We start from the raw sequence: 72,089 nt of genomic DNA, 5'->3' as shown, positions 1-72,089 counted from the left end.
TATTTAATATCCAAAAGTTATAAAGAATTCATGCAACTCAATGGTAAAAGCCAAATATTCCAATAAAAAATGGGCAAATCAGGATACGTGGGTGGCTCAGTCGATTAAGCGTCTGAATTCAGCTCAGGTCATGATCTCACAGTTTGTGAGTTTGAGCCCCACATGGGGCTCTGTGCTGACAACTCAGAGCTTGGAGCCTGCTTAACATTCTGTGTCTCCTCTCTCTGCCCCTCCCCTGCTCATGATCTGTCTCTCTCTCAAAAATAAGCATAAGGCACAGCACATGAATATTCATTTTTCCAAAGAAGATGTATGAATGGCCAACAGGGACAGAAAAAGATGCTCATCACTGGTCACTAGGGGAGTGCAATAAAACTACAATTAAATATCACCTCATTCCTGTTAAAATGTCCATCAGCAAGAAAACAAACAAAAAAAAGGTAAGAAATGTTGGTATGAATGTGGAGAAAAAGGTACCCTAGCACGTTGTTGGTGGGATTGTAAATTGGTAACCCCACTATGGAAAACACTATGGAGGTTTCTTCAAAGGTTAAAAATAGAACTGTCATAAGATCTGGCAGTTTCACTCCTGGGAATATATCCAAAGGAAATGAAACTAACTCAAAAAGATATCTGCACCTCCTCATTCATAGCAGCATTATTTACAATAGCCAAGACATGAAAGCAACCAAGGGGTCCACTGATGGATGAATGAATAAAGAAGATATATATATATATATATATATACACATACACATACATATATACGTATATATATCTTCAGCATGGAATATTATTCAGCCATAAAAAGCAATGAAATCCTACTATTTGAGACAAGATGGATGGATGGATTTTGGAAGGTATTATGCTAAGTGAAATAAGAAAGAGAAAGACAAATACTGTATGATCTATGTGGAATTTAAAACGAAAACAGTCGAATCTCAGAAAAAGATAAATTTGGTTACTAGATGTGGTGAGGGTGGAGGGGGAATTGGAAGAAAGCAGTTAAAAGACACAAACTTTCAGTTATAAGAGAAATAAGTAGTGGGAGTGTAATGTACAATGTTATGACTATCAATAACACTGCTTTATGATACTTGGGAAGTTGAGATGAAGTTCAAAGAGTTCTCATCACAAGGAGAATTTTTTCTTCTTCTTAACTCTTTGAGATGATGAATGTTAACTAAACCTATTTCAGTAATCATTTTACAATAAATATAAATCAAACCATCATGTTGTACAACTTAAACTTATACAGTGATATATCTCAATTATTTCTCAATAAACCTTGGGAAAAAGCTCTAACAGTAGGCCTCCCTTATTTGTGGGGGATGAATCCAATAGACCCAATGGATGCTTGAAACTGCAGACAGAACCAAACCCTAGATATTCGATGTATTTTCCTGTATGTACATACCCAACTAGGATAAAGTTTAATTTATAAATTTGGCACAGGAAGAGGTTAACAACAGTAGCTACTAATAAAATAGAATAATTATAAGAATATATTGTAATGAAATCTGTATGAATGTATTCTCTTTCTTTCAAAATTTTTTATAAGAAATGTTTTCTTTTTTCAAAATATTTAATTTTTAGTGAGAGTGGGGGGGGGGGGGGGTTGGGGCAGAGAGAGAGATGGAGAGAGACAATCCCAAACAGGGGGCAGCCTTAAACCAGATGCAGGGCTTGAGCTCATGAACCACCATGAAATCACGGCCTGCGACAAAATTAAGAGTTGGAAGCGTAACAGACTGAACCACCCAGGCACTCCTCTTTCAAAATATTTCGATGTACTATATTCCGCCTTCTTGTTCTTGTGATGATGAGATGATAAAATGCCTATGTGTTGAGATGAAGTGGGGTGAATGATGCATGTAGGCATTATGACATAGTGTTAGAATGCTGTTAACATTCTGATAAGTCATCAGAGGAGGATCATCTGTTTCCAGATTATGGTCAGCCATGGGTAACTGAAACCACAAAAGCTGAACTGCAAATAAGAGAGAATTTCTATATTTTTGATGCTTTTTTTTGTGTTCATTTTCTCTCTAATTCATAATTTCTCCTCTGATCTTTGTGATTTCTTTTGGTCTGCCAAGTTTGGGCTTAGCTTGTTCTTTTTCTGGTTTCCTGGGGTGTAAAATATTGTTTGAGATCTTTCTTTTTTCTTAATGCAGGCATTTATCAATGTAAATTTTTTTCTTAGGACTATTTTTGCAACACCCCATAAGCTTTTCTATGTTCTGTTTCCATTGTCATTTGTTTAAAAATAGTTTTTGATTTTCCTTTTGGTTTCTTTGCCCCATTAGTTGGTCAGAAGTATGTTGTTTAAATCCCACATATTTGCAATTTCCTTTGTTTTCCTCCTGTTACTAATTTCTAGTTCAGATTATTATTGTCAGAAAAGATATTTGGTATGATTTCAGTCTTTTAAAATTTGGACTTGTTCTGTGGCCTAATATATGATCTATCCTGGAGAATTTTCCATGTCCACTTGAGATTTTGTGTTCTGTTGCTCTGATGAATGTTCTATATATTTCTGTTAGGTCTATTTGGTCTAAAGTGTAGTTCATGTCCAGTGCTTCCTAATTGATTTTTTCTGAGTATTCTATCTAGTGTCGAAGGTGGGGGTGTTGAATCCCTCTGCTATTTTTTGTGTTGTTTTCTATTTAACCCTTCATATCTGTTAGTATTTGCTTAATATATTTAGGTGGTATGATGTTCTGGGCATATGTATATATAGGAGAATATATATATATATGTGTGTGTGTGAGATATATGTTTATGATTGTTACAGACTTACAATGAGTGGTCTCCTTTGTCATTATATAATGACCTTATTTGTTCTTGTTACAGGTTTTGACTTAAAGTCTATTTTGTCTAAGTATAGCTACCTCTACTTTTATTATTTTTTTTCTTTTGGTTCCCATTTGCATGGATATCTTTTTCTGTTCCTTTACTTTGTGACTTTGTATGTTCTTAAAGCTGAAGTTAGTCTCTTGTAGGCAGCATATAGTTGGGTTTTGTTTTTTTAGTCATTCAGCCACTTAGGCCTTTTGATTGGAGAGTTCAATCCATTTACATTGAGAGTAATTATTGACAGGCTAGGACTTCCTAATGTCAGAAAGGATTCTAAAGGACAATGCCATCTTATTTATTGTTTTCTTATGTGTTGTAGTTCCCTGTACTTTTCTTCCTCTTTTGCTGTCCCCCCCTTTTTTTTGGTGAGCTGGTGATTTACCATAATGGTATGCTTCAATTCCCTTCTCTTTACCTTTTGTGTATCTACTCTAGATTTTTGCCTTGTAGTTACTATGGGGTTGCTTACCACATCTTAGAGATATAACGGTCTATTTTAAGCTGATAGCAATGTAACTTCAGTTACATAAAAAATTCTCTTTTTCCTCTTGAAAAAGATAACCCTCCACCTTGAGATTTTGTGTTTTTTAAAGTGAGAATAGTTACTTTTTGTTACTCATCAATCATTTCAGGAAAAATACAAATATTTGTGCTCTGTCTGCCTTGGGCATTTCCTAACTGGCTAGAATTCATCAAAGCTTCAAGTTTGCACAGGATTTGGGGGTAATTTGGTTTAATTTTTTATGTTCATGGATTTATTTTCTTCTATATACATTCTTTGTGGGACAACTTTATAAAGACTTTAGCCATTCTAAGAATGGCCACGTAAACATAATTCAGTCCTTATTTTTTATTCTACAACATTTTCTCTTTTTTTAAATGTTTATTTTTGAGAGAGAGAGCCTGCAAGCCACATGAGAAGGGGGAAGGGCAGTAAGTAGGAAGCCGGAGGGTCTGAAGCAGTCTCTGCGCCTACAGCAGAGGGCCCCATGTGGGGCTCAAACTCACCCTGAGCCTAAGTTGGATGCTTAAGTGACTAAGCTGCCCAGGCATCCCCTGTTCTACAACATTTTCTTATCACTTCCCATGGAATGCAGTGTCCTGTAAGAGACAGCTTTGTAACACATTTCAGTAAGGGTTTGAGGAGCCTGCCTTTGAAGTTGGTTGCTCTTCTAGCCTTGACTCCTCTCTCAGCACATGCTCTTACATGAGGGGTCTTTTGTTTGTCTGCTTCCCCCAGCTTGGCAGGATAGAATGTTGCTAACCAAGTTTTCCTAAGATGGACACAACCTGCAGACCACCCCACCAAATCAGCAGATCATACGGTAGCATACACCTGTCCATTGCAGAGGTCATGGGATAGTGGTATGAAAATCTTAACCCCTCATTTTTTTTTTTTTCCTAATCATTAGGCCATACTCATTTTTCTTTTTTTAAAAAAATTTAATTTTAACTCCAGGTAACACACAGTGTTATTTACATTAGTTTCGGGTGTACAATATAGTGATTCAACACTTCCGTACAACACCCAGTGTTCATCAAGACAAGTGTACTCCTTAATTGCCATCACCTATTTAACGCTCTCCTCACCCCCCTCTAGTAGCCAAGCTTGTTCTCTATAATTAAGAGTTTATCTCTTGGTTTCTCTCTCTTTTTCCCTTTGCTCATTTAGTTAACTTCCACATGTGAGTGAAATCATATGGTGTTTGTCTTTCTGTGACTGACTTATTTCACTTAGCATTATACCCATGGCTCACTCCATGTCATTCTTGAAACCTTCAGTAATTGCTTATTCATTTAGCAGAGTTTTTGTTGTTGTAGATTAAGATTTTTTTTAAATATATAAACTGTTAGGTCATCTGCAAACAAGGACAATTTTATATCTTTCCTCTAAATCTGTATACTCTTCTTTTGTTTTTTTTTGTCTGATTGCATTAACAAGGTCTTCTAGTACAATGTGGTAAGGTAAGTACAGTGTAGTAGTGGTAAGATGGGTTATTCTTGCCCAGTATATAAGTGGGAAAGACTTGAGTTTCTCACTAGCAAGTATCATGTTAGCTGTAGGTTTTTTAATTTTATTTATTGTGTGTGTGTGTGTGTGTGTGTGTGTGTGTGTGTGTGTGTGTATAACCTTTCTCATGTTGCAAAAATTTCCCTCTGTTCCAATTTATTTTTATTATTATTATTATTATTATTATTATTTTTCAATATATGAAATTTATTGTCAAATTGGTTTCCATACAATACCCATTGCTCATCCCAAAAGGTGCCCTCCTCAATCCCCATCACCCACCATCCCCTCCCTCCCACCCCCCATCAACCCTTAGTTTGTTCTCAGTTCTCAACAGTCTCTTATGCTTTGGCTCTCTCCCACTCTAACCTCTTTTTTTTTTTTCCTTACCCTCCCCTATGGGTTTCTGTTAAGTTTCTCAGGATCCACATAAGAGTGAACATATATGGTATCTGTCTTTCTCTGTATGGCTTATGTCACTTAGCATCACACTCTCCAGTTCATCCATGTTGCTACAAAGGGCCATATTTCATTCTTTCTCATTGCCACGTAGTACTCCATTGTGTACATAAACACAATTTCTTTATCCATTCATCAGTTGATGGACATTTAGGCTCTTTCCACAATTTGGCTATTGTTGAGAGTGCTGCTATAAACATTGGGGTACAAGTGCTTCTATGCATCAGTACTCCTGTATCCCTTGGGTAAATTCCTAGCAGTGCTAATGCTGGGTCATAGGGTAAGTATATTTTTAATTTTCTGAGGAACCTCCACACTGTTTTCCAGGGTGGCTGCACCAGTTTGCATTCCCACCAACAGTGCAAGAGGGTTCCCGTTTCTCCACATCCTCTCCAGCATCTATAGTCTCCTGATTTGTTCATTTTGGCCACTCTGACTGGCGTGAGGTGATATCTGAGTGTGGTTTTGATTTGTATTTCCCTGATAAGGAGCGACGCTGAACATCTTTTCATGTGCCTGTTGGCCATCCGGATGTCTTCTTTAGAGAAGTGTCTATTCATGTTTTCTGCCCATTTCTTCACTGGGTTATTTGTTTTTCAGGTGTGGAGTTTGGTGAGGTTTTTATAGATTTTGGATACTAGCCCTTTGTCCGATATGTCATTTGCAAATATCTTTTCCCATTCCGTTGGTTGCCTTTTAGTTTTGTTGGTTGTTTCCTTTGCTGTGCGGAAGCTTTTTATCTTCATAAGGTCCCAGTAATTCACTTTTGCTTTTAATTCCCTTGCCTTTGGGGATGTGTCGAGTAAGAGTATGCTGCGGCTGAGGTCAGAGAGGTCTTTTCCTGCTTTCTCCTCTAGGGTTATGATGGTTTCCTGTCTCACATTCAGGTCTTTTATCCATTTTGAGTTTGTTTTTGTGAATGGTGTGAGAAAGTGGTCTAGTTTCAACCTTCTGCATGTTGCTATCCAGTTCTCCCAGCACCATTTGTTAAAGAGACTGTCTTTTTTCCACTGGATGTTCTTTCCTGCTTTGTCAAAGATTAGTTGGCCATACTTTTGTGGGTCTAGTTTTGGGGTTTCTATTCTCTTCCATTGGTCTATGTATCTGTTTTTGTGCCAATACCATGCTGTCTTGATGATGACAGCTTTGTAGTAGAGGCTAAAGTCTGGGATTGTGATGCCTCCTGCTTTGGTCTTCTTCAAAATTACTTTGGCTATTCGGGGCCTTTTGTGGCAATTTTAGGATTGCTTGTTCTAGTTTTGAGAAGAATGCTGGTGCAATTTTGATTGGGATTGCCTTGAATGTGTAGATAGCTTTGGGTAGTATTGACATTTTGACAATATTTATTCTTCTAATCCATGAGCAGGGAATATCTTTCCATTTCTTTATATCTTCTTCAATATCCTTCATAAGTTTTCTATAGTTTTCAGCATACAGATCTTTTACATCTTTGGTTAGATTTATTCCTAGGTATTTTATGCTTCTTGGTGAAATTGTGAATGGGATCAATTTCTTTATTTGTCTTTCTGTTGCTTCATTGTTAGTGTATAAGAATGCAACTGATTTCTGTACATTGATTTTGTATCCTGCAACTTTGCTGAATTCATGAATCAGTTCTAGCAGACTTCTGGTGGAGTCTATCGGATTTTCCATGTATAATATCATGGCATCTGCAAAAAGCGAAAGCTTGACTTCATCTTTGCCAATTTTGATGCCTTTGATTTCCTTTTGTTGTCTGATTGCTGATGCTAGAACTTCCAACACTATGTTAAACCACAGCGGTGAGAGTGGGCATCCCTGTCGTGTTCCTGATCTCAGGGAAAAAGCTCTCAGTTTTTCCCCATTGAGGATGATGTTGGCTGTGGGCTTTTCATAAATGGCTTTTATGATGTTTAAGTATGTTCCTTCTATCCTGACTTTCTCAAGGGTTTTTATTACGAAAGGTGCTGAATTTTGTCAAAGGCCATTTCTGCATCGATTGACAGGATCATATGGTTCTTATCTTTTCTTTTATTAATGTCATGTATCACGTTGATTGATTTGCGAATGTTGAACCAGCCCTGCAGCCCAGGAATGAATCCCACTTGATCATGGTGAATAATTCTTTTTATATGCTGTTGAATTTGATTTGCTAGTATCTTCTAGAGAATAATTGCATCCATATTCATCAGGGATATTGGCCTATGGTTCTCTTTTTTTACTGGGTCTCTGTCTGGTTTAGGAATCAAAGTAATACTGGCTTCATAGAATGAGTCTGGAAGTTTTCCTTCCCTTTCTATTTCTTGGAAAAGCTTGAGGAGGATAGGTATTATCTCTGCTTTAAACGTCTGGTAGAACTCTCCTGAGAAGCCATCTGGTCCTGGACTCTTATTTGTTGGGAGATTTTTGATAACCGATTCAATTTCTTCGCTGGTTATGGGTCTGTTCAAGCTTTCTATTTCCTCCTGATTGAGTATTGGAAGAGTGTGGGTGTTTAGGAATTTGTCCATTTGTTCCACGTTGTCCAATTTGTTGGCATGTAATTTTTCATAGTATTCCCTGATAATTGTTTGTATCTCTGAGGGATTGGTTGTAATAATTCCATTTTCATTCATGATTTTATCTATTTGGGTCATCTCCCTTTTCCTTTTCAGAAGTCTGGCTAGAGGTTTGTCAATTTTGTTTATGTTTTCAAAATAAACAAATTTTTTTTTCAAAAAACTTGGTTTCGTTGATATGCTCTACAGTTTTTTTAGATTCTATATTGTTTATTTCTGTTCTGATTTTTATTATTTCTCTTCTTCTGCTGGATTTAGGCTGTCTTTGCTGTTCTGCTTCTAGTTGCTTTAGGTGTGCTGTTAGATTTTGCATTTGGGATTTTTCTTGTTTCTTGAGATAGGCCTGGATTGCAATGTCTTTTCCTCTCAGGACTGCCTTCGCTGCATCCCAAAGCATTTGGATTGTTGTATTTTCATTTTCGTTTGTTTCCATATATTTTTTGATTTCTTCTCTAATTGCCTGGTTGCCCCATTCATTCTTTAGTAGGGTGTTCTTTAACCTCCATGCTTTTGGAGGTTTTCCAGACTTCTTCCTGTGGTTGATTTCAAGCTTCAGAGCATTGTGGTCTGAAAGTATGCATGGTATAATTTCAATTCTTGTATAATTACGAAGGGCTGTTTTGTGACCCAGTATATGATCTATCTTGGAGAATGTTCCATGTGCACTCGAGAAGAAAGTATATTCTGTTGCTTTGGGATGCAGAGTTCTAAATATATCTGTCAAGTCCATCTGATCCAACATATCATTCAGGGTCCTTGTTTCTTTATTGACCGTGTGTCTAGATGATTTATCCATTTCTGTAAGTGGGGTGGTAAACTCCCCTGCAATTAGCACATTCTTATCAATAAGGTTGCTTATGTTTGTGAGTAATTGTTTTATATATTTGGGGGCTCCCGTATTCGGCACATAGACATTTATAATTGTTAGCTCTTCCTGATTGATAGACCCTGTGATTATTATATAATGCCCTTATTCATCTCTTGTTACAGCCTTTAATTTAAAGTCTAGTTTGTCTGATATAAGTATGGCTACTCCAGCTTTCTTTTAGCTTCCAGTAGCATGATAAATAGTTCTCCATCCCCTCACTCTCAATCTGAAGGTGTCCTCAGGTCTAAAATGAGTCTCTTGTAGACAGCAAATAGATGGGTCTTGTTTTTTTATCCATTCTGATACCCTATGTCTTTTGGTTGGTGCATTTAATCCATTTACATTCAGTGTTACTATAGAAAGCTACGGGTTTAGAGTCATTGTGATGTTTGTATGTTTTATGCTTGTAGCGATGTCTCTGGTACTTTGTCTCACAGGATCCCCCTTAGGATCTCTTGTAAGGCTGGTTTAGTGGTGATGAATTCCTTCCGTTTGTGTTTATTTGGGAAGACCTTTATCTCTCCTTCTATTCTAAATGACAGACTTGCTGGATAAAGGATTCTCGGCTGCATATTTTTTCTCTTCAACACATTGAAGATCTGCCAATTCTTTCTGGCCTGCCAAGTTTCAAAAGAGAGATCAGTCACGAGTCTTATAGGTCTCCCTTTATATTTTAGGGCACGTTTATCCCTTGCTGCTTTCAGAATTTTCTCTTTATCCTTGTATTTTGCTAGTTTCTCTATGATATGTCATGTAGAAGATCGATTCAAGTTACGTCTGTAGGGAGTTCTCTGTGCCTCTTGGATTTCAATGCCTTTTTCCTTCCCCAGTTCAGGGAAGTTCTCAGCTATTATTTCTTCAAGTACACCTTCAGCACCTTTCCGTCTCTCTTCCACCTCTGGTATACCAATTATGCGTATATTATTTCTTTTTAGTGTATCACTTAGTTCTCTAATTTTCCCCTCATACTCCTGGATTTTTTTATCTCTCTTTTCCTCAGCCTCTCCTTTTCCATAATTTTATCTTCTAGTTCACCTATTCTCTCCTCTGCCTCGTCAATCCGAGCTGTGGTCATTTCCATTTTATTTTGCATCTTGTTTAAAGCGTTTTTCAGCTCCTCCTGACTATTGAGCCCAGCGATTAATTTTATGACATTATTCTAAATTCACTTTCTGTTATATTATTTACATCCTTTTTGATGAGTTCATTAGTGTTGTTATTTCCTGGAGATTCTTTTGAGGGGAATTCTTCCGTTTGGTCATTTTGAATAGTCCCTGTAGTGGTGCGGACCTGCAGGGCACTTCCCCTGTGCTGTGGTGTATAACTGGAGTTGGTGGGCGGGGCCGCACTCAGATCTGATATCTGCCCCCAGCCCACCGCTGGGGCCACAGTCAGACTGGTGTGTGCCTTCTCTTCCCCTCTCCTCGGGGTGGGATTCACTGTGGGGTGGGGTGGCCTGTCTGGTCTACTTGCACACTGCCAAGCTTGTGGTGCTGGGGATCTGGCGTATTAGCTGGGGTGCGTAGGCAAGGTGCATGGGGGCAGGAGGGGTAGGCTTAGCTTGCTTCTCCTTAGGTGATCCACTTCAGGAGGGGCCCTGCAGCACCGGGAGGGAGTCAGACCCACCGGAGCAATGGATCCACAGAAGCACAGCGTTGGGTGTTTGTGTGGAGCAAGCAATTTCCCTGGCAGGAACTGGTTCCCCTTGGGATTTTGGCTGGGGGAAGGTGAGGGAGATGGCGCTGGTGAGAGCCTTTGTTCCCCGCCAAAATGAGCTCTGTCCTCCTGGGGCTCAGCAACTCTCCCTCCCTTTGTCCTCCAGCCTTCCCCCTTTCCGAGCAGAGGTGTTAACTTATGACCTCCCAGATGCTAAGTCACGCTTGCTGTTGGAACGCACTCAGTCTGGCCCCTCCGCTTTTTCAAGCCAGATTCGGGGGCTCTGCTTGGCCGATGGGCTGCCCCTCAGCCCCGGCTCCCTCCCGCCAATCCGTGGAATGTGCACCACCTCTCCGCCCATCCTACCCTCTTCCTTGGGCCTCTCGTCTGTGCTTGGCTCTGGAGACTCCGTTCTGCTAGTCTTCTGGTGGTTTTTTGGGTTATTTAGGGAGGTGTAGGTGGAAACTAAGTGATCAGCAGGACGCGAGGTGAGCCCAGCGTCCTCCTACGCCGCCATCTTCTTTATTATTATTTTTTTTTAACATTTGTTTATATTTGAGACAGTGAGAGACAGAGCTTGAACGGGAGAGGGTCAGAGAGAGAGAGGGAGACACAGAATCTGAAACAGGCTCCAGGCTCTGAGCTATCAGCACAGAGCCCGACGCGGGGCTTGAACTCACGAACCGTGAAATCATGACCTGAGCCGAAGTTGAACGCTTAACCGACTGAGCCACCCAGGCGCCCCCCCCTCTGTTCCAATTTAACCTAGAGTTATTACCATAAATTGGTGTTGGATTTTGCAAATGCTTACACTTACATGTAAGCATGCATTAACATATATATGTAAATATATACATACATATTTGAATAATATATAAACCTAGGCATATATAATTGAGTACATTGTTGCTATTATTATTTAAACAGTTATCTGTAAGATCAATTAAGTATAAGGAAAATAAGTTTTTATTTTATTTTCACTTATCCCATTTTCTATGCTTTTCCTTTCTTTGTGTAGATGGGAATTTCTGACCTATATTATTTTCCTTCTCTCAAATGAATTTCTTTTAATAGTTTTTTTCAATGCAGGTCTAGTGACAAATTCCCTCAATTTTTACTTGTCTGAGAAAGTCTCTGTTCTTTACTTTTGAAGGATAATTTTGAGAGGTATAGAATTCTAGGGTTTTTCCCCTCAATATATTAAATATTTCACTCTATTCTTTTCTTGCTTGCGTGGTATCTGAGGAGAAGTTGGATATGGTTCTTCAGTTTGTTTTTTTATACAAAAAGTTGTTTTTTTTTCCCTGTGACTTCTATCATGGATTTTTTTATAGTTTATTTGTTTTGAGAGAGAGAGAGAGAGTATAAGCAAGATGGGGAGGGGCAGAGAGTCCCCACTGAGCTTTTCTCTTTCTGAGATTCCCATTATGCATAAATCACACCTTTTTTAGTTATCCCACAGTCCTTAGTCTGTTTGTTTTTAAATTCTTTGTTCCCTTTGTCTTTAGTTTTCAAAGATCCTATTGATATATGATCTAGTTCAGAGATTGTTTCCTCACCTGTGTCCCACCTACTGATGAGCCCATCAAGGTCACTTTTCATGTCTGTTGCATTGTTTTTGATCTCTAGCATTTCTTTTTTGTTCTGAGGATTTCCATCCCTTTGCTTATATTGGCCATCTGTTCTCACATGCCATCTATCCATTGGAGCCCTTAGCATATTAATCAGTTATCTTAAGTTTCTTGTCTGAGAATTCCAACATCCCTGCTGTATCTAGCTCTGAAGCTAGTTTTGTCTCTTGGTTTTTTTTTGTTTGTTTGTTTTGTTTTTTTTTTTGCCTCTTAGTATGACTTGTAATTTTTTCTTGATGCTGACATGATGTACTGGGCAAAGGAACTGTTGTAAATTGGCCTTAGTTAATGTGGTCGAGTGTGGGTGGAGGAAAAGCACTATGTAGTCTGATGATTAGGGCTTAGGCTTTTAATGAGCCTATGCCTCTGGACTGTGAACTCCACAGGTGTTTCTGGTTTCTTTTTTGTTTTGTTTTTGTCTTTTTGTTTGTTTGTTTGTTTGTTTGTTTTTTCAATCCTTACGAGGGACAGAATGGCAAGCATGGGTTGGAGTTGGGTATTTGCCTTCTCCAGGTCAGTTAGGCTCTTATAAATACCTCAGTAGTTTAGATTCTGGTTTGCTAGTTTCCCAAGGGCAGAGATTCTTAAGAAAAGAGTATTGTGGTGTATTTCAAAATATTTCCTTTTCCTCTTCCTCTGCCAGAAACCTGAGGGGATTTTTCTCAGATATTTACTAGGGAATCTGATCAAGCTGTTGCAAGTAAACCTCACAATATTTTTGGGACCCCCTATGGCTGGTTTCCCCAGGATAGGTTTTAACTTTCAAAATTGCCTGTACTGAGACTCCAGAAATTCATCAATTATGGCTTACGTTTGCTACCCAGCTCTCATTCCCACAGCAGTTTCTGGTTGTTTGTGTCTGCTCTAATAAGCCATGACAACCTATATTTGTCAGTGTCTCTAATCTTGGAGACAGTAGTTTGCCCTGTGTCCTTCCGTTGCTTTTTGAATTCAAGAATTGTTGATTTTTCACTTTTTTCTACCTTCTATTTGTTGTTAGAATGGAATCATGTCCAGGCTCCTTATATGCAGAACTAGGAACCAGAAACCTTTATATTTGTTTTTTATAAATTTAAATGTAGTGTAGTAAAATATAGCCTTTTCCTTTTTCATGTTTTCTATTTGTTTTGCCTTGCCTAAAATTCCAAATTTTATGCCACAATTATATAAATATCACACTATTAAAACGTGCTTTATAATATAATTTTTAAACAATTTTATCCAATTTATTTATTTTGAAGAGTATGTATCTGATTTTTTTATATGAAGAATCTAACTTTTTGTTCAAATTCTTAATTTTTGTGATTATGTGGATTTATTCACCTCTGTTTTGAGAATCCTCCTTTATTATAGGATAAAGATTAAATCTCATCTGAAGTCTCATTGAGAAGTCTTTGCATGGGTTCTTTGCATGGGTTCTTACTTCTCAGTTAAGCAGTTATAGTGACAGCCACTATTGAATGTTTTTCATTTCAGAAGTACAGACGGATGCTAAACCCTTGATGTGGTTTCATCAGTTGGTGCTTTTAGCCAGCAACTTGATGGCTAGTTGTTCACATTAGGTTCTTTTCATGCTGTAAGAACAACAGATAGTTCTTATTGGGATAAACATCTTTTCCGGGGCAACTGGGTGACTCAGTTGGTCGAGCGTCCAACTTTGGCTCAGGTCATGATCTTGTGGTCTATTAGTTTGAGCCTTACATCAGGCTCTGTGCTGACAGCTCTGGGCCTGGAGCCTGCTTTGGATTCTGGGTCTTCCTATTTCTCTCTCTGTGTACTCCACCACTGCTTGCACTCTGTCTCTCTCTCTCAAAAATAAATACGCCTTAAAAAAAAAAACAAAAAAAAACAACAACATGTTTTCCAAGTATGGTTTTGACTATCCTTACAGCAGTACCTTGGCCATTAAGCGATCCAAAGACACACAGAATGTCTAATGTCTTTCACAACATTGCTTTGGACAAAGAAGTATCTTTACAACCAAGAAAGAACAACAGTGAGCACACAACCAAGTGATCCACTGATATGGCAATAGATGGCATTATGCAAAAGCTGTCAGACTAATAGAACATGGGAACAGCCTTTTAAAAATGCAAGTAAAGGTGCGAGTAATTGTGGTTGGGGATAATACTTAGTGCTTTAACTTGTGGTACATACTTTGAACCAATGGGCATTACAAGGTATTGTATTCCAAAATGCAGAGGTCTGGAAACCCAAGGTCGTCAGTGAGAGTTGCTCAATTCACCATCACTTCCTTGGAGAATTTGAGCTTTCTTGACCTACAACTTGAACCTCTGCTGGGGTGGTATATGTTTCTTCTGGGGACAGAGTAAGCATTTTAATAAAGCTAAAATTTTAGTAGCTCCCTGGTCATTTTGGTTTCCTTGTGTTTATAGCTCAGCAGACAAAAAACAGTTACTACCATGCCAGATATAATTAACCTTCATTATCACCAAGAAGTAGAATGTCTGCTATATGTGGTGATAACTCTAAATGAGCAGTTGCAGTAATTACAGCCTGACAAAAGCATGGTAATCATGGATTTAGCCTTCATAGGTAGGAAGTGTGGATCTGGACAAGTGATCTAGATCAGCAGAAGTACAGAAAAAATGTGAGGGAAATCTAGAATGGATTAGGGAGGAAGAAGATAGCGATTATCTTCCTGGAAATGTGCAATGATGGAACCCATTAACACTTGTTTCATTAACACTCCTGCATTTGAACAATCAATGATGGAGTGATTTTACATGGAATGTGAATGCCTCTAAGCATGGGAAGATGTGGAGTGTTTGTGATGCTTTTGATGCCACACACATATCCCTCTTAATATTCCTAAGAATATGGGGCACCTGGGTGGCTCAGTAGGTTGAGCATCTGACTTCGGCTCAGGTCATGATCTCACAGTCTGTGAATTCGAGCCCCGTATCGGGCTCTGTGCTGATGGCTCAGAGCCTGGAGCCTGCTTCCGATTCTGTGTCTCCCTCTCTCTCTGCCCCTTCCCTGCACATGCTCTGTCTCTCTCTGTCTCAAAAATAAATAAAAACATTAAGAAAAAAATTAAAAAAAGAAAGAATGTAAGATTGTTTTATACCACGAGCTGCAAAAATTTTCTGCCTGAGTACTTTTCTTTGGTTATCAGAACTGCTCAACCTACTACATGGGGAAGCCTGGAACTGCCAAGAGGTCATTGCCTCAGAACTACCCCAACACAGAAATACAGCTTCTTAGTCTCTTAAGTGAAACAACTGTATATTATAGAATATGTACATTCTCCTAGAGAGCCATAGCAGAATTGAACCCCAATGTCCACATAGTAGAATACCCATTAATATACCCTCTGTTGGCATCTGTGTTTTTCCTGTCCCATGTCCCCACTTCTGAAAAAAATGTGTTCCTGGTGCCCCATCCAAATAAACTCTGGGCCTTGAATTTGTCTCTGTGTCTTCTTTTAAAGAATAAGAAAAGCCATTGGGCCATACACACACACATACATACAGCACACACACAGCAATTTCATGTGATGGACATTCATCCATTCAAAATAACACATTTACAAGTTATTTTTAAAGCTTATGAATAGCAGAAAAAGTGTTATTACATTTTTATTGGCAAAATAACCAAAAATTCAAAATTAAAATGTTGTCAGATTATGCTATTCTCTGTTAGAATATCAATTCTTTGTATGATGAATTTACAACTTCATGAGAGTTTTGGTAATGATCTTATACTTCACAGATGAATTAGTAGCGGTAGTAGTGGCAGATGATAAGTTTGTGCAGGATATGTTAAATTTGAGGTGCTTATATAGGGATGGGTCAGCGTGCAGTAGGGTGTTTAGTTTTAGAGCTCCCTGAAAAAGATGTAGTCAACAAAATTTGGAATTAGATATCTTTTTGTGCAGTCTTTTTATAGATAACCTTATGTCTTTGTTCCTTAGTGTATAGATAACAGGATTCAAGACAGGGGTAATAGCGAAGTCTACAACGAACAGATTTTTATCAATTGAAGGTGGGGGAGAAGGCCAGACATACAGAAACATGCATGGAGTGAAAAACAAAAACACCACAGTGATGTGAGCTGACAAAGTGACAAATGCCTTGGATAATTCTCCTGAAGAACGTTTCCAGACAGTGATCAAAATGAATGAATAGGAAAGGATTAGCAGGAAGAAGGTGCCCATGCTCATGAAGCCACTGTTGGCAGTAACGATAAACTCAAACTTGGCCGCATCTGTGCATGCAAGTTTTATGATCTTAGGAAAGTCACAGTAAAAGCTGTCCACTTTATTAGGACCACAAAAAGGCAAGTTTATAACAAATAAAAACTGAGACATAGCATGGATCACCCCAGTTACCCATCCAGTGATTACAAATGAAACACATATTTTAGGGTTCATGATGTTCAGGTAGTGAAGAGGCTTACAGATTGCTGTGCACCTGTCAAATGCCATGGCTATGAGTAACACCATCTCCACTCCTCCTATGATGTGGATGAAGCATATCTGTGTCATACAACTTTGGAAAGAAATTACTTTGTATTCATTTAAGAGGTCTGTGATTATCTTTGGAACTGTAGTAGAGGAAAGACCCACATCAATGAGGGACAGGTTGGCCAGCAGGAAGTACATGGGAGAATGTAGGTGAGAATCAAAAATTACCAAAAACAAAATAAAAAGGTTTCCCAAGATGACCCCTAAATACAGCAAAGAACATATCAAAATAAGAAAAAGTTTTTTCTCCCAAGAGCAAGAAAGGGCCAGTAACACAATTTCAGTGACCACAGAGTCATTTAGTCCACCCATTGACGGGGACAGGAGAGCTGATTTTCAAGTGACCTGAGGATAAAAATTAAAAACAGTAAGCATCACGGGCAGAAAGATAGATTCCCTATTTGCCTTACTAATTAGGTTAGATATAATTCACTGAGAGAAGAAAAATGAATTTGGAAGAAAGAAAGTTAACAGCAAATTTATTATGGAGAGGGGATATGTGGGGGCACCTGGGTGGCTCAGTGGGTTAAGCATCTGACTTTAGCTCAGGTCATGATCTTGCAGTTCATGGGTTCAAGCTCTGTGCTCCAACGTCAGGCTCTGTGCTGCCAGCTTAGGGTCCTGTGCTGCCTGCTCAGAGCCTGGAGCCTGCTTCAGATTCTGTGTCCCCACCACCCTCTCAAAAATAAATAAACATTAAAATAATAAAGGGGATATGTGAGGAAAAAATGTGACTGTAAATTTTGCAGATAGAGCCAAAAGGGGTTACTTTAATTTTCATCTCATACCTAAATCTTAAAAAAAATTTTTTTTCTCAAAGAATTCTAGATCATTTTCCTAACAATTGCCCTAAGTGTTCTTACACCACATAAATGTCAGCTTTTCTGTTGCACCCCCATTAATACTTTCATACTAATTCTCTATTCTCTTATCTGAACCTCTCTTAGCCCCTTAAAATTTCCCTTCTTCACTGGACGTATAGAGATGACCATGACAAAAGTATTTGAACATATCCCATCACTCCCTACATTGGGCTTTTTAAGTTTAAATGGAACTCAGATACACAGGCTTAATAATTTTAATGGTTTATTGCATGATTATCATATTAGTCCATGATCACTTTTAATAAACAAATTACTTAATGACAAGCTAAAAATAAAATAAAATATTGCATATCTGAGAGCAAAGAGGAATAAATGTAACCAAAATTAATAAGTCTAATGATCACAGATAACAGATTTGAGTGTCTCCTATATTTAGGGAATTGTGGTAAGTACATTATTTCTTTCAAACCTCTCAATGACTAAAAGATAAATTCAATTTTATTATCCCCACTTCACAAATGAAACCATGCCTGGGAAGGATGAAGTGGCAAAGCCAGGACCGTATCAAGAGCTTTAGGACTTTAGAATACATTCTTCTTATTTTTAATATAATTTATTGTCACATTGGCTTACATACAACACCCAGTGCTCATCCCAACAAGTGCCCTCCTCAGTGCCCATCACCCATTTTCCCCTCTCCCCCCCATCAACCCTCAGTTTGTTCTCTATATTTAGGAGTCTCTTATGGTTTACCTCCCTCTCTCTCTGTTTGTAACTATTTTTCCCCCTTCCCTTCCCCCCCCCTTAACTTCTGTTAAGTTTCTCAAGATCCACATATGATTGAAAACATATGATATCTGTCCTTCTCTGACTGACTTATTTCACTCAGCATAATACCTTCCAGTTCCATCCACGTTGCTGCAAATGGCATGATTTCATTCTTTCTCATTGCCAAGTAGTATTTCCATTGTATATATAAACCACATCTTCTTTATTCATCAGTTGATGGACATTTAGGCTTTTTCCATAATTTGGCTATTGTTGAAAGTGCTGCTATAAACATTGGGGTACATGTGCCCCCTATGCATCAGCACTCCTATATCCCCTGGATAAATTCCTAGCAGTGCTATTGCTAGGTCATAGGATAATTTTATTTTTAATTTTTTGAGGAACCTCCACACTGTTTTCTAGAGTGGCTATACCAGTTTCAACAGCATTCCAAATATACTGTAGTCCTTTTCAAGGGTCTAGATGCATCAACCATTTTCTTTCATCTTTCATCTGAACTTTTTACTTTCCTTGGTGTATTACACGTTGTATCTCTCCTTCAAAAATTAAATCCGTGAAGGATGGGAGTGGGCTATCCTCCTTTTTTTCCCTCTACTCTCTAAAACCCTTCTCAGGTAAGTTTATTTTAATATATACATTCTATTTATTGAACAAGCCAAAACAAGCTTGCTTGCACTCCAGAAAAAACTTTCACAGAAGTTGCCAGGGATTCAGCACACAATAGTCTACATATAAAAATGTCACATATGATAATGTTTTCAGTCTTTGTTACATACCTGTTGTCCAAATTTGATACTAATGATCTTGCATTGTTTTTGAAATTCCTTCCATCATTGAATGTTACATATGTTGCCATTCCCAAAGCATTTTCCACACTAGTTCATGCCAAGAGAATACATATCTGTTCTCAATTTGGGGCGGGGGGGGGGGGGTTGGTTCTTATTTTAATCCTGGGGTGAAATATGATAATCTATGTGACTTGGCCATGGATTGGTGTAAGAGGGGCATGTAGCCTAGACTTGATGAGATACAGAATAATGCCTTCTGTGAAAGGTTTTATTTCCCAGATTAAAATATAAAGATTAATGTGAAGAAGGCTCTTTGTCTAGCCTTTTTATTCCTGAATTCAATATTAAGGTGATGGCTAAAGATGCAGTAATCATGAGCTCTGGGTGTCCACATGTTAAGGACGGTAGTATGAACAGATAGAAAAATAATCCAGTCTAAATGGTCTTTGACATCTGCAAAGATCTACCTTCTGATATCTTGTAATGTGAGAGAAAATACTCCCTCCCCCCACTTATCTTTGAGTATTGATGTGACTCAAGCTGTAAAATATTTTTTTAATTCCAAACATGTAGTTTTAAGTACTCACCACTTATGGAAGATTTCTATATCTGTAGCGCTATTCCTGGACTCTAGGATAATATATCCAAGGCTGTATTGTAGTACATAAATGGACATCACTCAAGAACTTTCAAATTAAAATGTGAAAGGGCTGAATTCATGATTTTATCCTCTTTTTAATCCCTTAGAAAATATCATGATCATTCTCTCAGATGCTTAATCCAGGGATCTTCGAGGCACCTTTTCTCCTCTCTCACCTTATATGCCAGTTGGAAAATTGTACCTTCTGAATATTTCTGTTTCATCTCCTCATCTCCATTTCCACTGTCAGTTTTATTTCAGGTCTGTATATTTTTTGTACTTAATGAACAAAAAGACTTCTGAGTGATATCTCTGCCTCCAATCATACCTACGTTTAGTATGTTCTACATTCTGCTTTCAGATTTGTCTATCTAAAGATCAAATATGGTCATGTTCCTCTTCTATTTCATCTTCTGATTCTATCATGGATAAGCTAAAATTCAATAGCATATCACATCAGACCCTTTATGAACTGAACATGTTACTGTATTTTTTCACATTTCTCTGCTCTTGAATATGATTTCAACTGTGTTATTCCTGGTCATTACTATGTGGAAACATACTTGCCTATAAGGCCTGATAGACTTGGTTGCCATTCTGGTGCTGCCACTTAGGGGCTACGTAAACTAGGGCAAGCTAGCCAGTGATGCTGATGGTATTTATTTGTCCATAACATAAATATAACAAATAAAATGTTGTGAGAATTTTACCTTATATGAGTTTAACTATCTGACAGAAGTATTACTTCCCTTTTTCCTTATCCTTCAAAACTTAGATTAAATGCCAGCTACTCAGACGTATCTGTTGAAGACCCTAAGAAGAGTAGTGTCTATGAACTATTGTTATATCTTGTACATTCTTTATAATATACTATATTATAGTTTCTTTTGCATGTTAGTTCTTCATTCTCAACTATAATTTCTTTGAGAAAAAGGGCTTTTAGCCAACTTTGTATACCCCCATATTTAGCACAGTTTCTCGCACAAGGTAGGCACTATTAAATAATAGTCTTCACTAACATTCATAGTAGAAAGTTCAAGAAGACATGATAAGCAAATCAGGGGCCTAGAAGCCCCTGTGGGAGATTTTGGTGGAGAGTAGATTTTCACCAAATGACTTTGGGGATTGAACTCATTGACATCTGCATACAAATGGTAGAATGGAAACCGGTTTAGATCAGCAACTCCCTGTCCTCACAGAGTGACCTCAACACCCCACATTCCCAAGTAGACCCTCAAACATATACAGTAAAACAAGAAAAAGTACAAACCTTCCTCTTTATTTTTTGCCCCAAACAAAATGTGTATAGTCATTACAGAGTGTCTGGAACTTTCCTCAAAAAATACAGTTAAGTATTAAAGTATGCTATGGAAATAATACTAAGCTTAAAACATCACTGGGATATTTGGAAAAATTCAGTAATTCAAAAGAACAGTACACTTTTCATGCTTTAAGCCCCAGTGAAAAGCTGTTTGGTACATGAAGAAGGAAGAAAACTTTTAAATACACCTGAATCTATGTTCAGAAGAGTTTTTGATGCACATGACATAAATTAGAACTTTGGATAAAGTAAATTGAAAAAATATATAATTTGTTAAGTTAAAAAAGATTATAAAACACTAAATATAGTGTAAATGCATATGTGTAGATATTCAGATTTTATAATATCTGTAGTTTGTGGGATTTTGAGTGATTTTTTTTCTCTTCCTAAATATGGACTCTTATTTTCTATGTTTTTACAAGTAATATTTATGCTTTTTCTAATTTTTAAAGAAAATTTTGAAATTAGTGAGGGGAAATAGGAAAAATGAAATAGGGGCAATTTTATAATGGCAATATTATGTAGTAACTAATAGCAAACATTCTGGAGACAAACTACCTGGATTCGAATCTCCATCTCCTTGATTTATGAGCTATGTGTCCTTGGGTGAGTTGCTTCACTTCTCTGTCCCTGAATTTCCTCATCTGTAAAATAGGGATGATAATAGTACTTACCTTATAGTGTTGTGAGGATTAAATGAGTTAATACATGGAAAACAGCAGAGCATGGTGTGGCATATAATAAGTACTTAATAAATTAAAAAAATAATTTTAATGATCTTTAAGACTTGATCATTCAATGCTTTCCAAACATAGAGATAGCTTGCTCTGCCAGATTGTGCTCAGTTGGAATGAAATAGCCAAAACATCATGTTTTATTTCCATTAATCTGATATCAGAGTGAAAAGGGGGTGGAAAATTAAAGCCCCTTCATGTACCAATTTAAAACTGATAAGGACTCCTTGAAGAGAAATTCACCTCATAATACAATTGAACTTAAGAAAATGAGACCAGAACATACATAAAACAGTATGAGTGAAAATCATTCAAAAAGCACATGAACAAAAGGAACCTTGAGATACAGAGGAAAGAAGGTTAGGTAACAAAATGTAACCAGTTGCTAGGGAGTTAGAGAGCAGGCTTCATATGTACCTGCTCAGGTGCAGGTTTCACTCAGCAGGAGCTTCAAGAGATTGCGACACACAGACAGTTAACACCCCCTTTGAATCGCCACCATTTCTTCAGACAGAAACTTATAAATAGTTCATTCCATTAGGAAGGGAGTCAATTAGTAGGACTGGATAGCAGGACTGGATTGAGTCCATAATTACTTCAAATGGAAACCAGGTCTTCTGTGCATACTGCTTTTCCCAAGGGTAAATTATCACAATTTGCAGAAAAGAGATCCAGGGAAATTGAGCAGTTCAATGTGATGCTGGTCTGTGATTTTGTGCTCTGATAATATTTTTTTCCCAAATGATAGAATTTTAGGTTTGTTACATATTCATTGTTATTGCAAGTTATCTGAACCATTGATAGTGTTATTTTGGCTCACTATCAAATTTAAGAAAACTATCACATTATACCTTAATGGATTTCTAACTTGGATTTTGAGAAATAATGGACTGGTATTTGAACAAATCAGGGGAGTTCCAAAAGTAGTACAAAGTTAGATTTCAAAGTCTCACTTGGTATTTTTAACAGCTTTATGGAGGTTTAATATGTATACTGTAAAATTTATCCAGTTAAATGTTCTACTTAGTAATTTCAAATAAATTTATAGAGTTGTATAATCATCATCATAATTAAGTTTTAGAATAATTTGATCACCCCAAAATACTCCTTGCAACTATTTGTAGTTAATCTTTACTTCCATTCCCAGACCTAGGCAACAAGGAATTTGTTCCATGCATCTAGAGATTTGCTTTAGACTGGATCTGATTTACCAAACCAAAGCTCCTTGAATGAAGGGAGGACTGTGTCCTCTTGAGTGAGGACCTTTCTACACAGCCACTATTTTATACTATATTTTTCCTATCCTTCTCCCAAAGGACTCTGAAATAATCAGAATTTGGGGCATTATGAGACACTGATTTTTAACTGTCACTAATTTCTGGAGAATGAAAATGCTACTGTGGACAACCAGTCAAAAATTAGGGGCTTATGGTGGTCAGGTGGCCAATGAAATTTTGTCTGTGCCCATCTCACAGTGTGCTCTGTGGTTTCCTAAATCCATTATTTTTTTCTTTTTTTTTTAATATGAAATTTATTGTCAAATTGGTTTCCATACAACACCCAGTGCTCATCCCAACAGGTGCCCTCCTCAATGCCCATCACCCACCTTCCTCCCCCTTTAGTTATGTCTATAGTTTGAGGTAAAGATTGGCATAGATATACTAACAAATTGGCAGAATTCCAATATTGATTAAGCCATGAAGTCAAAGCTGTTATGATAAGAAAGGACAAGTGAGCCAAATTAGACCTAATTAACATATCAAAATAAGAAACCAAAACAATACTTCATTTTAGAAAGAATTGTAGAGATTAGCACTACCATCAGTGGATTCAAAGATGTAGAGGTTTTTTTTGTTTTTTTCTATTGTAGTAAGAATACTTTATACTTGATCTGAGAATACTTTATATTCTTTCCTAATAGAGTTTTAAGTGTCCAAAACAATATCATTAATTATAGGGTAGATTGTTGTACAGTAGATTTCTAGAACTCATTCATCTTGTTTAACTGAAACTCTTATCCATTGAATAGCAACTCTTAATTTCCTCCCCCCTACCCAGTCCCTGGAAACCACCATTCTATACTCTGTTTTTATGATGTGATCATTTTAGACACTTCAGATATGTGAGATCATGTAGCATTTTTCCTTTGGTGACTGGCTGATTTCACTTAGCGTAATGTCTTCTAGGTCCACCCATGTTGCGTATGGCAAGATTTCCCTCTTTTTTTAAGGCTCCATCGTATTCCATTTATGTATATAAAACATTTTCTTTATCATTCATCCATAGATGGATATTAGGGTATTTCCATATCTTGGCTATTGTGAATAATGCTGCAATGAAGGTAGGAGTATAGATATCTCTCTGTAATGAAATGATGCTGATTTCATTTCTTCTAGATGTAAACTAAGAAGTGAGATTGCTAGATAATAAGGTAGTTCTATTTGTAATATTTTGAAGAACTTCTGTACTGTTTTCTAAAATTCTGTACCAGTTTACATTCCCACCAACAGTGTACTAGAATTCTTTTTTCTCCACTTTTTTTTTTTTTTTTAAACTAGCACTTGTTCTCTCTTGTCTCTTTTGTAACCGCCACTGTAACATGTGGAATGGTATCATTGTCATTTTTTAAAAAAAAAATTTTTTTTTTTCAACGTTTATTTATTTTTGGGACAGAGAGAGACAGAGCATGAACGGGGGAGGGGCAGAGAGAGGGAGACACAGAATCGGAAACAGGCTCCAGGCTCTGAGCCATCAGCCCAGAGCCTGACGCGGGGCTCGAACTCACAGACCGCGAGATCGTGACCTGGCTGAAGTCGGACGCCCAACCGACTGCGCCACCCAGGCGCCCCGGTATCATTGTCATTTTGATTTGCATTTCCATGATGATCAGTGATGTTGAATACCTCTTAATATATATATTGGCCATCTGTATGTCTTCTTTTGAGAAATTTCCATTCATGTCCTTTGCCCATTTTAAAATTGGATTATTTGTTTTTTGGTATTGAGTCATATGAGTTATGTAGGTTAAGCCTTATGGGAGGTATAGTTTCCAAAAAGTTTCTCCCATTCTGTAGGTTGCATTTCCACTCACTTGTTTGTTTTGCTGTATAGAAGTTTTTATGTTTGATGTAGCTCCACTTGTGTATTATTCTGTCTTTGTTGCCTGTCTATGGTGTCATGTTCAAGAAATCATTGCCAAATGCAATGTCATGAAGCATTTCCCTTAGGTTTTATTTTAGGAGTTTTATACCTTAAATCTTTATTTCATTTTCAGTTGATTTTTCTGTGTGACGTAAGGTAAAGGGTCCAATTTCATTCTTTGGAGTTTGGGTGTCCAGTTTTCCAAATGCCATTTGTTGAGGAGACTCTCCTTTGTGCATTGTATTCTTGGCATCCTTGTCAAAGGTTGGTTGACTGTAATATGAGGGTTTATTTTGGGGCTGTCTAGTCTGTTGCATTGGTCTATGTCTGTTTTCATTCCAGTACCATACTTTTTTTAAACTACAATAGTTTTGCAATATATTTTGAAATCAGGATTTGTGATAGTTCTAATTTGTTTTTCTTTTCTTTTTTTTCAGTGTTTATTTTTGAGAGAGAGAAAGAGTGCAAACAAGGGAGGGGCAGACAGAGAGGGAGACACAGAATCTGAGGCAGGCTCCAGGCTCTGTGCTGGCAGCTCAGAACCCTCACACTGGGCTCGAACTCAGGAGCCATAAGATCATGACCTGAGCTGAAGTCGGATGCTTACCCGACTGAGGCACCCAGGTGCTCCCATCATTGTTTTTCTTTCTCAAGATTGTTTTGCATATTCAGGGTCTTTTGTGGTTCCATATGAATTATAGGATTGTTTTTTCTATTTTTGGTGAAAAGTGCCATTGGAATTTTGTTAGGGATTGCACTGTATCTGTAGATCACTTGAGATAACAATGACATTTTAATAACATTAAGTCTTCTAATCCATGAATGTGACCTATCTTTTCATTTAGTTGTATCTACTTTAATTTTGTACATTTGTGTTCCGGAGTTTTCCACGCACAAGTCTTTCACCTCCTTGGTTAAATTTATTCTTATGCATTTTATTCTTTTCGTGGTATTATAAATGGGTTTGTTTTCTTAATTTCCTTTTCAAATGTTTATTGTTAATGTATACACATACAATGATCTTTTGTATTTGATTTTGCATTCTGCAACTTAACTCCATTTTTTATTCTATAGTTTTTTTGTGTATGTGTGAAGACTCATTAGGGTTTTTTACATGGAAGATCATTTGCAAACAAATCATTTTACTTCTATATTTCTGGCTTACATGCTTTTTATTTCTTTTTCTTGTCTAATTGGTCTGGCTAGAATTTCCAGTACTGTATTGGATAGAAGTGTGTGAGTGAGCATCCTCACCTTGTTCCTGATCTTAGAGGAAAATCTTTCTTTTTTTTCTCCATTGATTATGTGATTTTTGTAGATAGCCTGTATTACATTGAAGTAATTTCCTTCTATGTCTTGTTTGTTCTGAGCTTTAATCATGAAATGGTGTTTGAATTTTTAAATGATTTTTCTTCATATATTGACATGATCGTATGATTTTTATCCTTTATTCTGTTAATGTTCTGTGCCACAACAACAGGTGTATGTTGTATCTTCCTTAAATCTCAGGGATAAATTTCACCTGGTAATGGTGTATGATCATTTTAATCCATTGAACTTGGGTTTGCTTGTAATTTGTTGAGGATTTTTATATCTATATTGATCAAGGATATTGGCCTATGGTTTTCCCTTTTTGTAGTGTCTGTTTTTTTTTTTTTATTTATATATGAAATTTATTGTAGTGTCTGTTTTTTTAAAGTGTTTTATTTAAATTCCAGATAGTTAACATATGGTGTAATATTAGTTTCAGATATACAATATAGTGATTCAGCTCCTCCATACAACACCCAGTGCTCATCACAACTGTCTTCGTTAATACCCATCATCTATTTAACCCCTTTCCCCACCCACCTCCCCTCTGGTAACCATTAGTTTGTTCTCTATAGTTAAGAGTCTGTTTCTTGGTTTACCCCCGTCTCTCTTTTTTTCCCCTTTGCTTGTTTGTTTTGTTTCTTAAATTCCACTTGTGAATGAAATCATATGGTATTTGTCTTTATCTGACTTATTTCGTTTGGCATAGTACTCTCTAATAACTCTATCAATGTCAATGCAAATGGCAAGATTTCGTTCTTTTTTATGGCTGAGTAATGTATTGTATGTATATATATCATTTCTTCTTTATCCATTCATCAATCCATAGACACTTAAGCTATTTCCATAACTTGTCTATTGTAGTCATAACGTGAGGCCTGAAACCATAAAAATCCTGTAAGAGAACACAGACAGTAACTTCTTTGACATCAGCCATAGCAACTTCTTTCTAGATATATCTCCTGAGGCACGGGAAACAAAAGCAAAAATAAGCTATTGAGACAACATCAAAATAAAAAGCTTCTACACAGTGAAGGAAACAATAAAACTAAATGTCTTCGTCTATTTTTGATATTAAGGCCCTCTAAATATTAATAGTGGCCTCATAAAATGAGTTTGAAATGTTCCCTTCTATTTAATTTTTTGGAAGCGTTTGAGAAGGATTGATGTTAATTCTTTTTGAATGTTTGGTAGATTTACCAGTGAAGCCATCTGGTTGTGGACTTTTCTTTGTTGTGAAGTTTTTGATTAGTGATTCAATCTCCTTACTCATTATGGGTATGTTCAGATATCTGTTCCTGATTCAGTCTTGGTAGGTTGTGTATTTCTAGGAATTTAACCATTTCTTTTAGGATATTCAATCTGTTGGCATGTGATTATTTATAATAGTTTTTATGATCTTTTAAATTTCTGTGTTAACAGTCTGAATATCTCATTTTTCTTTCTGATTTTTTTTACTGGCCTTTCTTTTGTTAGTCCAGGTAAAAGTTTGTTAATTTTGTTTATATTTAAAAAAACACTTATAGTGTAATTAATTTCTCCCTTTTCTCCATTTTATTTGTGTAGCAAGCCATCTGCCCCTTCCCTCTGTTTTTGGTTTCCTTCAGGCATACAACCTATACTGGTTCAGCAACACATGTAAAGGGAAGATACAAACTGGCCCCTCAGGTAGTGCACAAAAGGCTGTGGTCCTTGGATGTAAGTTCCACTTTCTCTTTCTTCCATGGGAAAAGTATAGGGCTGATGTGATCTTTCTAGGCACTGAGCTTTGCTGGTTTGGGGGGAGGACTTACACAAAGAGAAATCACTCTTCTTTCACAATTTAATATGGCTATCCTTGGTGTTTTGCTTACATGAGGTCCTACAACTGGATTCCAGACCTCTCAAAAAGGTGTTTCGGTCTGTATGTTATTGTCAAATAAATGCTCCTGTAGGGGAATGAGGGCTGAGATTTCCTATTCCACCATCTTGCTGACATCACTTTCTCAAAGATGCAGAGTTTTGATTCCTACCACAATTTCTTTCAACTTGGCTATTTTACCTGTGCAGAAGTCTTGATGTATCTTTAAGAACAACAGTGTATTATGTTAAACTTAATCAGGTGATAATGCCAATTATACCTATTGTTCCATCTATGAATTCATTGCTGTATTAAATTACTGTGCATCTGGTTTCTGGTACATAGTTATTGATTTACTAAATGCATTTGATTGTCTACATTTGTTAGCAAAAATTTATTTCCAGTATTGTTCACGTACAGTGTTATATTAGTTTCAGGTGTACAATATAGTGATTCAATAATTCCGTACATGACACAGTGCTTATCTTGGTAAGTGCGCTCCTTAATCCCCACCCCTCTTTCACTCATTCCCCTACCACCCCACCTCTGGTAACCAAGAGTCTGTTTCTTGGTTTCTCTCTCTCTCTCTCTTTCCTTTGCTCATTTGTTTTGTTTCTTAAATTCCAAATAGGAGTGAAATCATACAGTATTTGTCTTTCTCTGACTTATTTCACTTAGCATTATATTCTCTACCCCATCCATGTCATTGCAGATGGCAAGATGATATTCCATTGAGTATATACCATGTCATTTTTATTCATCTGTTGATGAATACTTGGGCTGCTTCCATAATTTGGCTATCGTAAGTGATGCTACAATAAACATAGGGAAGCATGTATCCCTTTGAATTAGTGTTTTTGTATTTTGGGGGTAAATACCCAGTAGTGTGATTGCTGGATCATAGAGTAGTTCTATTTTTGACTTTTTGAGAAAACTCCATACTGTTTTCCAGAGTGCCTGAAACAGTTTTCATTCCCACCAACAGTACAGGAGGGTTTCTTTTTCTCCACACCCTTGCCAAAATTTGTTTCTCCTGTTGTTGATTCTAGCCATTCTGACAAGTGTGAGGCGGTATCTCATTATAGTTTTGATTTGCATTTCCTTGATGAGTGATATTGAGCATGTTTTCATGTGTCTGTTGGCCATGTGGATGTCTTCTTTGGAGAAATGTCTTTTCATTTCTTCTGCTCGTTTTTTAATTGGATTATTTGTCTTTTGGGTATTTAGTTTTGTAAATTCTTTATATATTTTGGATACTAATCCTATCTTGGATATATCATTTGCAAAAATCTCCCATTCTGTATGTTGCCCTTTAGTTTTGTTGATTATTTCCTTTGCTGTGCAGAAACTTTTTATTTTGATGTAATCCCAATAGTTGGTTTTTATTGTATTTCCTTGCTCAGGAGATATAGCTAGAAAAATATCGCTTACAGCCAATGTCAAAAAGTTACTGCCTGTATACTCTTATCGGAATTTTATGATTCAGGTATCACATTTAAGTCTTTAATTCATTTTGAATTCATTTTTGTGTATGATGTAAGAAAGTGGTCCACTTTCTTTATTTTGCAGGTAGATGACCAATTTTTCCCAGCACCATTTTTGAAGAGACTGTATTTTTTTTCAGTTGGATATTCTTTCCTGTTTCATTGAAGATTAATCAACCACATAATTTTGGGTTTGTTTCTGGGTTTTTTTTTATTCTGTTCCATTGATCTATGTGTCTAATTTTGTGTCAGTACCATATTCTTTGCTTAAGGCTGGAATTGTGATGCCTCCAACTTTGCTTTTCTTATTCAAGATTGCTTTGGCTATTTGGGGTCTTTTGTGGTTCCATACAAATTTCAGGATTATTTGTTCTAGTTCTATGAAGAATGCTGTTGGTATTTTGATAGAGATTGCATTGAATATGTATACTGGTTCTGGTAGTATAGACATTTTAATGGTATTTGTTCTTTCAATCCATGGGTATGGAATGTCTTTCCATTTCTTTATGTCACCTTCAATTTCTTTCATCACTATTTTATAGTTTTCAGAGTACAGGTCTTTCACCTCTTTGGTTAGGTTTATTTCTAGGTATGTTATTATTTTTGGTGCATTTGTAAATGGGATTGTTTTCTTAATTTCTCTCTCTGCTGGTTCATTATTGGTATATGGAAATGCAACAGATATCTGCACATTGATTTTTTAGCCTGGGACTTTTTGAATTGATCAGTTCTAGCAGATTTTTGGTGGAGCCTTTCAGATTTTCTATATATACTATCATTCATATGCAAATAGTGAAAGTTTTATTTTTCCCTTACCAGTTTGAATGCCTTTATTTCATTTTGTTGTCTGATTGCTGTGCCTAGGACTTCCAGTACTATGTCGAATAAAAGTGGACATCCTTGTTTTGTTCCTGACCTTAGGGGACAAGCTCTCAGTTTTTCCCCATTGAGTATGATATTAACTGTGGGTTTTCTTTCTTTCTTTTTTTTTAAGTTTATTTATTTTGAGAGAGGGAGAGAAGAGAGTAAGTGGAGGAGGGGCAGAGAGGGAGAGAGAATCCTAAACAGGCTCCATGCTGTCAGTACAGAGCTTGAAGTAGGGCTTGATGAGATCATGACTTGAGCTGAAACCAATGTTTTCTTCATTGATTTCTTGGTTGGCCCTTTCATGGTTTAGTATCATGTTATTTAACCTTCATGTATTTGTGCTCTTTCCAGACTTTTTTTTTTTTTTTGTGGTTTCCTAACATTGTGGTCAGAAGAGGTGCATGGTATGACTGATCATTTTGAGTTTGCTGAGGCTTGTTTTATGTACTAATATATGATCTAGTCTAGAGAATATTCTGTATGCACTTGAAAAGAATGTGTATTCTGCTGTTTTAGAATGGAATGTTTTGAATATATCTGTTAAATCTATCTGATCATGTATGTTATTTAAAGCCACTGTTTCTTGTTGGTTTTCTGTTTGGTTGATCTGGACATCAATGTAAGTGGGGTGTTAAAGCCCCCTAATATTGTTGTATTATTGATTAGTTCCTCTATGCTTGTTATTAACTGTTTTATGTATTTGGGTCCTCCTATGTGGGGTGTATACATATTTACAATTGTTATATCTTCTTGTTGGATTGTCCCCTTTATTAATACATAGTGTCCTTTTGTCTATCTATCTATCTATCTATCTATCTATCTATCTATATCTTGTTACAGTCTTTGTTTAAAGTTCTGTTTCATCCAATGTAAGTATGCTATTCTGGCTTTCTTTGGACATCCATTTGCTTGATGAATGTTTCTCCATCCCCTCGCTTTCAATCTGCAGGTATCATTACATCTGAAATGAGTCTCTTATAGGCAGCATATAGGTAAGTCCTACTGTTTTATTTACTCTGTCACTTTGTGTTTTTTGATTGGAGCATTTAGTCCATTTGCCTTCAAAGTAATTATTGATAGATATACATTTATTGCCATTTTGTTACTTGTTTTGTGGTTGTTTTTGTAGTTTTGCTCTAATCCTTTCTTCTCTTGCTTTCTTTCATAGTTTTCTGGTTTTCTTTAGTGATATCCTTGGGTTCCTTTTTTAAAAATTCTTTGCATATCTCGTAGTTGTTTTTGATTTGTGGTTTTCATTAGGTTTGTATACAACATCTGCATATATCAAATCTACATTAAGTTGATAGTTGCTTAAGTTCGAACCTGTTCTTTACTTCTCTCCCCCCCACATTTAGGTATATTGTGTCATCTGTTACATCCTTTATTTTGTGGATCCCTTGACTGATTTTTACAGATATACTTATTTTTACTGTTTTCTACTTTTTACACTCTCACTTATGGTCTTTTATTTTCCACCCAAAGAGTCCCCTTTAATATTTCTTATAGGGCTGTTTTAGTGGTCATGAGCTCTTGCAGTTTTTGTTTGTCTGAGAAACTTTTTATCTCTCCTTCTATTCTGTATGATAGCCTTGCTGGAAAGAGTATTCTTGTCTGTAGAAGTTTTCCTTTCAGCCTTTTGTATATATCCTGCCCACCCCTTCTACCCTGTCAAGTTTTTGCTGAGAAATCAGCTGATAACTCTTATGGGGTTTCCCTTGTACATGGAACTGTCTTTTTTTTTCTGCTTTAATTTTTTTTTTCTTTATCACATTTTTGCTATTTTGATTACTATGTGTCTTTATATGGAATTCCTTGGGTTAATTTTGTTGGGGGTTCTGCGTGTCTACTGGATCTGGATATCTATTTCCTTCCCCAGATTAGGGAACTTTTCAACTATGATTTCTTCAAATAAATTTTTAGCCCCCTTTTCTTTCTCTTCTTCTGGAATTCCCTATAATGCAAATGTTATTACACTTGATGGAGTCACTGTGTTCTCTAAGTCTATTCTAGTTTTGCATAATTTTTTTCTATCATTTGTTCAGTTTGATTACGTTCCATTACTCTGTTCCAGTTATTAATTAATTCTTCCACTTCTTCCAATCTGCTATTTATTCTATCAAGTGTATTTTATTTTATTTTATTTTTTTTTCAACGTTTATTTATTTTTGGGACAGAGAGAGACAGAGCATGAACGGGGGAGGGGCAGAGAGAGAGGGAGACACAGAATCGGAAACAGGCTCCAGGCTCTGAGCCATCAGCCCAGAGCCTGACGCGGGGCTGGAACTCACGGACCGCGAGATCGTGACCTGGCTGAAGCCGGATGCTTAACCGACTGCGCCACCCAGGCGCCCCTATCAAGTGTATTTTAAATGTCATTTATCGTGTTCCTCATCTCTAATTGGTTCTTTTTCACATTTTCTGTCTCTTAAGGGTCTCACTGATATCCTTCACTCACTTCTCAAGTCGATTGATTATCCTTATGATCATTACCTCAAATGCTCTATCAGGCATGTTAATTATATCTGTTTCATTTAGGTCTTTTGCTGTGGTTTTGTCCTACTTTTCATTTGTGACTTTTTCCTTTGACTCTTCATTTTTTCTGATACTCTGTATCTGTTTCTGTGTATTGGGAAAGTCACCTTCATCTCTTGCCCATGAAAGTAGTGTATTGAACTTAAACTTTTTTTTTAATGTTTATTTTTGACAGAGAGAGAGAGAGAGAAAGAGAGAGAGAGAGCGAGCATGAGTGGGGGAAGGGCAGAGAGAGAGGGAGACACAGAATGTGAAGGAGGTTCCAGGCTTCGAGCTGTTAGCACAGAGCCAGACGCGGGGCTCAAACTCACAGACGCGAGATCATGACCTGAGCCAAAGTCGGACACTCAACCCACTGAGCCACCCAGGCACCCCTGAACTTAAAACTTTTAACTAAGTGATGCTGGCCCTCCTCCACAGCGAACACACACCTGCTGCAGAGACTGGCTGGCAGGGTGGGAGCATGATGCTGTAAGCTGTGTGTGCAATTCCTCCTCCAATATGGAGGAGGCTGTTGTAGAGACTGGGCCAGCCAAGCTGTTCAGTAATTCACTAAAGCATGTGCAGGCTGGAGGTGCAGTTTTAACACAGTGTGGGCATCTTACGTGGGAGGCGGAGAGGTGCAGTGTTGGCAAAGTTTGTACACATCTTCTGGGGGAGGGAGTCCACAGCATCGATACTAAGACAGGCCTGGCTCAAGAGGGTGGGGCGTACTGTAAGCAAGTTAGGTCGTGAGTGCTGGAGTAGTGCTGGTTCCCACAGGTGGCTATGTATTTATGATGAGGGGGAGGAGGACGGAAATGGCACCTACCATCTCCTTTATTCCTAAAGAAGTCCCTCAGAGAACTGTGAGATTAGTAACCGACTCTTCCTCCCATAAACTCCAGGCACCTTTTTTAAACTGTTGCTTCCAAGCTGTATCTCTGTGAGCTCTTCTCTGTGCTGTCCCTTTAAGGTCAGTGGGTCAGATTCCTAGCACCCTCTGGGCTCTCTCAGAGCAGAGTGTGCGGATTTTTAAAATTCCAGGTTCTAAGTCCTGCAGGTTGTAAGCACTCATGAAATCTGGTCCCTTTGATTTTCAAAGTCATAGGGTACGGGGATTTCTCTTCTTTTTGTAGGCTCCCTGATATAAGTAGTCTGTTTCTTGCTCCTCTCACACTCCCAGTTCCTTCACTCTGGTGGTCAAATCTAAGGGTTTAGGTTCCCACTGAGTCTTCACCCTTCCTAACCTCTTCAACATGGCCTCTCTCTGCCTTCAGTTGTAGAATATGTTCGGCCAGTCTTTGGGTCCTTTTCTGGGTTGTTTACTCTTATGTAAGTGTTATCTAATTGTATCCATGGGACAAGGTGAGTTTAGGGTCCTCCTACTCTACCGTCTTCCCTGGGGGGGTTATTAGCAAAAATTTTCAGAAGCATTTTTTTCTTCTGGCAGATACAGCAACATACATTCACTATTCCGTCTCAGGGCTTTATCAACTCTCTAGTTTTCTATTCCAGAGGACATAATCCACGTCCATTACAGTAATGGTATAATGCTGTTGGACCAGATGAGAAGGAAGTGGCAAAGTTATAGGCACTTTTGTAAGTCACATGTATGCCAGAGAGTGGGAAATATATTTTCCCCCAATTCATGGACCTGTCCCTTTGGGATAATTTCTAGGAGGCCAGTGGTCTAGGGTAGAAACAGTGATATTTGAAGTTACTGAGTCACATATGGATACTACATGGAGAATTTGTTAGCCCGTATGGGTGATCTTAGTACAGATCTTTATGATTTAAAATATTCTTCCGTCCTCTTTAGCTTTCTTATAATAAGAAAACATTTATGCAACACTAATTTGAAAATATACATGCTCCCCTTTTCTTGTTACATTATTTATAATAGCCAAGATATGGAAGCAACCCATGTCCATCAATAGATGAATGGATAAATATATGGTATATATACACAATGGAATATTAATCACTCATAAAAGGAATAAGATGTTCCCATTTGCAACAACATGGATGGACCTAGAGAGTACAATTCTAGATTAAATAAGTCAGAGAAGGAAAAACATCTGATTTCATCATATGTGGAATTTAAGAAATAAATGAGCAAAGAAAAAAGAGAGATTAAAAAAAAACCTCTTAAATACAGAGTATAAAGTGATAGTTGCCTGAGGGGAGGTTGGTGGGAGGATAGGTGAAATAAATAAAGAGGATTAAGAGGTACAAACTCAGTTATAAAATAAATAAGTCACAGAAATGAAAAGCACAGCATCAGGAATATAGTAAATAAGATGGTAATAATATTATTTGCTGACAGATGGTAGCTACTTTGTAGTGATAAGCACTGAGTAATGCACAGAAATGTTCAATCGTATTGTACACCTGAAACTAATATAACACTGTATATTAACTATAATTCAATAAAATAATTTAAAAACAAAAAAGAAAGGAAAATAAAAAGAAAAGAAAAGAAAAGAAAAGAAAGAAAGAAAGAAAGAAAGAAAGAAAGAAAGAAAGAAAGAAAGGAAGAAAGAAAAGAAAACAAACATTTCTGGCTAGTTGCTAGGCCTTAGTAGAGACCAAATAACATGAGGTCAATAAGCATGAACTGAGTGAAAATCCATAATGACTTTTAAAATAGTGATTTTTCAACCCAGAATTATCTTATCCAGTTGCTGCTTTAAAAATCTATAGCAGGATGAAGTGACGTTTAATACAGATCAAGTATCTTTGAAAAGTGGGATATGCCTTGGCATTTGTTACCAAACACGGAGGTGGTTCTCTACTGCCAGCATCTGAAAGTCTACCTGACATATTCCTATAATGCACAGTATTATATGTGGGGAGAGTGGACATACCAAGAAGTTAATGCACTCTATGAAAATTAAAAAGTACTCTAGCTTCCTTTACCTTAAATTAGGACAATTCTAAGCCACAGTTTATAGAGTCCCCCAGAGGACCATGATAGGCTCGAATCCATTACATTTATCAACATAAACATCCTTCACGTCTCCGTCTCACTTTCCAATTCATTAATTATGTTGTTTCCAAAAATCAGCTTTCAAATAAATTACAATCAAATTTTGACTTTGGATCTTCTCAAGGAGTACAAACTGAGTAAACTACATAGAATTACTAGTCTCACATATATTTGATATAATGATTCCTAACATTCTCCAGAGCTAGTTGGCAGTTCATTTGCAAACCTGTGGGAAGCAGAAGAGATGTAATTATATCCTTCTATTGTAAAAATGATCATAATTTCAATTATAAATATTTAGTAGATAGTAATGCTGTCTGATAAAATAACCCATATCATAGTGGATTCACAATTCCCATGGTGGTAAGGGGATGAGTAAATGCTTTACAGAAGTAGTAGAAATCTATTCAGTGACATAGTTGTTATGTCCAGCTCCAGATGTGGCAAGTGTCAGAAACCTAAGTGAAAATATCCAATAGGTTGATGGATGTATAGTTTCAGAGCTCCAAAGCCAGACTGAGTCAGCAGAATTTGACATAATGTCCCCATTTGCTCAATCTTTTTATTGATATCTTTATGTCTTTGTTCCGTAATGTATAGATGGCAGGATTCAAGACAGGGGTGATAGCAAAGTCAACAACGAATAGGTATTTATCAATTGATGATGTGGGGAAAGGCCATACATAGAGAAACATGCATGGAGTGAAAAATAGAACCACCACAGTGATGTGAGCTGACAGAGTGACAAATGCTTTGGATAAGTCTCCTGAAGAACGTTTCCAGACAGTGACCAAAATGAAGATATAGGAAAGGATTAGCAGGAAGAAGGTGCCCATGCTCATGAAGCCACTGTTGGCAGCAATAATAAACTCAAACTTGGCTCCATCTGTGCATGCAAGTTTTATGATCCTGGGAAAGTCACAGTAAAAGCTGTCTACTTTATTAGGACCGCAAAAGGGCAAGTTTATAATGAAAGCAAACTGGGACATAGCATGGATCACCCCAATGACCCAGCCAGCAATTACAAATGAAACACATATTTTAGGGTTCATGATGTTCAGGTAGCGAAGAGGCTTACAGATTGCTGTGTACCTGTCAAATGCCATGGCGATGAGTAACACCATCTCCACTCCTCCCATGATGTGGATGAAGCATATCTGTGTCATACAACTTTGGAAAGAAATTATCTTATACTCATTTAGAAGGTCTGTAATCATCTTTGGAACTGTGGTAGAGGAAAGCCCCACATCAATGAGGGATAGGTTGGCCAGCAGGAAGTACATAGGAGAGTGTAAATGAGAATCAAAAATTACCAAAAAGAAAATGAAAAGATTTCCCAGGATGATCCCCAAATAAATCAAGGAAAATATCAACATGAGAAAAACTTTAGTTTCCCAAGAACTAGCGAGTCCCAACAACATAAACTCAGAAACAACAGATTCATTTAGTCCATTCATTGACTTGGACAGAAGAGGTGATTTCAAATCGCCTGAGGATAAAACATGAAGAAAAGTGAGAATCAGTGGTACAAATGTAGTTTCGTATTTATCCTACTAGTTTATTCATATCCTAGAGTTAGAAATAATTTAATTGGAAAAGAAATACAAAGAAAACAGAATTACTATTTTTCCCTTCTTATTCCATTATCAGGCATTTTGTTTTCCTGTTAGAGATTTCAAGACATTTCCCCTGACCACTTAACTAGGTATTTCCACAACCGAAAAATCTCAAACATTTCTGTCACCTTCACATTGCTTTCATACTAGCAAATTCTTGTCAGCTAGATATTTTACCTCACTGTTCAAATAGAGATCATCAAGCTGAAACTGTTTAATAAGTTTCACCTTGCTTCACCTCATCTGTGGGGTTTTTTTTTTGTACAATTTATCATGCAAGTCAGGTGTCCAAATTGAAATGCTTTGTTCAAGACACATTATTTTCACGGTGCATGCATGGACCTCTATATCAAATAAAATATTGGGTATGAGAGAAAAAATACCGTTAGTAAGTTAGGAAATGTTTGTTAAGCAAAGATAATATTAACAGATAAAACATATTAAGGGATTCCTCCATGCAAGCCACTGTACTCAGTACATCGTTGTAACTTTATAAAATTCTATAATATAATCACTGTTTTATTAGATTCATTTTACTAGTGTAGAAACTGAGTCCCAGAAGGATTAATTGTCAGAGCCAGAATTTGTATCTATGCTCGCAGGATACCAGAATTCCTGATCTAAACCATGGCAGTATGACATTCAAGGACGGCCCCTTCAGTTATATCCTGGGTCTTATGCAAGACCCATCAATTAATTTTCTTCCTCTTTAAATTTTCCTTGACCTGTAACTAAGAGAACATTAAGCATTATGACTTATTAGCATAGTGAACTCTCTTTTGAAAAAGTCAAATCTTTATATCTTGTGTTCTTTTCTAATTTTTTTCCTCTCCAACTCTTCATTGGCAAGCCGGTCCAAACTTATTTTCATTCATAAGCTAAAATTAGTGTCCACAGGTCTCTTCCTTGTTAGGAAGAAGCTTTGGATCCTGGATATGTCACATAACACTTTCTTTTCAATCATTATTTACCTTGATCTTACCGCAGGATTTGATACTGTTTATCATGCCCTTCCTCGTTTCTGCAACTCCTTCTGACCTTGGCTTCTTGTCTTCTTTAAAGTCATTTCCCTACCAACTTTGTGCCAATAGAAATTCCATTTGTTCAGGTAGTGAGCTAAAATCATTCAAATTAGGAGGGTGTAGGCCTATCCCACTTGAAAGTTTGTTATATGATTTTTCTAAACCAGTTACTATAATCTCATTTTCCTTGAGATGTTATGATGGATTGTGCAGCCCAGAATGGTTCATTGAATTGCAAATCAATGTCATCTGTGGAGAGTTTTCTTTCCCAAATAAAAAGGACAAATCTTGGGGCGCCTGGGTGGCGCAGTCGGATAAGCGTCCGACTTCAGCCAGGTCACGATCTCGCAGTCCCTGAGTTCGAGCCCCGCGTCAGGCTCTGGGCTGATGGCTCGGAGCCTGGAGCCTGTTTCCGATTCTGTGTCTCCCTCTCTCTCTGCCCCTCCCCCGTTCATGCTCTGTCTCTCTCTGTCCCAAAAATAAATAAACGTTGAAAAAAAAATTAAAAAAAAAAAAAGGACAAATCTTCATGTGCAAACGGATTTTCCTGATCCATATTTTCCTGAATTTGATGCTAATGTTATGGCTAAAAGTGAAGTAACCCTGACATTCGAAAGCTCACGTGCTAAAAGTAAGAGTAAAAAGTTAGAAAGGACCTGGAACCCCAAATGCATGAATAGTCACTTACCAAAGCCATGAATGATCTCCCTCCTTCTGCTTTTTAGTACCTACATGTTCACTTTTCTATCTGTAGGTTTATCACTGCACTCCAGAGCAATATATTCATAGCTGTATACGATACACACAAATGGAAGTCTGACTTCCACCTTCAAGTTATCAAGCCAAAACTGAACTCATATTCCACACCATTGTTTTAATAAATATCATTACCATTTTCCCAGATGCCCAATACAGACACCTGTGTGGCACTCTTGTTTGTATTTCCCTTTCTACCTCTAGTTGCACAATTTTTATTGGTGAATATTTCTTCATTTCTCTTCTCTTCATTCTATCGTTATTTATTTATTTATTTATTTATTTTTGCCTTTGGTCTATGTATTTTATCATCTTGACAGTTGAAAATATCTCTCTGCCCCATTCTTCCTCAAGTCCAGTTGATTCTATAGTCTGAATTGAGATATGTCTGTCAAAAGTCAAGTTTGATCATGTGACTTTCCTACTTAAAGCCTCTGGTAGGTTTATCAAGAGAAAATTCTTGAAATCTCACAGCACATCATATAATATGCTGAGAAGAGATGAGTAATATTTGGTTTCAGAAGCTGTTTCCATGAAAATTTTAGGGAATGAATGTACTAAACAGTCACTGGATAAGTTTCAAAACTGATTCTTTTTTTTTTTTAATTTATTTTAATGTTTATTATTTTTGAGAGAGCGAGTGAGCACTAACAGGGGAAGGGCATAGAGAGAGGGAGACACAGAATCTGAAGGAGGCTCCAGCCTCTGAGCTGTCAGCAGAGAGCCAGATATGGGGCTCGAACTCACAAACTGCGAGGTCCTGACCTGAGCCAAAGTCAGACACTTAACCCACTGAGCCACCCAGGTGCCCCTCAAAATTGATTCTTGATAACATCTCTTAGTAAAATAGGAAATATTAAGAAATATTTTTAATATGATTGTTTTAATAGAATTTTTAAACCAGCAGTCAAAATCTGGTTATAGGTGAAATATCAAAATCAATAACATAAAGATGGAAGCCTGCAGCACTGTTTCAATCATATGCTATGGACAAGAAGATTAAATCAAGTAATACTACTGAAGGGACTGTTGCAAAATATATTAATTAACAAATCACACAGTTGTCGACCTCAAAAACTTAAGACAAATATTAAGAAATATTAAATTTAGTAAGATCATTTTATTTTTTAAATTTTTAAATACTTATTTATTTTTGAAAGAGAGAGAGACAGAGCATGAGTGGGTAAGGGGCAGAGAGAAAGGGAGACACAGAATGTGAAGCAGGCTCCAGGCTCCGAGCTGTCAGCACAGAGCCCAACTCGGGGCTAAAACTCAAACTGTGAGATCATGACCTGAGTGAAGTTGGATGCTTAACCAACTGAGCCATCCAGGTGCCCCTAATAAGATCATTTTAATAAATATAATGTCAAAAATAACCTGTTAAATAGAGCAACTTCAATTATAAGTGAACAAAATGTGTAGTGTATGCATTCTACTGAAAAAAAATTTTCTGAAATATTTGAAAACTGTATGATAAGGGAAATGAAACCATGCAAATGGAGGCAAAGAAAGATGAAAAGTAATAAAAATATCAATTCTCACTGACCAATTTTTGCACTAACTGCAGCGCTCATTTGAAGTCCAGTGGAAATCTTTTGGAACATTACAAAGTGATCCAAACGTCCGTTTCAAAACTCAGGAAATTTTCCAAAGGAAATGAAATGGGAATTGAGGACGAAATGAGAATGCTTTCTATAAAAGATATTAGAATATGTCCTAAACCTGTACTAATTAAACAGTGATTAACTTGGCTAAAGGTCAACAGATAAATAAAACACAGTTAAGAATGTGATACAAATAAGGGAATTTGACATATGATAAAAAAGGCATCACAATTATGTAGGTGATGAAGAGTTATTCAATTTACTATAACACTATATGTTAACTACACTGGAATTAAAATAAAAATAGATAAATTCAGAATATTCAATAGTTAAACATGTAGCTCAACATTGCAAACATAAAGTTGTAAGTATCTTGTTATACATTTAACAAATTTTTTAATGTTTATTTTTTTTTGAGAGAGAGAGTGCCGCAGGAGAAGGGCAGAGAAAGTATCTTATTGTACATTTTATAGCAATGGAAATTCTGGATGATTAGAAGGATTAAATGTACAAGTAAAATTATAGAATTTTAAGAAAATAGGTATGAATTAATTTGAAAACTTCAGGTGAAGAGGTCTTTCTGTATTTACTCCAAGTTCAGAAAGTAGATTCCAGTTTTGTATTTATTTCTCAACAGAATGGATAAACCTGTTGCTGCTGTAGGTTCGGGGAAGCAGTGCTTCTCATTTTCAGCTCATGGGAGATATGAAGTGGTACAGTCACTCTAGAAGGCAGTTGAGTCATAAACGTAAAAAAACAAAACAAAACAAAAAACCAAAAACACACCTCAGCAATCCTGTTGGAATTGTTTTGAAAGGAAATAGAGAAATGAACAAAATGTATTTGTAATGTTATTTTACTTATGAGCATTTTGAATAATGTAAGCTAATTGGAAACATATTGTTTAAGAATAACAGGGTGATTAAATAAATGGATATATTCATACACGGCAGGCTTAAAAATGAACATTAAATCTACATTAAGTGGGGTGAAAAGATTTCAGTAAGTTAAGGAAACCTTTATAGAGAAAATCTTCTTATTTTGGGGGCTGGAATAACATTTTGCATGAGTAAATGTTTAGGATTCACCCCAAGTTTCTACAGGTGGTGGAATTTTAAATAGTTTTATGTTTTTTTTTAAATGTTTATTTTTGAGAGAGAGAGAGAAGAGGAGGAGGGAGAGGGAGAGAGGGAGAGAGAAAGCACCAAAGGGGGAGGGGCAGAGAGAGAGGGAGACATAGACTCTGAAGCAGGCGCCAGGCTCTGAGCTGTCAGCACAGAGCCCCATGTGGGGCTCAAACCCACAAACCTTGAGATCATGATATAAGCCAAAGTCAGATGCTTAACTGAGCCATCCAGATGCCCCATTCTTGTTTCTTTATCTCCAACTTGATTTGCTATATATCTAGGGGTAATATTTATTGTTTTTTAAGTTTGAAAGTAAATGTGTCAAAATAAATTGAGAGGATGGAAAGAAACATTTATATAGGAGCCATTTCCAGGAAACAGTACAACGCAGTGTTTAAGAGCACAAACACAAGGCCCAAACTGTTTGCATCCCCAGATCCCCCATTTACCGGCTATTTGTTCTATGTTAGTTACCAGACTGCTGGATATATCAGTTTCTTCATTGTTACAGGCAGATCCTAAGAGTCAGTAGCTTTTGTAATTGTTTTAAGGACTAAATGAATTGAAATAAGAAAACATCAGAAAATGCTTGGACATATAATAAATGCTAAATAAGTGTTACCTATTGTGATAATTTTGATGATTTTCAGGAAACAGACCTAGCATTTCAGACTGGTAACTGATTGAATAAATCTGGCAGAAAGGAAGCTAGCATGCCCTTGTCATGTTGTTTCAGTAGGAATACAATCCTGAAGGCATAGATACTGCTTTTTGTTTTAAGATACTAATATTTAGAGAAAAGGAGATGGAAGAGTCAATATACTTCATATACTATCTTTAAAAAGATACTAGAGGGGCGCCTGGGTGGCGCAGTCGGTTGAGCGTCCGACTTCAGCCAGGTCACGATCTTGTGGTCCGTGAGTTCAAGCCCCGCGTCAGGCTCTGGGCTGATGGCTCAGAGCCTGGAGCCTGTTTCCGATTCTCTGTCTCCCTCTCTCTCTGACCCTCCCCCATTCATGCTCTGTCTCTCCCTGTCCCAAAAATAAATAAACGTTGAAAAAAAATTAAAAAAAAAAATAAAATAAAAAGATACTAGAGCTTTGAAGAATATGTTTATTCATCATACAGTTTTAACTTTGAGAATAATACCAGAAGGATATTAAACAACATGAATGAAAATCATTCAAGTTAAGTGAATTAACAAAATAAAAGGGTGACTGAAAGAGAAATAAATTATGGGGAGCCAAAAAAGGGGTGATAATAATGGAGCCAGATACTGTAGAATTAAAGATTGAATTTCCACCTACCTGCAGGCTCTGGTTTCACCCTCCAGCTTCAAGGGATTGAGAAACACAGAGAGATTAACTCCCTTTTAGATTCATTGTTATTAATTAAGACACATAGTTAAAAATAGTGCTCACCATTAGGAATGAAACCAATTACGGGGCTGGGTATTAATGACTAATATCTATTCCATTATTGGTTGTCTATAGAAATTAGGTCTTTTATGAACATTGGGTTTTTCCCCAAGGTCAAGTTACATGAGCTACAGAACAGTGTGATAGAGAAATTGAACAGTCTGGTGTTACGAGTAGTAATTATGTGATTGTGACAGTATTTTTTCCAATTTGAGATTAGAGATGTGATACATTACAGATGTTTTATAGATTATAGAATTGTTGAAAGTTAACAGAATCATGACTCACTGATTGTATCTGTTTGGCATCAATATTATGTAAAGGACTAAATACCACTACATACTCTTAATTGCTAGTTGCACTTAGGATTCTGAGAAATGGTAAATTTGTATTTGAAAAATATGAAAGCATCAAGCATAGATTGAATATAAACTCAAAAATGTCACTTGGAGTTTTAATAACCTGAAATAATTCTACATGGAAGTCTAGAGACAAAGGAATTTTTGTTTTTGGGAAAAAAGCAGTATGTTCATGGGTTAAATATACTTGTGATGTTTTTCAGTTTTCACAAATAACTTAAGCAAACAGAGTACATTACCTACGGCTTCACTGCAGAATTTGTTGGAGTTCCACCTGTACAGCTTTAACTTGGGATCCCTTTTGTGATGAAATGATTTTCTGTTGAAAGGAAATGGAAGCTATTTAATTAAGAGGAATATATTTTCTGGAGGGATTACCTCCAGAACATCAGTCCTTTTTAGCTAAAATGCAAAGCTTTTTATGGCAAATATACTGGCCAAGTCCCCATACATAGAACTAGAAAAGTACTGAATAACAAAATAAGGGGAACATAATGAAACTGAGAATGATAATGCAGTCTGGTTAATGAAGTGTGAATTGTGTAAATGAGGAAGAATCAAGACAAGATACCAGTGCAGAAACAACTTACAAGAACCTGAGAATCTTTTCTCTGCAAGCTGAAATCCATAAATATTTATTGTTTCCAGATTAAAGAGTGGGAAGGCAATATATTTGGCATTAATGAATTAAGGATACAGACTCTATTGACTACTGTTCTCCTCCTCATCTCAGCAATATAAACTAAGAGGAAAGGTGAGGCAATATGAAAATGCAATGATGGCATGATTTATTATCTATACTGACTAGATGAAAGTCAGAAGGAAATGTGATTCATTTTGTGGCCAGTTGTTCAGAAGCATGGGTGTATGGGTGTTTTGGTTCATGAATTATTTTAGTAAATAAAAAACCAACTTAGTTTACCATTTTACTTTTTGTTCCTAATTTCATAGTATTGGGTTTCCCAGGACAATAATTTACCTTACTTACAACACGTTCTATCACCATATCATTATAATGGGGGTTGGGTAGGTAATTTGGTGTCTGAGGCAAACTTGTTTGCTGCTTGACCAGGCAATCTTTGGTGGTAACTCTTATTTCTGGTATTCCTCTTAGTATTTTGATCACAAATATTTTAGTGTCCAAAACCAAGTGTTAGTGTCCGTTCTGGTACTCTGTGAAGCAGGAACCATGACAGAATTATAGGATAGTTCTAGGAGGAAATGTCTGTGAAGGAGAATAAGAGCAGTAGTGGGTAAGGAAAGCCTTCTTTGCAAAATGTCATGTGGCTCTTGTGAAAAAGGAAGGGAAAGGAGGGAGATTGGATGGGGTAGCCTCAGACTGAAGTGCAGCTCTGAGAAACCCCGGTCAGGTTGATGGGGGCTCCAGCAAAGATTGAGCAGGAATGTCCGGGCTCTGGTACACCTACTGTTGTCAATCATTGGCTGGGAGAAGCCTGGAGGAGAGCGTGGCCTCCGTGAATGGTGCTTTGGAATCTGAAATTGTTAACAACTGGAAACTGTCAGCTAAGTACATCTGCTGAAGCCAATTCTATCTTGAAGGGAGACATGAGTGGTCTCCTCATGACCCTCCTGTGGCTCAGTGCAGTGTTAGATATTCTCTACCTATTATATAGCAGATTTCACAACATTTGAAACCTTTGTTTGATGTTTCATTGTTCTGATACTTTTGATTTTATTTCAAAAGAATCTCGTTTTTCTTTGTTAATACCTATTTGCTTCTAATTTTTTTTAATGTTTATTTACTTAGAGACAGAGTGTGAGTGGGGGGAGGGACAGAGAGAGAGAGAGAGAGAGGGAGACACAAAACTGGACGCTTAACCAAGAGCCACCCAGGTGTCCCAATACCTATTTGCTTCTAAATCACTGTTAGATCTGCCTTTATATTCCTCTTTACTCCCCAGTAATTTCTGTTCTCTTCAAGCTTGCCATCTATCTAGGAAAACAAATGAAATGGGCAATATTGTATGTTAAATGCTATTGTAAGTTGGTAGACAGTCCTAGACTGAAGAGTCCATAGAAAGGACATGTAACTTTTAAACAAAAATGTTGCCTAGGAACAATAAGTTTATTTCTGTGTTGTGAATGTGTACCTCTTAATTCTCTTTATTTCACACATCCCCTCACCTACATTTCTTTTTATGCATTTTGTTTAGTGCCCTTGCCTTATTTAAATGGTCAGGACTTCCAATAAAATTCCAAATATTAGTGTTGAGAGGAAGCATGTTTTTCTCATTCCCAATCTTAGGTTAAGGGTTGGAATTGGAAAGGTTGGGGGAGCTTCCAATATTTTATCATTAACTGTGACTTATGCTGGAGATGTTTGTAAGTACTTTTTCAGCTCGAATACTTTTCATTCTAAATCTACATTTCTGGGTTTTAACATGAAAGTGTATGGGATTTTATCAAGTGTTCTTTCTATATCTACTCAGATATGTGTATGACTTTTCTCCCCACCCCCCATTTTTTTTTTAACCTGGTGATTGGTTTCCAATAGTTAGGTCAACCTTGCATTTCCAGTACTAAATTAATTTAGCATAATATTTTATTCTTATTATATATCATTTCACTTTCTTTGCTATAGTTTTGGATGTTGCATGTATGTTTATGAAAGTGAACAGCATGTAATTTTTCTTTTTTATGTCTTTATCTGATTTTCATGTAAAATTTATGTTGGCTTCATAAATTTGGATAAAGTGTTAGCATCTGATGTGAAACCCATTCTTCCAAATTTGTGGACATCTTGGAGAAAAAAAATGTAGAAGGAATGGTAGAAATGACCTCTCCATCTCCTTGGAGGAATGCTACTTGGACCACTTGTAATATTTTTTATTAGAAAGATAATGGGGAGTCTTCACATACGTAGCCCTTTTACCAGGCTACACTTGGCCTGTCTAGGTTGCTAATAGTAAATTAGCCTGGAATTTTTGGAATGATTGGATGGATTCAGCTGAAAAATGTCAATTAGCTATGCATTTGTCAGAGTAAACGTTGAAGATGTTTTATGACCAAAATAAGGTCCTTTTCTGTAAGGAGGCTATACATGCATCATGAGGGCTGAGTCTTCATTGTTCTGTCTTCTTCACATGCAGCCTACAACAGCCTGAACAAACTTGGGGACTCTTCTTAGTGGTCTCAGGAGTCTCCATTCTTGACCTTTGTGTTCTGTATCCTTTGACTTATTGGTAAATTTTGATAGCGGATAATGTTTTTGATTGTCCAACTTTGTTATTTTGGCCAAAAAAAAAAAAAAAAAGGTGTTTCTTCTTTCTCTCTTCTCAAGGGAACGTTATCTAAAAAATATTTCTTTTTTCTTTTTAATTTTTTTTTTTTCAACGTTTATTTATTTTTGGGACAGAGAGAGACAGAGCATGAACGGGCGAGGGGCAGAGAGAGAGGGAGACACAGAATCGGAAACAGGCTCCAGGCTCCGAGCCATCAGCCCAGAGCCCGACGCGGGGCTCGAACTCACAGACCGCGAGATCGTGACCTGGCTGAAGTCGGACGCTTAACCGACTGCGCCACCCAGGCGCCCCTCTTTTTTCTTTTTAAAATTTTTATTTATTTTAAATTTCTGTTTTCTTTCTTAAGTGTTTTGAGTATTCACCAGGGAAGCCTACTTTAGGCCTGCACTTTTCTTTGTGAAATACTGTATCAGTCAGGGATCAGCCATCAAAAAGGATGCACACATGATTTGAACAGAGTTTAATATAAAAATTAACCAGGTACAAAGTTGTTAACTAGGTATCTGAAAGCATATAAAGATAGCGCTCTGCTTTCATGGAGGTAACAGTTGTAAGAAGCAGCTTCTACTCCTAAGGGTGAGGGAGCAGAGACAAGAAATTGGAATTACTGAAATATAGTTCTTTAGAATAGAGTCCTGTGGAGCTGATGAAAATCCCTTTTTGGAGGGAGTGTATCTTGGCTATTGCTTGTTTCTCTGAACTCAGAAGAGAGGCATGATAAGCCCGGGACCCGGATTTTTTGGAGATAGAGTAGCAGCATGCTAGTGTTATCTCTAAGAAAGCCCAATGAGGCTAGTTCTCAAACTGTTGGAGAGACCGCACCCTGGATTCACCTGCTGCCATAGCAAAGAAACATCACTGCAGTAGCTGTGGTGATAATGCTCACACAGGCACAGCAGGCAGAGGGGGAGCCCGTAGAAGCAAAGAGGAAGGAATCCCTTCCCCTGTCTTTACCTTTGCAACCTCCCCCTGGCATGGTCTATCACCAGAACATAAAATGTAGACAGATGGCAGTACAGGAATGTGGTTTGCAGAGTCCCCATATCAGAAAGCAGAATACAAAAGGGTGGGTTTTGAGCTGAGAGATAATCATACAGTTTCAATATGTTTAATAAACATAGGTATATAAGGATATTTTTACTTTAGGAGGTAGTTTCTTATAGGAATTTTCCTATTTTCTGTAAAACTTTAAATTTAGAGGTGTAAGATTGGACATATCATCTTATAATATTTTTAAATATTGCAGCATCTGTATTTTTGATACTGGTTATTTGTGCCTTTTTCCCCCTTCTTGATCAGTCTTGCCAATGTATTGTCAATTTTGTTGGTCTTCTGAAATAACCAACTTTGGTTTTTTTAAGTGTTGAATGTAACATTTTTTTTATTTTGATTAACTTTTGGTCTTATTATTTTCCTCCTCTAGTTTCTTTAGGTGAATTATCTTTAGATGGACACTTAGATCACTTGTATGCGTCATTTCTCTTTTAAAAATATGTGCATATAGAAAGTGCTTGCAAATGCGGCTATAGCTGCATTCCATATGTGCTTATGTATGTATTGTTTTTTTATTAGTATTTAGTTAAAATTTTTCTTAATTTCCATTGTGTTTCTTGTTGAAATATGGATTACTTAGAGGTGAATTGTGTTGACTTACTAATGAGTTAAATGAAGTTCATATGCTTAGAAACTAGATGGACAGTAGGATCTCATGTTATAGTCTGTCAATTAGAATATTAATTATATTGTCTAGCAAGAACTCAATCCTGATCCAATGTTGTTTTATTCCTCCAGTACAGAGTTGTGAGAAAACGTTATATATAGCCTTCAAATCACTTATGAATAAATGGTGGTTCCTAAAACTAAAGACTTCTATTACTGAGTACAGCTGAGATAATTGCATCTTAAAAATATTCCAAGAAACCATCATATGTCCCCATGAATATCTGAAGGCTGATCTAAGTATTGCTTCCATGATTATTTGGTTTGGGGAAATACAACTTTCTGCAAACATCTCTTTTTTAAAATTTGATTTTTGATGTTTACTTATGTTTAAGAGAGAGAGACAGTGAGGGACAGAGTACGAGCAGGGAAGGGGTAGAGAGAGAAGGAGACAAAAAATCTGAAGCAGGCTCCATGCTCTGAGCTGTCAGCCTAGAGCCTGATGCGGGGCTCAACTCACGGACTGTGAGATCATGACTTGAGCCGAAATCGGACACTCAACTGACAGAGCCACCCAGCCGCCCAGACATCTCTTGATATAGTTGGCACTTCTCTTTTTAAAAAATATTTCAGGAAAGTAAAAATTATAACTACCATTATTTATATAGTTTCATTAGGTCAGCTGTGTCATCACCACTTTATTTTAACGGTATAGAGATTGAGATGTCATTATTAACAGTTTAGGTCTTGGTATACAGATAGTACACAAGAAGTCATGGCTTTCTTCTTTTGTTCATGGGAGTAAACTAGAAATCACAATATTATAAAGGTGTGTCAGTATAATTTTAGTTAGCAAATGGCCTGTATCACTCAGTGCTATAATTTATGCTCTATTACAATGGCAGTTTCATTCAAAAAGATCATAAGATGTTGATATGACTGTTTTGCCCAATCCAAGACTACTAACACTAACACCCAACTGCTCACATTTTCTTTCTCTATGTTTTACTATTTATGCATGCCATATCATACATTTTGGGGGCTTTCTGTTGAGGGCTTCCCTCAAAAGGAGAAGTTGGTTAGGTATATAGCCCAAAAGAACATGGTCTATCTGAAACCTGTAGAAAGAAAGGTTGTGTGGTATGTGGAATTTTGTGGTGGTGGTGGTGTTGTTAGAAGACCAAAAAGAAAGCCTTTCCTTTATTATTTTTTTTAATTTGCAATATATAACACGTGAAATACACAAAGCAATATAAGTAGATTGGGAAGAAAAGCATGCAAATGAACGATGGTATGGTGGTAGATAGAACATACCAATACCATCTTAGTTGCCTCGGCTCCTTCTGGAGTCCCTCTGTTTCCTGGAGGGAGCATTAGCTCTGCTCCTCTCAACGTGTAGCTTTCATTACTGACTCCAAAGCATCTGCTCCAGTTGTGTGCCAGCCACCAGGACAGAGGAAAGAGAAAATGGAGCTGATGTCTTTAAAGAGATGCTGAAGTTTCACAAATTGCTTCTCATGTTCTGCTGCCAGAAGTCAGTCATATGGCCACATCCGTCTGCAGAGACTAGGAAATGTGCGCTGCAGCTGGGTGGTCATGTGTCCAGCTGAATCTTGAGGGTGTTGTGTTAGTCATGGGAAGAATAGGCATATGGACCCTTAGCAGCCAGGCACTGACTTACGGTGTATCCCCATGTTTGGTTTTACAAGGCAACACAAGATTGTTTTTCAGGAAGGTTAAGTCAACTTTCACCCACCATCAGGCTATAAAATTTCCATTAATACACAGCAATACATATTGTCAACAATAACTGTTACTGACAGATGTTTTTCTTTAACATGTATGTCATTATGATCTAAAGTTACATTTTTGTGATTACTAATGAGGTTGAGTGTCTAGTGTCCAGTGGTATTTCTTCTCAGAAATAAACACCTGGTCTAAATTTTTCCCACTGTCCCCCCTTTGGATTATTTCTTTTTTATTAATTTCTAGGAAGTTTTTAGATTTTTGAATAAAATTATTGTGTTGTATGCATTGATGGTTTCATTTTGGCTTTCTTCTCTTCGCTGTAAATTTTTTTGCTTCAAAGGAACACATTCTTCCCGTCTACTAGCAATCCTTTCTTATTGCTTTAACATCAGGTAAAATTAGAATCATGAAATTCATTTATTCACATAAGAAAATAAGTAATGTTTCAAGAAGTTGTGAATACTTTTCCTGTTGTATTTAGCAAAAAAATATGTGAAGAGAAATTCAATGTTTGAATCAATAGTTAAGACTTGAAAACTTGGAGCTCCTGGGTGGCTCAGTCAGTTAAGCATCCGACTTTGGCTCTGGTCATGATCTCGCTGTTCGTGGGTTCGAGCTACGCGTTGGGCTCTGTGCTGACTGCTCAGAGCCTGGAGCCTGCTTCGGATTCTGTGTCTCCCCTCTCTCTCTGCCCCTCCTCCACTTATGCTCTCTCTCTGTCTCTCAAAAACTGAATAAATGTTAAAGATTGAAAAAAAAGACTTGAAAATTTGAACTATAAGGGTTATGCTGTGGAGTACAAGGGCAATAACATTATAATTTGATTCATTTTTTTTCTAGGTAGATGTAGATCACTCAAATATCTTTATTATCCTCTCTAGCTAAGTTAGAATTAAAGTAAGTAAATCATGTATTATTAGAAATGAGAATGATGATAATTAACTCAGTGGTTTTGTAACATACGTAAACTAGGTAAAATGCTTAGCATGGTGTAGGGATTATTGGTAAACTAATGGTAGTATTTATTACTCTTATCATTATCATTATCAATGTTGTCATCTGGAAATATTTGAATAAATATAAAGGAATATTTATACAAATTATTATTTTCAATTATTATCCTCTCCAAGTGGTAAGAATATAATTTGTGGAGTTTTGAACACATTTTCATAATGGAATAAACACAAACCATACATCTGGGAATACTTAAAGCTATCGGTATGATGAACAGGTCATGTTTCCAGTTCAGTTTATAGGTAAAAATGTGGCCAAATTTGGATGCAAAGGGTGCAATTTCTGATTTAATGAGAAAACTAGAAATTATCCTTTGAATCCATATGCTGACTTATCAGTCTCTTTATGGCATTCCTAATGTCTTTATTTCTCAGTGTGTAAATGGCTGGATTCAGGAGAGGTGTGATTACTGTGTAAAACACAGCAAGAAACTTGTCCACCCAAGTGATGCTAAGTGGCCACAGATAGATGAAGATGCAGGGTCCAAAGAACAGCAGCACCACTGTGATGTGCGCAGTACAGGTAGACAGTGCCTTTGATGCTCCATTCTTAGAGTGAAGGCGCACTGTTACTAGGATATAGGTGTAGGAGATGAGTAGGATAATGAAGCAAGTTGTTGCCAAGACTCCGCTGTCAGCATTTATCAATATTCCCAGAGTATGTGTATCCATGCAGGCCAATTTGATCACCAAAGGGATATCACAGAAAAAACTGTCCACTGTTCTGGGTCCACAGAAGGGCAGATCTAAAATCATAGCTAGTTGGCTCATGGCATGCACAAAGCCAATGGCCCATGATACCAAAACCAGCCAGATGCACTTTTGTCTGTCCATGATGCTGGAATAATGGAGTGGCTTGCAGATGGCCACATAACGGTCATAGGCCATTGTCACGAGTAGCACCATCTCACCCCCTGCAAAAAAATGCACACAGATGATCTGGCTCATGCAGCCACCGAAGGAGATGGTCTTCTTATCCTTTAGGAAGTCTATGGTCAGTTTAGGGGTAGTTACTGAGGAAAGGCAGAAGTCCACAAATGAGAGATTGGCTAAGAGGAAGTACATCGGGGAATGGAGATGAGGGTCAGTGATGAATAAGAACACGACAAGGAGGTTGCCCACAACCGTCATCAGGTAAAGCATGGAAAATGGCAGTAAGAGGAAGTTCTGGACCTCTCTTGAATTACAAAGTCCACGAAAAATAAACTCAGACACCACAGACTGGTTAGCTTCCTCCATTTAGTACGTTGTGTTCTCATGTGACCCAAAGGAAGAACTAAGAACTTCTAGAATGGAAAGAAAAATCTAATTAATGCTCAGGTGCTGAGGAGCAGATAAATAGTATTCATGTCAAAAATTCAAATCATACCATTGTACAAAAGCTCAAAATGGGGGTGCCTGTGTGCCTCAGTCAGTTAAGCGTCCGACTTCGGCTCAGGTCATGATCTCACAGTTCATGAGGTCGAGCCCCGCGTCGGGCTCTGTGCTGACAGCTCAGAGCCTGGAGCCTGCTTCACATTCTGTGTCTCCCTCTCTCTCTGCCCCTTCCCTGCTCATTATCTGTCTCTCTCTGTCTCAAAAATAAATAAACATTAAAAAATTTTTTTTATATTAAAAAAAAGCTCAAAATGGAAAATAAAGTTTTTGTGAATTTATAAGTAGGCACAGTCTGATGGCCCAGAAGGAGAGCTAAGTATAGAAGGGTAGGTCAAAAGCCTTACCTAGCTGAAGTATAGTTGTTATGGGAATAAAAAATGAATATTCTGGTTAAAAATTTCAATAGTAATATATTGGGTAAATAATTTCTCCAAGGCTTCAATGTGCCTCTTCTGCAGGAAAATGAGTAGCTTTAAATATATTCAGAAGTTATTTCCCAGAATCCGGGAGATAATCAAATGCTACATTTCTGACACAAAACTTGCTTCCCAGAAACAAATATTGCTTTGTGAAAATGTGTTAGCAGACTGAACCAATTATTTCACTGACTCTGGGAAAAACCGTTCACCAAATGACTTGAGAAAAGATAGTTGTGTTTCCAAAGAGACCCCAGTTACTGACTGTGCGTTCCTAGTGTCCAGTATTTCCCTGCATTTGGAATCTGCCCGTGGAAGAATATGACCACAAACTCCTGTTTCCCTTGGCCTGAGTAACATTAACATGCCTTGATGGTCCCCAGTTCTGGGTTCTCATTGGTAACAGAGATTTCTTTTTTGAGGCTGCCCTAAATGAAGGATATATGAAAGCTACTTTTACTCCTGATTGTTCTTCAGGAGAAAATGTAAATTCTAAGTTCGTTTGTATGTAAACTCTTCATTTCTATTGTTTAACTTGAGCTCTGTGGAAATACATATGTTTACTATTTTCTGTAAGCCAGGAGGCCAAGGTCTTTTTTCATTTTTCCTTCTCTTTTTCCATTTCTTCTTTGGTCTCTCTTCATATCTCCATCTTTCTCATAACCTAATTTTTTTAAAAGTTCAGATTATAAAAGTGACAAACTAGCTCGAATTATATAGCACATCTATGTTAAGCACCTTGAAAACAGTTATCTGTCTTATTTATTCATGTGTTTGTGATCCTCCTGCCGGGCTTAAAGCATTTTGCATTTCCACCAGCAATGTATGAATTACCTGTGTTTCACAGGCTGTGCAATGTGATGTTATTGTCATATGATGATGAGAAATGGGAAGTGTATGTGGTTTTAATTTCTTATTGTGATTTTATGCATTTTCTCCATTTTGAAGGATGATTTGCCTTTCTTTTTATTCCGTTTTTTTTTCTGTTTTACTTTTTCCTATTAGGTTTTGTTCTTTCTCCTTCTAAGTATTTTTCCACAAAAAGTAAAACTTTATTAAAAAAATCAACGTGCTTATGATGTCCTTGTTAATATCATCTCACTATTGAATTCTAATTATTTATTTTAATGTCCTTTAATATATTTTTTGGTTAGAATACTTCACATAAACCTCACAAACTATGTACATACATACACAAATTATCTATTTTCCAAGTTGTAAAATAAAAAGTAAAAAAAAAAAACTAGAATATAAACAGGTCTTTGTGAGTCCAAACTTCCAATATAATTTTCCTGCTAGAAATGGCACCTGGTTGAAACCTTGATTTTGACAAGACTAAAAAAATAAATAAAATTTCTTAAATTTTTTTTTTAGAAGATAAGTAAGACAGGGGAGCCTGGATGTCTCAGTAGGTTAAGTGTCCAGCTTCAGCTCAGGTCATGGTCTCGTGGTCTGGTCCATGGGTTTGAGCGCCACATGGGGCTCTGTATTGACAGCTCAGAGCCTGGAGCCTGCTTCAGATCTGTGTCTTCCTCTCTCTTTCTTTCTCACTGCCCCTCCCCCACTCATGCTTTGTCTCTGTCTCTCAAAAATAAATAAACATAAAAAAAATTCTTCTGAAATAAGACTTTTTGTTCTATGAAGAGGTAACAGAGACACAAATAAATGTAAATGGCTAGTAACGATAGGAGTGAGATACACAGGTTCACATTAAAATCTATTCAGTTTCATTGTCTTGAATTTTAGGTACTTTGCCCTACAGTTTTTGAGTGAAACATTTCTCCATTGCTGCTTTGTTCAGGGGAAAACAAGTAAAATCCAAAAGGAATTAGAAAATGTCAGGATAAGTTGGAGGGTTTTTGAGAACCCATCTTCCCCAACCTGGGCATCTGGCAGCATTTAAGGTCATAGAAAGGCAATGCTGTTGTTAGTATTTGAAATGCTGTTAGGAATTCGGAAGTCCCAGGGATTTGTTGGGAGAGAAAACCCATAATCTTTCCCAGAAGACATGAACCAAGTGACACATTCAGAACTCTAAGCTCTATAGATAGGTATGGAAAATAATGCTTTAGGAAAAAAAAAAAAAAAGAATTTAGTCTTAACCTGTGGGGAAGACATTAAAAGTGTGAGTTCAAACATCAATTATCTGGGATATACTTACACTACACAGATCACCTCTGAAACCGGTTTCTTCGCTGCTTACTGAGAGGGCTTACTCCAGAGTCTGCTTTAGGTGAAATGAATTCCAGGTAATTTTCTGCCATAAGCATTATTGGAGGGACTGTGTCCTCCTCAGTGTGCCAAGTGTGCACTATGAAGAGTATTGGAGGCTTTCCATCTCTATCTCTGTGTTTTAAGTAGAGCCCCGTATTTGGAAAGGTTTTTCCTATCATGCTCTTCGGGGATCCTTAGCTTCCAAGGTTCCCTGAGGAAAAGCTGGGTGTTGAGGGCATCATGCAATAAAAATCCACCCTTTTCAAAGTAGATTCAAGTTAGTCTAGTTAAATACAAGTGAAAGTATAAGAGAAAGGCATTTCAAGCCTTTTATTTCTTCGTGTATTAGGAGAATGTAACTTTATTTCTTTTGCCCTGTATGTAACCATGACATAAAGGGAACTGAGATATTGGTGTCAATCCCAGCAGAAGTTAGATGATTTACATAGATGGGCAGGTGACAGCTAGCTCGTCTTTGGCACATTGCAACTAGGCTCATGATTTAAGGGCCTACTTGAACCTTGCTTCTTGGATTTCAGAGAAATGTTAGGTCTCAACCTTCATGGTACTTCCTTGTGCAGAGTCGTGTATATTAGTAGTTTGAGTGTAAGCCATATGATAGGCATTTCTCTAAGTGATGAAAAGATAATGAAAGGATACTTTTTTTTAAAAGACATTTATTCAGCATCATGATCAGACTATTACATTTAGCAATCAACAGCATGGGAGTTAAAAAAAAATCTACATTAAAACCCTCTGTTGGAATGCTTTACACTTTCCTCAGAGCAGAACTAAAATAATCTGATGTACACTTAGTCACAAATACAGTTCTCCAGTTTTTTTTCCATATACCTGTCTAAAACATGTCTTCTTTGAAGCAGCTAGGCTCTGCCACCGGTGTGCTTGGCTGCGTTCACAAATCTGTTGTAACCTGTAGCTTCCCTGTCACTTCTCTGGCTCTCCTCCCTTGCTAAGCTTTCTTTCCTGGCAGTAATTAAAACCTTCTGCCACCTCCATAGCTACTGCTGCTGCTGGATCTGCCACAGCCACCTTGGTTTCATGGTTTGGCAAAGTATTGGCCTCCACTACCATAGGGGCCAGAACTTCTGCCTCCAGAATTTGAAGATTGATTGTAGTAATTGCCAAAATCATTGTAGCTTTAACCACTTCCAAAGTTGCTTCCATTGTTACCAAATCCATTACAGCCATCCCCACTGCCACCATATCCACAACCACCTCAACTACCACCAAAGCCACCTTGGCCACTGAAGTTTCCTCCACGGCCAAAGTTGTCATTCCCACCAAAAACACCTCCACAACCACCACCGAAGTTTCCAGAACCACTTCGACCTCCTTGGCTGGAGGAAGCACTAGCCATCTCTTACTTAGATGAAACTTTCCTTACTTTACAGTTGTGGCCATTCACAGTATGGTATTTTTTGAATGACGATCTTGTCTACAGGGTCATGGTCATCAAACGTTACAAAAGCAAAGCCTCTCTTTTTGCCACTGTCTCGGTCAGTCATGATTTCAATCACTTCAATTTTCCCATACTGTTCAAAATAATCTCTTAGATGATGTTCTTCAGTGTCTTCTTTAATGCCACCGACAAAAATCTTTTCCACAGTTAAGTGGGGACCTGGTGTTTGAGAAGCTTCTCTTGAGACAGCCCTCTTTGGTTCTGCTACTCTTCCATCCACCTTGTGTGGCCTTGCACTCATGGCTGCATCTGTCTCTTCCACAGTGGCCTATGTGACAAACCCAAAGCCTCTGGAGCACTTGGTGTTTGGGTCTGTCATTGCCACACAGTCCGTGAGCATTCCCCATTGCTCAGAGTGGCTCCTCAGACTCTCATCCATTGTTTCAAAGCTCAAACGTCTGATGAAAATCTTCCGCGGCTTTTCAGGATCTTTGGGAAACTCTGACTGAGACATGACGGCGGTGGGAGGGAGACTTTCATGTTGCTTACTTGGCAGGTCCACCGGCAGAAAGCCTGAAAGGATACTTTTTAATTCACTCCGTTATTAGCGAAATAATACATGAATGCAGTCTAACCTTATAGCATTTAAACTATTAATAATAGATTTATTTGGAGCAAATATTGAAGGCTCTCTTCATCTGTCCTCTCCCATCTCAGCCACTCTCAGAGGTAATGACAGTCATTCCTGCAGGGCATCCTTCTGGTACTGTTCCCATCAGTAAAAATGAGTGTAATTATGTCTTTAGAGAATTTAGTTCTTTATTTTTCTTTTGTATTTGTTTGCAGTGACGATTTTAAATACATTAGATGTGAAAGGGTCTTAATAAAATTCTCCATTTCTTTCTTTTCTCTTATCCTTTACCGGCCCTGCTTCTTCTGCCCTTCCTCTTTGCTGTCTCATTTTCTCCCTCTCAGATTTCATCTGTTTCATGTCCAAATCTCAAAACCTTTAATTTATTTGTCCTGTGAGCTATTCTGTACCCTGAGGCCTAGAATCCAGAACTATCTCAGCCTGAGAACAGAAGGATTCAATGCCTATTCACTTGCTTGTGTGTGACGACTCACTTTCCAGGCACCATCTCGTACCATCATGATAACACACAATCCATTTACAGAGGAGAAAACAGGCAAAAAGAGGCTAAGTGACTTTCCCAAGTCTTACAGCTGTGACGTGAAAGACCAATGAGAGGTACTCTCTGGGGAAGGATGCTTGGTTCAGGGGTGAGTTTGAGGAAGTACACAATTACTGTGAAACTTGAAAAAAGTAAAAACTCTTGCAATGCAATAAAGTATTTCTTTCATTTTGTAAATGTTTTTGTAATTTTTAGTTTTTCACACACATACACACACGTACATTTTACATGTAGCAAATTGAATTTTTTAAGTATTCTGTTTTGTAGTTACACATACATGTATGTTTTCGAAGTTTTTATTTAAATTCCACTTATTTAACATACAGCATAATAATAGTTTCAGTTGTACAACATAGTGATTCAACACTTCCATACAACAGCCAGTGCTCTTCACGACCAGTGCCCTTCTTAATGCCTATCACCTATTTAACCCATCCCCCCACCCACATCCCCTCCAGCATGTCCCAGTTTGTTCTCTGTATTTAAGTCTGGCTCATCACGACCAGTGCTGTCTTTAATTCCCATCACCTATTTCTCCCATCCACCCACCGACATCCCCTCTGGTAACCATCAGTTTGTTCTCTATAGTTAAGACTCTGTTTCTTGGTTTACCTCTTTTTCTCTCTTTTTCACCGCCGTGCTCCTTTGTTTCATTTCTAAAATGCCACATATCAGTGAAATCATATGGTATTTGTATTTCTCTAACTCATTCCGCTTAGCATAATACTCTCTAGTTCCGTCCATGTTGTTGCAAATGGCAAGGTTTTATTTTTTTTATGGCTGAGTAATATTCCATTGCATATATATATGCATTACATCTTTTTTTTTTCTCCCCTCAATGCTAAGATTAGGGCTAGGGTTAGGTGCTAGGTTAAGGTATTGGCCTGGCATCCTGTGGTTCAGAGAACTATCCAAAGACTAAAACACCAGACTTCTGCCAGAGTGTGAATAGACATGCAGCCACCTATGGAGCTGTGTCAGTGAGGGGATTTGGGGCCCTAGATATACCTTAAGACATTCAAGAGTTCCCTCTGTTTTTATCTGTACTTTGACACCCATTTTCAGAAGTATTACCAATTCTTAAATGTTTGGGGACTTCCCAACAATAACTAGGCTGCTTCTCTGCTTTCACACATATATATTTGGGCAACCAGATCACACCCAAGATGTACTACAGTCTCATTTCATGTCAACTTTTCCTGTGGTCCTTTGAGTCAACCACACACCATTCCCTTGTCTCAGGAAACTGCTGATCTCTTTTCTGTCCCTATAGTTTCATTTTATGAAGGACCATAAAAATTGAATCATATATTATGTTACCTTTTGAGCCTGACTTCTCATTGCACTTGAGATTCATCCATTTTGATGCATGTATTAGTAGTTTCTTTTCATTGGTAAGTCATATTTCATTGTATAGATGTACCAAGTTTATTTATCTCTGTTCCAGCTTAGGATATTAGGGTTGTTTCCAGTTTCCAGTGATTAAGAGTAAAGCTGTGTGAATATTCTTTTTTGTTTGTTTTTAATTTTTTTAATTTTTTATTTTTTAATTTACATCCAAGTTAGTTTGCATATAGTGCTATAATGATTTCAGGAGTAGATTCCAGTGATTCATCCCCTATGTATAACACCCAGTGCTCATCCCAACAAGTGTCCTCCCTAGTGCCCCTTACCCATTTAGCCAATCCCTCCTACCTACAACCCCTCCAGCAACCCTCAGTTTTTTCTTGTATTTAAGAGTCATGTTTTGTCCCCCTCCTTTTTTTTTTATTATTGTTTGTGCTTCCCTTTCCTTATGTTCATCTGTTCTGTGTCTTAAAGTCCTCATATGAGTGAAGTCATATGATTTTTGTCTTTCTCTGACTAATTTCACTTAGCATAATACCCTCTAGTTCCATCCACATAGTTGCAAATGGCAAGATTTCATTCTTTTTGATTGCCGAGTAATACTCCGTTGTATGTATATACCACATCTTCTTTATCCATTCATCCATCGATGGACATTAGGACTCTTTCCATACTTTGGGTGTTGTTGATAGTGCTTCTATAAACATGGGGGTGCATGTGTCCCTTTGAAACAGCATACCTGTATCCCTTAGATAAATACCTAGGAGTGCAATTGCTGAGTCATAGGGTAGTTCTATTTTTAATTTTTAGAGAACCTCTATACTGTTTTCCAGAGTGGCTGCACCAGTTTGCATTCCCACCAGCAGTGCAAAAGAGATCCTCTTTCTCCGCATCCTCGCCAACGTCTGTTGTTGCCTGAGTTGTTCATGTTAGCCATTCTGATGGGTGTGAGGTGGTATCCCATTGTGGTTTCAATTTGTATTTCCCAGATGATGAGTGATGTTGAGCATTTTTCATGTTGTCTGTTAGCCACCTGCACATCTTCTTTGGAGAAGTGTCTATTCATATCTTTTGCCCATTTCTTCACTGGATTATTTGTTTTTTGGGTGTGTTGAGTTAGATAAGTTCTTTATAGATTTTGGATACTAACCCTTGATCTGATATGTCGTTTGCAAATATCTTCTCCCATTCTGTTGGTTGCCTTTTAGTTTTTCTGATTGTTTCCTTCGCTGTGCAGAAGCTTTTTATTTTGATGAGGCCCCAATAGTTCATTTTTCTAAGTTTATATTAATTAGTGGATATGGTATGGGTAGTAGAATTCATATTCTTAGGGCTAAAGTGAAGGCTAGGATTGGTGCAATAATAAATATGGGTATTGATGATGTTAGTGATTATAATGGTTCTATAATGAATAGTTTGAGAGAATCTGTGATAGATAGACGGCCCTCATGGGGGCAATGATGTTTGGTCCTTTCTGAAGTTGTATGTAGGCTAATACTTTTCACTCAATTAGTGTGAGGAATGTTACAGCAAGTAGCATAGGTATAATTAATGACAGAATAATAATTATGAACAGGCTGTTAGGAAGAGGAATTAAATCTGTGGCAATAAAAGTGTAAGTTTTATGCGGTTACTGGGCTCTGCCACCTTAACAAGCTGTTCTTGGGCAGGGTTAGGTATAAATTTATTCGATTAGTATTATCTCACCTATTAGTATGAAGACACTTTTGTAATGTAGTCCTTATTTCTCTTGTAATTTCCAACTGGGAGAAATGTAGAACAGATAGAAACTGACCTAGGTTACTCACATCTGAACTCAGATCACATAGGACTTTAATTGTTGGACAAACCAACTGTTAATAGTGGTTATACCAGGGACACCTGGGTGGCTCAGTTGGTTGGGTGTCCGACTTCGGTTCAGGTCATGATCTCATGGCTTGTGAATTTGAGCCTGGTGTCCAGCTCAGAGCCTGGAGCCTGCTGCAGATTCTGTGTCTCCCTCTCTCTCTGCCTCTTTCCCATTCACATTCTGTCTCTGTCTCTGTCTCTCTCTCTCTCTCTCTCTCTCAAAAATAAATAAACACTAAAAAAAATCATGGTTACACCATTGGGATGTTTTGACCCAAGACTGAAATCATAAACCTTATGGTCTCTATGAAGCTTAGAATAGGATAGTGCTGTTATCCCTAGGGTAACTTAATCTGTTGATCAATGTTTTGGATCAGTAAGTGATAAAATATTTTGACTGGTTGGTCCAGATTTTGATTAGTTGGAGTTTATTATTTTATCTGGGGTCACGTCAAAGAAAATTGTTAGTCCATTTACAGTTTCGTTATCGTTTAAATTTGGTTAAATTTTTTGTTCATTTTTGGACTGATTAATTAAGCTCCTTGTCTTCTTGTCTCATTTTGTCATTTCTGCCTCTTTATAGGAAGGTCATTTTCACTGATTAAAAGTAAGAGTAAGTAAAACCTTATGTGGCCACTCATACAAGTCCTTTTTTTCTGAACAAATGATTATGCTGCCTTTGCACAGACAGGATACCGCAGCCATTAAATAGATTTCACTGGGCAGGCAGTGCTTCTAATATTAGAAATGCTAGAGAAGATGTTTTGGTAAAAAGGAGATGTTTGTGTTTGCTGAGTTTATGTTTTAAAATCTTTTCTTAAATGCATACCTGTGTTGGTTTACAATTAATTTAATAAGTAATGAATTATTGGGTAAAATTTATTTTATTGTTAACTGTCACTGATTATCCATTCTGATATAAGCTTATGCAAGGAGAAATAATTCATGTTATTCAAATGAACAGACTCTGTTCTATTAATTAATATATTAATCCAGTATTAGGTTAGTAGTTGGTCTTTAGTATTGAAATTTCAATAAATATATTGTTGGCCTCGAGTACTTTAATTGGTGATTATCTAGGCCAACTATGGCCTGTTCATACTAACTCTCTAAGGAAGGTTATATCCTGTATCTAAAGGCTGTACCTTTTTATTTTTAATTTTAATTTAATTTAATTTTTTAAATGTTTATTCATTTTTTTTGAGAGAGAGTGAGTGCATGCGAATGGGGTGGGGGCGGGGGTGGGGAAGGGAGAGAGGGAGACACAGAATCTGAAGCAGGCTCCAGGCTTTTAGCTGTCAGCACAGAGCCTGATGCAGGGCTTAAACTCATGAACCATGAGATCATGACCTGAGCCAAAGCTGGATGCTTAACTGACTGAGCCATCTAGGAGCTCTTTATTTTTTAAATAAAAAAAAAAATTTATAGTTTATTCATTTTTGAGAGAGAGAGAGGGAGAGAGAGTTTGCACATGAGTGAGCAAGGAGAAGGAGAGAGAGAATCCCAAGCAGGCTCCAGGCTGTTAACACTGAACCCTACAGTGGGAGAGAAAGGGGGCTTAATCTCATGAACTTCGAGTTAATGACCTGAGGTGAAATCAAGAGTTGGATGCTTAACTGATTGAACCAGCCAGGAGCCTCTAGGCTGTATCTTTTTAGATTAGTATTTAAATTTATGTTGAAATTTTTATTTTTTAAGATCAGTTTAAAAGTGAACTAAAATTCTGTTTTGGGTGACTAGCTGTCACTAAGGTATTCACCTCTACCTATAAATCTTCTATTTTGCTACATAGGTGAGTTTGTTCTTTAAGACTGTTAATAGGTAGCTTGTCTGGTTCAGCCAGGTTAAATTCTTTTTAATTGTTCTAGGTAAATCATTATGCAAAACTAAAGGGGGACAAATTTTGCTATTTAGTTCTTTTCATATTTCTTTTATCATTTCCTTATGGTACTTTTTCTGTAGTGCCAATTAAAATTTTCATCACCTATATTTTTAATTGAATTGAATTTTATTTTTAATGTTTATTTATTTATTTTGAGAGTTAGGCAAGAGACCGGGGATAGGGCAGAGGAAGAGAGGGAGAGATTATCCCAAGCAGGCTCTGCCCTCAGTGGAGCTTCAAAAGAAGCTCATTTTTCTTTGCTAATACCTATTACTTTCTTTGCTAATACCTTTGCTAACACTTCTAAAACACTATTAGATCTGCCTTTAATTCCTCTTCACTCTCCAGGAATTCCTGTTCTCTTCAGTTAACCATCTATCTATGAAAACAAATGAAACGGGCAATACTGTATGTTAAATGCTATTCTAAGTAGGTAGACAGTCCTAGACCGAGGAGTCTATAGAAAGGATATGTAACTTTTAAACAAAAATATTGTCTAGGAACAATAAGTTTATTTCTATCTCTTTTGTGTGTGTGTCCCTCTAAATTCCCTTTATTTCACACATCCCCTCACATTTCTATCCTTTTATGCATTTTATTTAGTGCCCTTTCCTTATTTAACGGGTCAGGACTTCCAATAAAATGCCAAATATTAGTGTTGAGAGGAAGCATGTTTTTTCATTCCCAATGTAGGTGGAGAGGGGGTTAGAAAGGTTGGTGAAGGCTTCTAATATTTTATCATTAACTAGAATTTGTGTTGGAGATGTTTGTAAGTATCCTTTATCAGCCCAAGTAACTTTCATTCTAAGTCTACATTTCTGAGTTTTATCATGAAAGTGTATGGGATTTTATCACATGTTCTTTCTGTATCTATTCACATATGTGTAAGAACCCCCACCCTTTTTTTTTTTTTTAACATTTATTATTGAGAGACAGAGAGGGATAGAGCATGAGCAGGGGAGGGGCAGAGAGAGAGGGAGACACAGAATCAGAAGCAGCCTCCGCCTCTGAGCTGTAAGCACAGAGCCTGATGTGGGGCTCAAACTCACAAACCATGAGATCATGACCTGAGCTGAAGTTGGCTGCTTAACCGACTGAGCAACCCAGGCGTCCCTATCTCCCCCCCCCCCCTTTTTTAACCTGGTGACTGGTTTCCAATTGTTAATTCAACCTTGCACTTACAGTATTAAATTAATTTGACATAATATTTTATCCTTATTATATATCGTTTCAGTTTCTTTGCTATAGTTTTGGATGTTGCATGTATGTTTATGAAAGTGAACAGCATGTAATTTTTCTTTTTTATGTCTTTATCTGATTTTCATGTAAAATTTATGTTGGCTTCATAAATTTGGATAAAGTGTTAGCATCTAGTGTGAAACCCATTCTTCCAAATTTGTGGACATCTTGGAGAAAAAAAATGTAGAAGGAATGGTAGAAATGACCTCTCCATCTCTTGGAGGAATGCTAGTTGGACCACTTGTAATATTTATTATTAGAAAGATAATGGGGAGTCTTCACATACGTAGCCCTTTTAGCAGGCTACACTTGACCTGTCTAGGTTGCTAATAGTAAATTAGCCTGGAATTTTTGGAATGATTGGATGGATTCAGCTGAAAAATGTCAATTAGCTATGCATTTGTCAGAGTAAATGTTGAAGATGTTTTATGACCAAAATAAGGTCCTTTTCTGTAAGGAGGCTATACACACATCATTAGGGCCGAGTCTTCATTGTTCTGTCTTCTTCACGTGCAGCCTACAACAGCCTGAACAAACTTGGGGACTCTTCTTAGTGGTCTCAGGAGTCTCCATTCTTGACCTTTGTGTTCTGTATCTTTTGACTTATTGGTAAATTTTGATAGCGGATAATGTTTTTGATTGTCCAACTTTGTTATTTTGGCCAAAAAAAAAAAAGGTGTTTCTTCTTTCTCTCTTCTCAAGAGAACGTTATATAAAAAATATTTTTTTTATTTTTAAAATTTTTATTTTAAATTTCTGTTTTCTTTCTTAAGTGTTTTGAGTATTCACCAGGGAAGCCTACTTTAGGCCTGCACTTTTCTTTGTGAAATGCTGTATCAGTCAGGGATCAGCCATCAAAAAGGACGCACACATGATTTGAACAGCGTTTAATATAAAAATTAACCAGGTACAAAGTTGTTAACTAGGTATCTGAAAGTATGTAAAGATAGCTCTCTGCTTTCATGGAGGTAACAGTTGTAAGAAGCAGCTTCTACTCCTAAGGGTGAGGGAGCAGAGACAAGAAATTGGAATTACTGAAATGTAGTTCTTTAGAATAGAGTCCTGTGGAGCTGATGAAAATCCCTTTTTGGAGGGAGTGTATCTTGGCTATTGGCTTGTTTCTCTGAACTCAGAAGAGAGGCATGATAAGCCCGGGACCCGGATTTTTTGGAGATAGAGTAGCAGCATGCTAGTGTTATCTCTAAGAAAGCCCAATGAGGCTAGTTCTCAAACTGTTGGAGAGACCGCACCCTGGATTCACCTGCTGCCATAGCAAAGAAACATCACTGCAGTAGCTGTGGTGATAATGCTCACACAGGCACAGCAGGCAGAGGGGGAGCCCGTAGAAGCAAAGAGGAAGGAATCCCTTCCCCTGTCTCTACCTTTGCAACCTCCCCCTGGCATGGTCTATCACCAGAACATAAAATGTAGACAGATGGCAGTACAGGAATGTGGTTTGCAGAGTCCCCATATCAGAAAGCAGAATACAAAAGGGTGGGTTTTGAGCTGAGAAGCAATCATAATTGGAACAGAAAATGTTTTAATTAAAGGTTCAATTTGTTTAATAAACAGAGGCACATCGAGATGTTTTTGCCTTAGTAGGCAGTTCTTTATAGGAATTTTCCTATTTCATGTAAAATTTTAAGTTTACAGTATAAAACATTTGTTTTTTTAATGGTTCTTTTTATTTCTGAGAGAGAGGGAGAGAGAGTGAGGATGAGTGGGGGAGAAGCAGAGAGAGGGAGACACAGAATCCAAAGCAGGCTCCAGGCTCTGAGCTCTCAGCACATAGCCGGATGCAGGGCTCAAACTCGCTGTGAGATCATGACCTGAGCCAAAGCGGGACGCTCAACTGACTGAGCAACACAGTCACCCCCAGGGTAAAACATTTTTAAAGACTGCAGCATCTGTAGAGCTATCTCCTTTTTTATTTCTGGCATTGGTTATTTGTGCTTTTTCCCCTTCCTAATCAGTCTTGCTAATGTATTGTCAATTTTGTTGGTCTTCTGAAGTAACCAACTTTGGTTTTGTTGTGTCTTTGGATTTAACATTTTTTTTTATTTAATTGAATTTTGTTCTTATTATTTTCTTCCTGTAGTTTCTTTAGGTGAATTATCTTGATATAGACACTTGGATCATTCATATGACTCATTTATCTTTTAAAAATATGTGTATATATAAAAGTCCCTGAAAACACGGTTAGACTGCATTCCATATGTGCTTATGTATGTATTTTTTAGTAGTGTTCAGTTAAAAATGTTTTTCTTAGTTTCCATTGAAGTTCTTTCTGAAACATGGATCACTTAGAAGTGAATTGTATTGACTTGCTAATGAATTAAAGGAAATTCATATGCTTAGAAACTAGATGTACAGTAGGACCTCATATTGTAGTCTATAAATTAGAATACTAATTATACTGCCTTTCAAGAACACAATCCTGATCAGCGTTATTATATTTCTCTGATACCGAGGTGTGAGAAGACGTTATATACATCCTTGTAATCACTTATGAATAAATGCTGGCCACTAAATCTGAAGCCTCATATCACTGAGTAAGGGCTGATATAATTTGCATCTTAAACATATCCCAGGAAGGGGACACGAGGGTGGCATCAGTTATGTGTCTAATCTTGATTTCAGGTCTGGTCATGATCTCACGGGTCTTGGGATCAAGCCCTGTGTCAGGCTCTGTGCTGACAGTGCAAAGACTGATTGGGATTCTCTCTCTCTCTCTCTCTCTCTCTCTCTCTGTCCCTACCCTGCTTGTGTGCATGTATGTGCTCTCTCTGCCTCTCTCTCTCTCAAATAAGTAAACAAGTATTAAAAAAAAATATCCTGGGGGCGCCTGGGTGGCGCAGTCGGTTAAGCGTCCGACTTCAGCCAGGTCACGATCTCACGGTCCGTGAGTTCGAGCCCCGCGTCAGGCTCTGGGCTGATGGCTCAGAGCCTGGAGCCTGTTTCCGATTCTGTGTCTCCCTCTCTCTCTGCCCCTCCCCCATTCATGCTCTGGCTCTCTCTGTCCCAAAAAATAAATAAACGTTGAAAAAAAAAATATCCTGGGAGCCATGATATGTCCCCATGAATGTATGTAGAGAGATCTGAGTAACGCTTCCATGATTATCTAGTTTGGGTAAACATAACACTCTGTAAACATCTTTTGATATAGTTTCTACTTCTATTTTAAAAACTTTTTTAGGAAGTTAAAAATTATAACAATAATTATTTGTATATTTTCAATTTTGTCATCATCACTTTATTTTAATGGTATAGAGATTGAGATGTCATTATTAACAGTTTAGGTCTTGGTATACAGATAGTACACAAGAAGTCATGACTTTCTTATTTTGTTCATGGGAATAAACTAGAAATCACAATATTATAAAGGTGTGTTAATATAATTTTATTCAGCAAATGGCCTATATCATCCAGTGCTGTGATATATGCTCTATTACAATGGCAGTTTCATTCAAAAAGATTTTAAGATATTGACATGACTGTTTTTCCCATTCCAAGACTACTAACACAAACACCCAACTGCTCACATTTTCTTTCTCTATGTTTTACTATTTATGCATGCCATATCATACATTTTGGGGGCTTTCTGTTGAGTGCTTCTCTCAAAAGGAGAAATTGGTTAGGTATATAGCCCAAAAGAACATGGCCTATCTGAAACCTGTTGTCATCTGGAAATATTTGAATAAATATAAAGGAATATTTGTACAAATTATTATTTTCAATTATTATCCTCTCCAAGTGGTAAGAATATAATTTGTGGAGTTTTGAACACATTTTCATAATGGAACAAACACAAACCATACATCTGGGAATACTTAAAGCTGTAGGTATGATGAACAGGTCATGTTTCCAGTTCAGTTTATAGGTAAAAATGTGGCCAAATTTGGATGCAAAGGGTGCAATTTCTGATTTAATGAGAAAACTAGAAATTATCCTTTGAATCCATATGCTGACTTATCAGTCTCTTTATGGCATTCCTAATGTCTTTATTTCTCAGTGTGTAAATGGCTGGATTCAGGAGAGGTGTGATTACTGTGTAAAACACAGCAAGAAACTTGTCCACCCAAGTGATGCTAAGTGGCCACAGATAGATGAAGATGCAGGGTCCAAAGAACAGCAGCACCACTGTGATGTGGGCAGTACAGGTAGACAGTGCCTTTGATGCTCCATTCTTAGAGTGAAGGCGCACTGTTACTAGGATATAGGTGTAGGAGATGAGTAGGATAATGAAGCAAGTTGTTGCCAAGACCCCGCTGTCAGCATTTATCAATATTCCCAGAGTAAGTGTATCCATGCAGGCCAATTTGATCACCAAAGGGATATCACAGAAAAAACTGTCCACTGTTCTGGGTCCACAGAAGGGCAGATCTAAAATCATAGCTAGTTGGCTCATGGCATGCACAAAGCCAATGGCCCATGATACCAAAACCAGCCAGATGCACTTTTGTCTGTCCATGATGCTGGAATAATGGAGTGGCTTGCAGATGGCCACATAACGGTCATAGGCCATTGTCACGAGTAGCACCATCTCACTCCCTCCAAAAAAATGCACACAGAGGATCTGGCTCATGCAGCCATTGAAGGAGATGGTCTTATTTTCCTTTAGGAAGTCTATGATCAGTTTAGGGGTAGTTACTGAGGAAAGGCAGAAGTCCACAAATGAGAGATTGGCTAAGAGGAAGTACATCGGGGAATGGAGATGAGGGTCAGTGATGAATAAGAACACGACAAGGAGGTTGCCCACAACCGTCATCAGGTAAAGCATGGAAAATGGCAGTAAGAGGAAGTTCTGGACCTCTCTTGAATTACAGAGTCCACGAAAAATAAACTCAGACACCACAGACTGGTTAGCTTCCTCCATTTAGTACGTTGTGTTCTCATGTGACCTAAAGGAAGAACTAAGAACTTCTAGAATGGAAAGAAAAATGTAATTAATGCTCAGGTGCTAGAGAGCAGATAAGTAGTACTCATGTCAAAAATTCAAATCATACCATTGTACAAAAGCTCAAAATGGAAAATAAAGTTTTTGTGATTTTATAAGTAGGCACAGTCTGATGGCCCAGAAGGAGAGCTAAGCATAGAAGGGTAGGTCAAAAGCCTTACCTAGCTTAAGTATAGTTGTTATGGGAATTCTGGTTAAAAATTTCAATAGTAATATATTGGGTAAATAATTTCTCCAAGGCTTCAATGTGCCTCTTCTGCAGGAAAATGAGTAGCTTTAAATATTTTCAGAAGTTATTTCCCAGAATCCGGGAGATAATCAAATGCTACATTTCTGACACAAAACTTGCTTCCCAGAAACAAATATTGCTTTGTGAAAATGTGTTAGCAGACTGAACCAATTATTTCACTGACTCTGGGAAAAACCGTTCACCAAATGACTTGAGAAAAGATAGTTGTGTTTCCAAAGAGACCCCAGTTACTGACTGTGCGTTCCTAGTGTCCAGTATTTCCCTGCATTTGGAATCTGCCCGTGGAAGAATATGACCACAAACTCCTGTTTCCCTTGGCCTGAGTAACATTAACATGCCTTGATGGTCCCCGGTTCTGGGTTCTCATTGGTAACAGAGATTTCTTTTTTGAGGCTGCCCTAAATGAAGGATATATGAAAGCTACTTTTACTCCTGATTGTTCTTCAGGAGAAAATGTAAATTCTAAGTTCGTTTGTATGTAAACTCTTCATTTCTATTGTTTAACTTGAGCTCTGTGGAAATACATATGTTTACTATTTTCTGTAAGCCAGGAGGCCAAGGTCTTTTTTCATTTTTCCTTCTCTTTTTCCATTTCTTCTTTGGTCTCTCTTCATATCTCCATCTTTCTCATAACCTAATTTTTTTTAAAGTTCAGATTATAAAAGCGACAAACTAGCTCGAATTATATAGCACATCTATGTTAAGCACCTTGAAAACAGTTATCTGTCTTCTTTATTCATGTGTTTGTATTCCTTCTGCTGGGCTTAAAGCATTTTGCATTTCCACCAGCAATGTATGAATTACCTGTGTTTTCACAGGCTGTCCAATGTGATGTTATTGTCATATGATGATGAGAAATGGGAAGTGTATGTGGTTTTAATTTCTTATTGTGATTTTATGCATTTTCTCCATTTTGAAGGATTGATGTTCTTTTTACTCCTTTTTTTTTTTTCTTAACTTTTTCCTATTAGGTTTTGTTCTTTCTCCTTCTAAGTATTTTTCCACAAAAAGTAAGACTTTATTAGAAAAATCAACATGTGCTTATGATGTCCTTGTTAATATCATCTCACTATTGAATTCAAATTATTTATTTTAATTTAATGTCCTTTAATACATTTTTTGGTTAGAATACTTCATATAAACCTCACAAACTATATACATACATACCCAAATTATCTATTTTCCAAGTTGTAAATTAAAAAGTAAAAAAAAACTAGAATATAAACAGGTCTTTGTGACTCCAAATCTTCCAATATAATTTTCCTGCTAGAAATGGCACCTGGTTGAAACCTTGATTTTGACAAGACTAAGAAAATAAATAAAATTTCTTAAATTTTTTTTTTTAAGAAAATAAGACAGGGGAGCCTGGTTGGCTCAGTCGGTTAAGTATCCAATTTTAGCTCAGGTCATGATCTCGTGGTCTGGTCCATGGGTTTGAGCCCCACATGGGGCTCTGTGCTGACACCTCAGAGCTTGGAGGCTCCTTCAGATTCTGTGTCTCACTCTCTCTCTGCCCTCTCTCTCTCTCAAAAATAAACATAAAAGTCTTCTGAGGTAAGACTTTTTGTTCTATGAAGAGGTAACAGAGACACAAATAAATGTAAATGGCTAGTAACGATAGGAGTGAGATACACAGGTTCACATTAAAATCTATTCAGTTTCATTGTTTTGAATTTTAGGTACTTTGCCCTACAGTTTTTGACCGAAACATTTCTCCATTTGCTGCTTTGATCAGGGGTAAAACAAGTAAAATCCAAATGGAATTAGAAAATGTCAGGATAAGTTGGAGGGTTTTTGAGAACCCATCTTCCCCAACCTGGGCATCTGGCAGCATTTAAAGTCATAGAAAGGCAATGCTGTTGTTAGTATTTGAAATGCTGTTAGGAATTCGGAAGTCCCAGGGATTTGTTGGGAGAGAAAACCCATAATCTTTCCCAGAAGACATGAACCAAATGACACATTCAGAACTCTAAGCTCTATAGATAGGTATGGAAAAAAAATGCTTTAGGAAAAACAAAAGAATTTAGTCTTAACCTGTGGGGAAGACATTAAAAGTGTGAGTTCAAACATCAATTATCTGGGATATACTTACACTACACAGATCACCTCTGAAACCGGTTTCTTCGCTGCTTACTGAGAGGGCTTACTCCAGAGTCTGCTTTAGGTGAAATGAATTCCAGGTAATTTTCTGCCATGAGCATTATTGGAGGGACTGTGTCCTCCTCAGTGTGCCAAGTGTGCACTATGAAGAGTAGCCTGTGAGCTTGGAGGCTTTCCATCTCTATCTCTGTGTTTTAAGTAGAGCCACGTATTTGGAAAGGTTTTCCCTGTCATGCTCTTGGGGGATCCTTAGCTTCCAAGGTTCCCTGAGGAAAAGCTGGGCGTTGAGGGCATCATGCAATAAAAATCCACCCTTTTCAAAGTAGATTCAAGTTAGTCTAGTTAAATACAAGTGAAAGTATAAGAAAAAGGTGTTTCAAGCCTTTTATTTCTTTGTGTATTTTGAGGATATAACTTTATTTCTTTTGCCCTGTATCTACCATGTCATAAAGGGAACTAAGATATTAGTACCAATCCCAGCAGAAGTTAGATGATTTACATAGATGGG

General features: G+C 37.3%; 4 protein-coding genes and 1 pseudogene across 5 annotated transcripts; all 5 read right to left on the bottom strand.

The window, feature by feature from the left end:
* Positions 1 to 15,886: 15,886 nt before the first annotated feature.
* On the bottom strand, positions 15,887 to 16,822 carry LOC112855637 (olfactory receptor 4F21-like). Its single transcript, XM_025919256.1, has one exon. It carries the CDS (start codon positions 16,820 to 16,822, stop codon positions 15,887 to 15,889), a length of 936 nt encoding a protein of 311 aa, XP_025775041.1.
* Positions 16,823 to 36,273: 19,451 nt separating this feature from the next.
* On the bottom strand, positions 36,274 to 37,218 carry LOC147580144 (olfactory receptor 4F15-like). The gene has a single exon (XM_086708492.1). The coding sequence runs from the start codon at positions 37,207 to 37,209 to the stop codon at positions 36,274 to 36,276; it is 936 nt and encodes a 311-aa protein (XP_086564618.1). The 5' UTR covers positions 37,210 to 37,218.
* A 14,420-nt stretch (positions 37,219 to 51,638) lies between these two features.
* LOC112855638 (olfactory receptor 4K3-like) lies at positions 51,639 to 52,577 on the bottom strand. The gene has a single exon (XM_025919257.2). It carries the CDS (start codon positions 52,575 to 52,577, stop codon positions 51,639 to 51,641), a length of 939 nt encoding a protein of 312 aa, XP_025775042.2.
* A 3,810-nt stretch (positions 52,578 to 56,387) lies between these two features.
* Positions 56,388 to 57,279, bottom strand: LOC112855290 (heterogeneous nuclear ribonucleoprotein A1-like; annotated as a pseudogene).
* A 10,932-nt stretch (positions 57,280 to 68,211) lies between these two features.
* Positions 68,212 to 71,760, bottom strand: LOC147580143 (olfactory receptor 4K3-like). Of its 2 annotated transcripts, XM_086708489.1 has the most exons (2): positions 71,746 to 71,760; positions 68,212 to 69,144 (listed from the first exon to the last, which is right to left on the bottom strand). In XM_086708489.1, exons 1-2 carry the CDS (start codon positions 71,758 to 71,760, stop codon positions 68,212 to 68,214), a joined length of 948 nt encoding a protein of 315 aa, XP_086564615.1. The 2 variants fall into 2 exon arrangements, with proteins under 2 accessions (XP_086564615.1, XP_086564616.1); XM_086708490.1 differs by lacking the exon at positions 71,746 to 71,760 and having other exon boundaries at positions 68,212 to 69,150.
* Between the last annotated feature and the right edge of the window lie 329 nt (positions 71,761 to 72,089).

This window comes from Puma concolor, chromosome B3 (assembly GCF_028749965.1).
Source record: "Puma concolor isolate L17-30 chromosome B3, mPumCon1.1.hap2, whole genome shotgun sequence".
NCBI classification, from domain to species: domain Eukaryota; kingdom Metazoa; phylum Chordata; class Mammalia; order Carnivora; family Felidae; genus Puma; species Puma concolor.
Note: the sequence above shows the minus strand (reverse complement) of the source record. Positions and strands in the feature narration are given on the sequence as shown.

Bases quoted from the DNA above. Each gene is read 5' to 3' on its own strand.
- LOC112855638 (XM_025919257.2), bottom strand. From the start codon at position 52,577: ATGGAGGAAGCTAACCAGTCTGTGGTGTCTGAGTTTATTTTTCGTGGA.
- LOC147580144 (XM_086708492.1), bottom strand. From the start codon at position 37,209: ATGAATGGACTAAATGAATCTGTTGTTTCTGAGTTTATGTTGTTGGGA.
- LOC112855637 (XM_025919256.1), bottom strand. From the start codon at position 16,822: ATGGGTGGACTAAATGACTCTGTGGTCACTGAAATTGTGTTACTGGCC.